This window comes from Cibotium barometz, chromosome 63 (genome assembly GCF_041138505.1).
Source record: "Cibotium barometz isolate CiBa-2024 chromosome 63, ASM4113850v1, whole genome shotgun sequence".
Lineage (NCBI taxonomy): Eukaryota > Viridiplantae > Streptophyta > Polypodiopsida > Cyatheales > Cibotiaceae > Cibotium > Cibotium barometz.
Genome location: NC_141108.1, coordinates 27,820,141 through 27,892,229, shown reverse-complemented (window position 1 = coordinate 27,892,229; position 72,089 = coordinate 27,820,141). Strand labels below are relative to the sequence as shown.

The window sequence follows — 72,089 nt, the reverse complement described above, 5'->3', positions numbered from 1 at the left end:
GAAATTGACCAAGCAATTTGATCAAGGATGAGGTTCCCAAGGATCAGCTCACTTCGTAGACAAAAGGACAAAGTCTGGAAAAAGCAAAAGATTTTTATGAGGCTTTGGCTGAGGATGGCACTACACCGAGCCTACAACAACTAGAAAAGGATTTTGACAAAGATCTCAAGCACTCCAAGAGGGTCAAAGAGGATGAATTGATGGAAATGGACCTCGGAACTGATGATGACCCCAAGATAGTTCGGGCCAATGCCAAGTTGGGGACACTGAGTTTTGAGAGGAAGTCTGGGTGTTGCTCACATCCTTCAAGGATGTGTTTGCATGGAGATACACCAAGATGAAAGGGATTGATCCTAGCTTCTACCAACACCAGCAGAAATATGAAGGAGGATGCCATCCCGATCCGGCAATAAAGATACCGGACGAGCCCGAACTACCCCAAAAGGTGAAGGAAGAAATAGACAAGCTGCTGCAAGTCGGATTCATATATTCAATTGATCGGGCAACATGGTTGTCTCCCTGATCATGATTGTGACCAAGAAAAACCAAAAGTTGTGGATCTGTGCAGATTATTGGAAGTTGAATGCCCCAACCATCTCAGATCCTTTTCCTTTTCCATTCATGGATTTCTTCCTTGATGCTGTAAGCAGGCCATGAGATGTACTCATTCCCAAATGGGTTCAATGATATAATCAAGTTGAAATGGCCCTAGAAGATTGGTAGAAAATAGCATTCATCATAGAATGGGGAGCCTTTGCATGAAACGTCATGACCTTTGGCCTCAAGAATGCTCCCGCTACATTTTAGCGCATGGTTTAGGAAATTTTTGATGACTCTCAAAAGTATATCCTGGTGGCCATAGACTACAGCACAAAATGGGTAGAAGCCCGTGCTCTCCAAGATAACATAGCAAAGTCAACTGCCACGAGATGATAATCACTCGTTTTGGATGCCCGATCGAGCTAATTAGTGACCAAAGCAAGAACTTTGTCAATGATGTCATCAAGGTCACCCAACATCTCATCATCCATAAATGCTCCAAAGTGTACTATCCGCAAGCCAACAGGCAAGCCGAGTCGATCAACAAAATCCTCAAGTAGATCCTCACAAAGTTGGTCAATCAAATTCTAAATGAATGGGATGAAAAGTTATATTCGACTTTATGGGCATTCTGCGCAACCTACAAGATCTTGATCGGAATGACCCCATTCATCTCCAAGAGCAGAAGAGGATTAGTGAAGCTCTAAAGCTTCACAATGGAGAGGCAAGGTGGAGAGATAATAGAAATACACTAAACTAAAAATTACACTAGCATAGAGTTACTCTAATATGAAAATACAAAGGATTGGGGGTTTATTTATAGGTGAGGGAGGCCACCAACCAAGTCCAACTGGGATCTAGAGGTTTCCAGCTTCAGTTTGATACAACTTGGACAAGTTTTGGACTAGTTAAACCCATTTTTTGATTCAGTTTGATGAGAGATAAAATATCTAGCCACTTTATGATTTTTTTGAATAAAAAAATACCCCTTTGATGTGATTTCTAGGTGCCTCCTTCATGAGCTCCTTCATGAGCTCCACTCCCCCCTTCTTCTGAGGTGTCAAAAATTTATTTTTTTACTAATAAATCTCCATTTTTTTACTATTAAGTCCTGTACTAGTCAACTCTTCATCTTCTGTGAGAATTTACTCCTTTTTGGGGGATTTTCTTTTATTCTTGTATTTTTCTCATCCCAACAGTTGGATTAACCCTATTGGCACTTTAGAACACTCTTTGGACCTTAATCCATAATTTTTTAAAAATGTAGACCCTTAGGCTAAGGTGTCTAATGCACATATTCAATTAAATTCTAATGCATATTAGAAAACTCTTTTTGAACTTTTGTTTTTAGGAAATTCATCTTAAATAAAAGAGATACTTTATATCCAAAAATGTCTCAAAATTGTATTACCTCTCTCTAGGCCAAAAACAAAGGAAAACAATGTTTTCTTGCATTCTGAAATAGGGGATGATTACAGAGATTGAAGGGGAGGTTCTTACACCTTTACATTTCAAAAGATGGAGGGAGGAATCTTACATGGTCGGATTGGGAATCTGACGCACACCGGGCGTGCTAAGTGTTAGCCGTTAGGCTAGCTCTTGTGCTACGGGCCAGTGCCACAGCAGATGGAGGGAGGAATCTTACATTTCAAAAGATGGAGGGAGGAATCTTACATGGTCGGATTGGGAATCTGACCCACCGGGCGTGCTAAGTGTTAGCCGTTAGGCTAGCTCTTGTGCTACGGGCTAGTGCCACAGCAGCCAGACAGCTGCATGTTAACACTGCCAATTGTTAGGGCCAACCGAATTGTAGCTGGAGTACTTTATTACAAGAACAAAATGTCCTTAATACCCAGCCGGCGCAACTTATCACCAAGGGAATCATAGTACTGACGCATCCTACAATCAGGCAGTATAAAAGGATGGATCTTGATCTTTGTAAAGGTTGGCTGTCAATTGTATCATATTTCTGTTAATTGAAATAAGCAAGACCGTTCTTTTTTCCTCTCTTCTGTACATGCGTGTTCCTATTTTTTCTGTGTGCATTCATTTTTGTTTCATATGTTATGCTCGGTAGAGTTATCTATTAAGTCATTGTGTTCTTGCACTGTTTATTAGGTGGGCATACGGAGAGGCTCTTAGTAGGTTGCTGAGGGAATAAGCGGTCATTTCCCTAAGTGGGTGGTGCATAATCATCCCCTTCCCATAATTCGTGCCATCCTCTCTATAAGTAAGTTGCTGATGGCATACTACCCTAATCCACATGATTATGACCACTAACATATTGAGTGTATGGCACAGGTTATGGTGGGAAGGGGGGTTGCTAAACAAAAGTAGGGAGATCAGATTCAAGAGCTAGACCTATGTAAATTTCAAATCTCTTGGCAAAGTTTGATGGATCAAGTGTTGGTGTTCATGTCAAAGAACATTCTTACCCTCATGCCAAAGAACCTTCTTGTCCTCATGCAAGGAATCATAATGATAGTGGAAAACCACTTATCTTGGATCATGGAAGTCCCAATAGGAGAGACAAAAGGACCCAAGAGGAGTGTCAATCCCTCTTGTTTGAACCCTTCCTTTGCTCTCAATCCTCCATTGTAACCCTTCTAATGGCAATGGTTAAGCTAGAAATCATGAATCACTCTCCAGTTCACTCTAGCTTAATTACCCACTCACTCAAGCTATCTAACATGCACACACAACACACACAAGCATTCACACAAGCATGCATACCACAAGCAAGTAAGAGAGTAAGAGCTCAAGAAAAGAAGAAATCTTTACACAAGAGAAAATAGTTGCATATTATCAAAATTTTTATATATACAAGGGGCTTTACCTAGTTGCCCAACTCAAGTGGGTGCCCATAGCCTATCTCTACTAATACATATACAAGCCTTATGGTTGGGCATTTGTTACATCACTGGGGCCCATGACCAGAATTGCTATTTGGCTAGAGGTGGGAATTTCAGATGTATGGAAAGTGTGAACCACCCCCTGCCTAGCCTTGCTTCCATCCTCAAAAGTTGTGAGCAACGGTCCTTGTCATAGTAGCATTTCCAAAAATGTTACACTGTCTTTAAGCATTGGAGTGGCTTGCCATTGTTGTGTATGAACACAAAGTTGTAGCCAAAGAGGATGAACTCAAAGGAGAACATCTCTCTTTGAAGGCTCGCATCTTGAAGGCTTACATGTGTAAACATCCCATAGATCTCTTATAGAGTGGGCTTGATGTTGAGGTTGAAGGAAATGCCTTGCACATGGATTCATCATATTTGTGCCCTTGTTGCATGTAGACCTTATCCTTGTATTTGTGCCATTGCATGTAGACCTTCTCCTTATATTGGTGCCACTGCATGATGCAAGGCCTTACACATGGGATTCATCCTATTTGTGCCACTACATGTGGGCCTTCTCCTCTTTGAAATCCTATCCAAGAATTTTATGGATGCTTGGATTATGATCTCAGGGACCCCTTGACATGAGTTGATAAATGTAGTTAGCCCACACATCTAATCTTCAGTGTTGGGATCATACAGAAGGACTACTGAAGGACGGTGATTTGAACTCCGCCGAGAACTTGAGGAGATATACTTTTTGGTTTCATACTCTTTCCAAAGTATGTGCTTGTGTAGTGGCATATACATGGGGTTGATCCTCTGATTGTGCAGTATGTGGCCCAGCAATATGGGTCTTCCAATGTAGCTAGAGATCCCCCATCTTGGTTATTTCTTAATTTTTGCACTATTGAATGCTCTGTCAACCTGTATCCACCTCTTTCTTGGATTGGAGTTTGCTACCATTCCTTGAAAGGTTGTTCTAGGTTAATTCCTAATTTTTGCACTATTGAATGCTCAGCCATCCTATATCCACCACTTTCTTGGATTGGACTTTGTTGCCATTCCTCGAAAGGCTTTTCTAGGTAGAGCCACATTAGTGGACCTCGAGCCTACAAATTGCATTCATGGGCTCTCTGCATGGAAGGGACTTTGTAAGCTTGTAATGTCATTGTGATCATGAAGGGAAGGTAGGTGTGAGAGGTCCTATGGGAGTTTCTCTAGCAACCTTTATTTGGCTTTAAAGAAGAGGTTAGGCACGTTGAATGTGCTTGGAAGGGGGGGATCCCATGCCCATTCAGGCTTGGTTCATGCGCGGAACCTCTCCTCCCTCTTCCAAAAATGTCTTTTAGACATCTCTTGGCCATTTCCATTGAGGCATGGTTCTATTATCTGACATTCGCATAACCTCTCCCTCTAATGTCATGCGGCAACTCTCTTTGTTCCTTATCGGCCCTTTGGTATGACTCAACACCCTTTAGTGGTTCTTCCATCAGAGTGTCTCCTCGTCCCCATTCTGCCATGTCTTTGTTTGCATCTTCTGGGTCCTTACCTGAGCCCTCAAGGCCTAGGCCTTTTGACTTGTGGAACTAGTCAAAGTATTCTTTCTTATCGAGATCATCAAAGTATACTTTGTCTGGTCAAAGTATTCTTCCATCCTATCAAAGGAGGGGTATACAACACACATGGGTAGTGCTAAAAAAGAAGGCGTTTTCTCCCTTTTGCATTTCAATCTAGGTTGCAATATAGCATGGTAGAGAACTACTACATTGATTGGGTTAGCCACCAAGGTACTAGACTACATAGCTTTGTATGTTGCCCTCATAAGTGCGAGGCCTTCTCTATGAATCCATTTCATGGCATGGTCGATCATTTCATTGCCCAAGGCAATAGGCTCTACAAATTGCTACATTCACATCAATATTTGTTTGGTGTCTACTATCTCTGCACATGGATCGTTTAAGAGTGAGCACCAAGCTTGGTAATTGGCCACAATAGGATGTACTTTTTGGACATAGATGCCAGCCAATTTCTCAAGGCATATATCTCCCTTAAAGATTAAGAAGTTCACCAAGGGCATGCACTCCAAAGGCACCTTTTTGCATAACTTAATTAATAAGTGCAATGTAAGCAATTGGTTTAAGGAAGATCTGTGATGATAAATTAACATTAAGGAGATTTCCTAGAGTGCCAAGTGTAAGTATTGGCCTGGAATGTGATACTGAAACACCAGTGTTGACAAGTTCACAACCACTTCTAATACCAATTATTCCTTTTCAGCATTGGCCTTGGTAGACTTCATAGAGTTTGGACTGGTGAGCCCTTTACTTCTCAAACCCTTGATGTAGCTCTTTGATTAGTGCATCCCTTCTTCTAAGATCTACTGCATGTAAGGCATTCGTGTCTTTGGCCATTGTTGTAAGTCTTTTGACTTCTTGATATAGCTCTTTGATTAGTGCATCCCTTCTTTTAAGATCTGTTGCATGTAAGGCATTCGTGTCTTTGGCCATTGTTGTAAGTTTTTTGACTTCTTTTTATTGCTTAGCCAATAATTTTTGTGGGCTGAATCCCTCTCCTTTTATTAATTACGTATGGCTTTTATCCTTCTTTGTGAGTAAGGATTGATGAGCTAGGAAGAGAGCCTATGTATTTAGCCACATGTTGCATCTACGTAGGATCTTTCCATCTCACAAATAGTTACCGACAAAGCATCTAATTGGGATCTTTCCATCTCACAAAAATGGTTACCGACAAAGGATCTCGAGTCCCCATAAGCTCGATTTCTTAGCCTCTAGCTACCTAATTTTCTCTTATAGTATGTTGGCACTTGTGAATTCTCTATAGCCATTTAGGCATGTATGATATGCATTTGAGATAACTATGCTACATAATATTGGATTGACTTGATACACCATGCTTGAGCCACCACCCTTCTTGTTATCTTTGCTTGTCCAAACATTGTTGCCCTTTTGGCCTCTGAGCCATTGTTCTTTACCACATATATGGCCCACTCTTGACAAGCATAGCACATTTTGAATAGCCTCCATGTTTAGCCATAGAATGACTCATTGTCCGCCCTAGCCCTAGCCCTAGAGTGGATCAACCTTGGAAAGATTTAGTGATCCTACAATATGAATTCATGGCTTGGAAGCACTACAGATAGTCCATCCCCCATGGATGCAATCTGAAAAAATCTAGAAAGTCCATTTTCTAGAGCAATTTGCTGATTGGCTTCTGCATCATCCAATCACTAGCCATGCCATGTAATGCTTATCTATATGACCATCTTTAATATGAAATTTTAGCAGCAACGTCTCCCACATGCTCCAACTCATGTTTAAAAGTACCCCACCTTGTCAACATCTTTAATATGAAATTTTAGCAGCAACGTCTCCCACATGCTCCAACTCATGTTTAAAAGTACCCCACCTTGTCAACATAGTAATTTGATATGAGATGTAGGTGGGTACATGCTCTTTGGTCACAAGAACCTTTGTCTTGCTATTCTTTTGGGACTTGACATTGCTTGCCTGCCACATACATTATTGCTAGTATTTCAAGACTTGACAGTGCTTGCCTACCACATACATGATTGCCCAATGTTCTATGAGCTTGCCGAGTCTCGTTCATTGCATATCAAATTCTAGGATTTTGCACCATAAGCCAGATAGCTCCATGCATTGTAGAGTTTCATCTACCCACTATGGGGTAATGATGTGGGCTCTTGTAATAAAGAGATTTCAGCTATATTTCATTCATTAGTAATTTTATTGGTAGAACAACAAAAATCCCATAATAACTTTGTTAGCAATATATCTTTTTCACTTTGCTCATGAAGCTTTTATGCACCTTGTAATGTTTTGAAATAGTTTCATTTATGGATCTAACTTTTACAAAAGTTGTAGTAAAAAAATCACACAAGGAAAATAATCAGATTTTAAAGTTGAAAACAAAGAAAACAAGCAACTTAATCTTTAAAAAAGCGTATACCTTGATTACCATTTTTTACAAAGATAAGAAAATTAATCTTGATTAATTAAAATATAACTTTTGCAAGTGATGATGTATTGTTAAATTTAAAATATATATGATATATATATTTATATATATATATATATATATATATGGGCACACACATATTCTCCACATATTATGTATGTATGTAGGTATGTATATTCATATGCTGTATGTACATATGTATATGTATGTGTGTGTGCACACACACACAGACACACACACACACACACACACACACATATGCATATACATACGTACATACAACATATAAATATACATACCTACATACATACATAATATGTGTGTGTGTGTGTGCATATATATGTGTGTGTGTGTGTGTGTGTGTGTGTGTGTGTGTGTGTGTGTGTCGAGTTTGGTTGAGTTTTCATGAATTTTTATGTTCTATGTTTTTAAATAGTCCACATAAAGGAGGATACCATGTAAGGCATGGAGAATGATTAATGCCATGTGGAAAGCTTGATTCTTGTTAATTTGGTTGATTTTTATGTTTGTGTGTGTTTTGAAAAAAAAATCATAAAAATGCTAATTTATCTTTGTTTTTTTATTTATTTTCTTACATATTTATATTTGTTACATAACATTTTCTATTAAAAAATAGGAGTATGCTTAATTTAGAATCGTTAAGGAAAGGTTATCAAAATTCCATATTTGCTTTGGAAAGTTTCTCTAGAGTAAGTAGTTCTACACTGTAAGCTTACTTCGTCATCCAAAAGAAGTGATCCTCATGATCGCTATGAATCAATTAGAAAGAAGTGATCCTCATGATCACTATGAATCAATCAGAAAGAAGTGATTTCCTCGTGATCACTATGAATCAATTAGAAAGAAGTGTTTTCCTCGTGATCACTATGAATCAATTAGAAAGAAGTGATCCTCATCATGAATCAATTAGAAATAAATGATCCTTGTGAATCAATTAGAAAGAAGTGATCCTCATGAATCAATTAGAAAGAACCATGAATCAACTAGAAATAAATGATCCTCATGATCACTTTTGCATTGTAGGCTTACTTCCTCGTCCAAAAGAAGTGATGCTCATGACCACTATGAATCAATCATTTCTAATCCATATTGGATCAATTAGAGGCTACCCACCATGAGTCTAATTATTTTACAAATAGAACTAATACCTCTAGTCTTATAGAAGGCTAGCATCCATGCATGTATGACTAAAACTACCTTCTATGTACGTAGGAATTTGCACAAGTCTCATAGAACTCTAACATCCATGCATGTATGACTAAAGCTACCTTCTATGTATATAGAAATTGTCTTATTTTGGTGGGAGAAAACTGTCCGTAGAAGTGTTGTCACATCTACACCCATGGAAATCAGACATTTTTTTGAAAACTTGCAAATTGTTCCTGAGAGTAGAAGAGGACTTTACAAAATGACATTTTCTTGTTTATTCAATACATACGCCTTTGTTCAAGGAAGGTTTTTTCATATACAATCCACTCTATGAGGATCACACAACCCCACTGACAACTAAATATCACATTATTCTAGTTGAGACTATATCCTAGCAACCAATACTCAAGGAAGTACCCAAATCCTTTATCATTAAGAGTCTTAAGAGTTTAGCAATAGTGTGAGGATGTATCAATCATGAGCTAAGAAGAGAGTATAAACCTAGGTGGTGAATACGTAAGCCAAAACGAAAACAATCCTAGTAGCAATGAATACAACTTGAACCACAAGAGTCCATTGGAAAGATTGGGTAAGAAGGGAATGGTAATAAGCCTAACCTAAACACGTGTTAGATAGAAAACAACACCTTTGCTCCAATCATGGTATGCTATGTATCTCTATGAAAAAAGACAAGTTTTATATTCTCAAAAAAATGATGATGACACACTACTGCACCTAGTTATCTCATTAGTTGGCAAATAGTAACCTTGTTCTAGCTTGAGCCACTAATCCACTATTCAGGGATGCCACATGAGAAGCAACATCTGGTTTCACTACCCACCATTGAGTGCCACATGAGAAGGAACATTTGGTTCTAGCATAGGGAATGTCGCTAAAACCAAACCTAGACCACCATATTTTAAAACATCTTAACTCAAGGATTTGGAGAATAATGTCAATATAAATGGATAAGTATCCCCACATAGGGTACATGGTAATCCTGTGCTCAACCCCCACTGTCCCAAAGCACCTCCAACAAGAACAACCAATATAACATGCCATGGAAACCCGAGCCTAGGTAATCCATAATCAATGGCATACTACCTTAATCCATATGATTATGCACCACCACCACTAGCTTATATAACTAACATATTGAAAGGATGACACAAGCAAAGGGGGGTTGCTAAAAAAAAGTAAGGAGATCAGATTCAAGAGCTAGGCCTATGCAAATTTCAAATCTGTTAGCAAAGTTTGATGGATCGAGTGTTGGTGTTCACATCAAAGAACCTTCTTGCCCTCATGCAAGGAATATCAAGATAGTGGAAAACTACTTATCTTGGATCATGGAAGTCTAATAGGAGAGGTAAAAGGAGCCAAGAGGAGCATCAATCCCACTTGTTTGAGCCCTTCCTCTGCTCTCAATCCTCCATGTGGCAACCCTTCTAATGGCAATGATTAAGATAGAAATCTTGAACCACTCTCCACTCCACTCTAGCTCAATTACACTCTCACTTAAGCTATCTAGCATGCACACTCAACACACCACAAGGAATCACACAAGTATGCATACCACAAGCAAGCAAGAGAGTAAGAGCTCAAGAGAATAATCTTTGCATAAGAGAAAATAGTTATTCTCCCCATTAATACTGTCAAAAGTTCTATATATAAAAGGGGCTTTGCCCAGTTGCCCAAGTCAAGTGCCCGACTCAACTTTTGAAATTGATGATTTATTATTAAATGTGTGTGTGTGTGTGTGTGTGTGTGTGTGTGTGTACATATATATATATATATATATATATATATATATATATATATATATATATATATATATATATATATATATATGTATGTATTTATGTATGTATGTATGTATGTATGTATATATATATACATACATACATAAATACATACATATATATATATATATATATATATACATACATACATATATATATATATATATATATATATATATATATATATATATATGTACACACACACACACACACACACATATTTATATGTGTATGTGTGCATGTGTATATATGTGTGTGTGTACATATATGTAGGAGGGGATGGTTTGTAATGTAGGAAATTATGTGCTTGGATGTATTGCAATTGTATATGTGGAATGAGGGCCTGGGCACATAATTTGGGACATAGGACTTGGGTTTATGGGGGTAGCCCATGTGTCAATAGTCTTAGAAGTAAGTGACTATATAAGTCACTTATGGGATAGCTATTATACCTTTTTGACATCGATTGATATGTTATGATATACAACCTTCACTTGAAGCTTATGGCTATACTCCATCCCTATTGAGTGCAATCCCCTTTTTTGCATTGGTATAAGCAATAATTCTATGAAATACGAGGTTTCTCGATTTTCTTGGAGTTTCTCACATTTTCTTGAAAATATTGATTCATGCATGAAATATTTCAAGCTAATTATACTTAGATTAGTGGGCATGAAGATCATGGTAATTGGCCTTGATCCATTTTTCTTGTTTTCTTGAATTTTCTCATATCTATGGTGTTAACCACATATTGGTTAACACATTCCTACAATAACTATGTTCGCACACTTATGTAATGGGGATGCCCACACTATATTGTAAATCCCATCATTTGATTAGGAAAATGCCCTAAAGATGCTACCAAGTATTGAGCTTTAAAGAATAGACAAGAGGATCTTGGTCAGTTGGCCAAACCATAGAGAAAAGCCCTGTAACTATGTTTTGGGTGCCTTGGGTCACTTACTCCTAGAGGTTGTAAGATTCCTCCTCCCCAACTTTTGAGGTATACAGGTGTAAGAACCTCCCCTTCTGATATTGTAATTATTCCCCCCTTCCAAATAAAAGAAAGATTCTGTTTTATCCTGTTTTGATCTGGAGAGAGAAAATATCTAGAGAGAGGTAGTCCAAAATTGAGATATTTTTGGATATAAAAATCCTCCTAGTGTCTAAAATGGTTTCCCCTGAAATAGAAATTCAAAAAGAACTTTCCAATGTGCAATTGGAATTAATTAGAAATGGGTATAAGGACCTTAGCCTAAGGGTCTAGATTTTCAGAAATTTTTGGATTATGGTCCAATTAAGGTTCCTATGGGGCCAATAGGATCAATCCAAGTGTGAGGAGGAGGTAAATCCAATTTATAAAAGCAAAATACCCAAAAATGAATAAATGCCCACATAAGATGAAGAGTTGACTAAGTACAAGGTTTATTAGTAAAAAATTATGAGTATTACAAAAAAAAAGAGATATTTTGGGTATAATGATTCATTTTTGACACGTGTAAGGAAAAATGGGCCCTTCAAGGAGGCTCCTATTTCACATGTGTGGTGGAGTTTTAAACTAAAAAATATTGTGATATTTTTATCTCTCCTCTCTCTTGGATCAAACCAAATCAAAAGGGAACCAAACTAGGTCCAAATCTTGTCCAAATTCAACCAAACTGAACCTAGAAAATTCTAGAAATTAGTTGGACTTGGTTAGAGGCCTCCCTCACCTATAAATAGATCCTTAGCCCTTTGTAAAAAAATATGAGAACTATACGATGCAGTATTATGTTGAAATAATGATATTTTCTATTATCCCCTAAAACCTCTACAAAATTGAAGAGATTGGAGCTTCTCTCTCTCTCTCTCTTCAATCTTACTTGGTGACTCCTACAACATACCAAACCAATTGATTGGTTGGGGGCCTCTACTATAATCAAAAAATCAAGTAAATTAGAAGGTAAAGTGTGGATTATTATCTTTTTCTTATTAAAACTCCAAATGCTTCTCTTCTCAACCCCTCTCAAGTTTGACAAGCTTTAATTTGAATGGCTTTTGATTACTATTGAAGTTCTTTTATGAATTGTAATAAAGAAACACATAAATTTCTATTTATGCTTAATTTTAATGGTTTTTAAGCATTTCTCTCTTTCCCCCCAAAGAAAGGTCATTCCTATGACCTATTCTCAATCCAAATGAAGCTTCTCATGAAGCATTTCTCTAATCCAAAAGTAATTTCTATGCTTGTCTAATTGGAGACCAAAATAATGACTTTTTAATGCTTTTATGAGATTTATTTCATAGAGAAATTATGAATCAATCCATAATTGGATAATGATCCAATTAGTGGTCATTCTAATCATATCAATAATATTAAACTTTATTCTTTCAATTAAATTGAGAATTATCAATAATAGCAGAGCGGAGCTATAGTAAAATTTTTGTAAAATAAACACATAAAACATTTTCATTCATAATATGAAAAGAGGGCTTCCTACCATATTCTAGGAATTATCATCCTAGATTAATTGAATGATTCTCATTGAAATCATGGAGAAATTGATTTTTATGTTTATGCTTAATTAATAAATTAGAAAAAAGAGAAATTCTAGTAATTTATTTTTATGTTAAACTTGTAATCCCCATGATAATGGAAATCCATGTATTCGAATTGGAGTACTAATATAATGTATATTTTATTTAAAAATTAAAGAACTTGCAAGTGGTATGAGCACCTTCAAGTGGTCTAAGCACTTGCAAGTGGTATGAGCACCTTCAAGTGGTCTAAGCACTTGCAAGTGGTATGAGCAATTGAAAGCGGTATGAACACTTGCAAGTGGTCTTGAACTTCGCTAGTGGCCTAGGCACTTTGCAAGTGGTATGAACACTTGCAAGTGGTCTTAGAACTTGCAAAAGGCATGAACACTTACAAGTGGCTTTAGCACTTGCAAGTGGTATGACCACTTGCAACAAGTGGTCTTAGCACTTGCAAGTGGTATGAGCACTTGAAAGCGGTATGAACACTTTCAAGTGGTCTTGAACTTCGCTAGTGGCCTAGGCACTTGCAAGTGGTATGAACACTTGCAAGTGGTCTTAGAACTTGCAAAAGGTATGAACACTTACAAGTGGCCTTAGCACTTGCAAGTGGTATGACCACTTGCAAGTGGTATGACCACTTGCAAAAGGTATGACCACTTGCAAGTGGTCTTAGCACCTTCAAGTTGTCTAAGCACTTGTTAAACTTCTAAGAACTTGCATGATTTCTATGCACTTGCTAGTGATGTAAGCACTTACAGTGGTATAACACTTGCAAGTGGTCACAGCACTTGCAAGTGGTCTCAATACTTATAAGTGGTCTATGAACTCGATGACCTCTAAGCACTTGCAAGTGAAACAAGCACTTGCAAGTGGTGTAAATGTATGAGCACTTTCAAGTGCTTAAATCACTTGCAAGTGCATATATCACTTGCAAGTGCTTGGACCACTACTTAAAGGATAGAAAAATGCTTGAGTTTTCAAAAGTACCTACATAGTGGACACCTCCTCCTTCATCTCTGCAGCAGTAAATGTCACAGCACTAGAAGCCACTAAGACCACCCTCTCCAGCACTCCTATCTCAGCTTCCTTCTTCAGAATGAGAGCTTCATTTTCTAGGGGAGATGCTTTTAATATCTCCATGTCTGCTCTAAGTCTCTCCATATCTACTATAATCGGGGCATAGGCCGAATAGGTGCCTTCGTTGCATAGCCACAAATCCCTCTTCTCTGCTAAGACCAATTTAGCAGAACCAATCTTCACTTCAGCAATATGGGCCTGCCCATCAAGATCTTCAGCAATTCTACCTAACCATTCTATATATAGGGGCTGGGATGCAACCTCAGTCGGTTGTGTAGGGTGATTAGACACTGTCAAGGCGTAGGAGTCAACAGCATGCTCTGTTTGTCCATATAAGACAGAAACACGGTAATCGGACATGAACTTCCTCACTTTGTGATTCAAACCTCCTCGTTGAGCCTTCACATTCTCCAAGACCATACCACCCACCACAGCCCATGCAATCTTGTGACTTTCGGGTTGAGCTTTAGCAGCTGTACAATTCTCAAAGGCAAACCTCCTAGCAAACTTTGTCATTAGTTCCCCATTAGAGGGGGCAGCCTGGTACACTTTCTGATACAAAAGACGGCAAGTGTCGTATAGGTGATCCTGCACCATATGCAGGAAGACCTTTGTCTTCTTCTTTTCGGGAACTTTGAAGACAGTCAGCCACTCCTCAGGTGGCAAATCCTCGACAGTAAGGTCTTTGGGCAGCTTACTCTCCATGCTCAAGCCGTACTCAGCATGCAACTCAGCTGCCCTGCTGAGTAGCAAAAACGGGAGAACTTCTTTACGTACTCAGATGATGCTGTCAATAAGAGAACAAGCAAACGTTAGTTCTCAAGGGGAGCATGCATTGACAGGGAAACAATGTACAAACAAAAGCCAATGGAGGAGATGTGTAAGAAGGATATGTGCATGCAGTAGACATGGAAGAGGAGCACAATACCTTTCCGAGCGGACTTTCCTGTTGGGGGCCCGCATGTTGTCTGGGAAGCTTCACCTTGCTCTGGCATCGGTGAAGGGGTATGCAACAACTGAGTCAGCATCCGCAAAGGGTCTCTTGCACCTCCTAGAAAGGTGTTCTTCTTGGGGGTGGGATCACTCATCTCTGCGCACACGGGTGTGAAACGGTAAAACCGTGAGTGGGATCACTGCAGTAAAGGGATGAATGGGCAGGAAGCTCGCTTGTTGGTGAGAGGGAATGCAGGAACAGAGCAGAGGGAGAAGAGGAGTAGAGGGAGAAGGGGGGCGCGCGCGACAGGCCAAATCAATGCATACTTAAAGGAGGGTGGCCCGTTTCCTTTTCATGATGGCCCACTATTTTCTATATTAAGAGAAGGGGGGCGCCAAATCATTGCATACTTTTGAAGAGGGGGGCCCAATTAATATTATGATGGCCCACTATTTTCCATATTACTAATTTTAAAAACACTAAACTTCCCTCCTTTTAGGGGCTATTGGTGGTACCAACAAAAGGTGAAAAAAGTGGTACCACCTATACATGCATTTACCCTTGTGCATGGGAGATTCTATGTGGATGAGGAAGAATCATGGAATCCATGAAGGATTTCACCATTTACTTCTTTAATGACATTAAACTCTTGCAATGGATTTGGGAATGGTTGGCATACAATTATAAGTGCAGTGGCTTCACTACATCTATTTGAAGATTTAAACTAGTCACACTTCATTCATAGAATCTAGAATGTGTGTGAGGGTACCCTTGGTGTTGGTGGAGAGTCCAAGGGGAAAAGCGACTTGAACTTTCCTTGCCATGGAAAGTGGTACAGAAAGGGATTAGGCCAAGGGGAAGAGCGACTTGAACTCTCCTTTCCGTGATTGCTTTAGGAAGGCAGTATAGAAATGGATTAGATAATTGGAAGTGAAGACATGACCTTGGCCCTTGCCCACGATCAGATAAACCTTGGTAAGGAGGCAAGAAGGCTCGGCAAGAAAAAGCACATCTTTGACATACCACTCTTGGTGAGGAGGCTTGGTCTTCATGAGCACATTATGCGAGTTAAAGTGGACAAGACACTTGCTGTAATTTCTTGATAGCAAAATGAGAAGAAGCCATACATGCATCAATGCAAAGATTTGGATTTCATCCTGACTTCCGATTACACATCTACACTAGTGAAGAATTCTTATGCTAATTTAATGGAGGATGTCTTGGATTTTAATGATAGTATTGGTGGAGGTGGGAATTCATGCATTGATGTGGATGATGGTGATGCATTGGATGCACATTTCTAAGCTAAGGATCATGCTTATGTGGTTCTTGTGATAAGGACTATGCCTTGGATGATTTGCAAGATGTTTATCATGTTAATGGTTTTTGTCCTTGCTTATACCTTAGCATGATTCAAATTTTGAGACATTTAGTTTTAATTCTCATAGATACTTTTATGAGGTCAGATATCATATCTATGAGGCATTTGTGTTTGTTCATAGTGGATGTGGTCTTGACACTATAGACTCAATCTATGAGACATTTGCATCTAGGATGCTACAAATGTGATGATTATGCATACTCATGAGGGTGGTTATACACATGTAGATCTTGTCCAAAGAGACATTGATGTAGTTGACCATGATTTGGATCATTTACCAGATGATATATATGGTGAGGGTATTGGTTTGATTATGATTGTGTATGATTCTGCCTATGAGGCATGCTCATTTGGCCTTTGTGGATGTCATCATGATCCTATGGCCTATGGAGCCGAGGCATCCACTTTTGAATGCATCACATGTCATTTGCGTGGTTCTTAATCATGAGGTAAGCCCACATTTGCACTTATGGTTACTTGATGAGGAGGATGGGCGTATAAGCTTTCCCTTGGATCCTAGTACTTTTGGTGGCCACTTTATTGATTATTATGGTGCTATCATGATTCTCATGACTGTGACACATCGATATTGGATGGTGATCTAGGTAGTCATTTGCGTCATCTTGGTGGATTATTCCTTGGGGCTTCCTACAGTACATGAGAATCATGTGCACATGTAATAGACCTTACCACCTAATCCAAGATAACTGCTAGCTTTACCACCACCTACACATCACAATGCATCTCAACCTAGCCAGGAAGTGGCACAACAAGGTATCCTCAGGGTACCCAATGTACCCTTGCCACCTTCAATCCTTCCACCACAACCTCCATTACCTTGAGTGACCCCAGTTCACCAATTGACCTTGACATAAACTTTTGAAGAAGGTGAGGAGGGATAGGTGACTAAAAACATTGTTTTTAAGCCACCTGAACCAAGTAGCCCACCCCCATGAATCCTAAGTCATTATGTGATGGAGGGTGAGCACATGTACCTCATATACATAGCAACTGCAACATCATGAAGGTGGGACTTAAACAGTATGTCTAAACAACCACCTATGCAATGCTACCACTATGCTAAACCTCATCAAATAGTTGAGTGTCTGATCAAGAAAGGGATGGCAAGTACTCTTGTGGAGTACCCCCACCTTGACTCCCTTATGCACAGGTTGTGGGATAGACCACATGTATAAGGATTGCCCATTGAGAACGGGTGTACTTGGAAAAGGGAATGAAGTTAAACCAAGCACTATCACTAACTTGTTGAGTGTGCAGGATGGCTTCATCCACACGTTGCCTCTCAATGTAGTCACACAGATGCAAAGCAGAAGGAGAGTTATTGCTCATGTTTCCACGTTGAAGCATCTACTTCATACAAACAGGGAACCTCAAGACAAGCAAGGGTCATGTCTTCTAAGGAGGTTCCCAAGCAAGCACGAATGAGTAGGTGCACTCGAAAGAAAAGGGCCACAAAGATCGGTAAGGGAGACAGTCGTGCCGTTATAAAAATCGGATCTGATGAGGGGACAACTACAAATGTGTCATCTTCCTCATCTAATGAAGAGAAGACCTTGTTACCACCCACCCCTTAAAAAAGGGAGCAAGTAGATCCCGATTGTCTACCTAGGAAGCTGGCTGAATACCTAAAACCACTTGAGGAGAAAAGTAGGCTAAAGGCTACTCAAGATCTAGTCAAAGAATGTCAAGATCAGTTGGAGGAGGAATCACAGGAAGTTCGCGTTGCAGGAAGTCCTTTGATCCCTAGTATAAAACTAATTAATGAAAATTTCCATGAGCCAAATAGAGGACTTAACCGTTAGGTACTCTTAAGAGGTTGAACCAGAAATAGTTTGGCTCCGCATCAGGTGGATCCTGTTGTGCTGCTTATCTTAAAAATCTAAGGGATGACCGCCCAATAAAATTTGATACTAATGGTCATGTCCCTATACCACACACTTTGAGAAGCCTAAGCATGAATAGGGATCATCGGATTCACAAGTCCGCCCTTGTTCCAAGAGACATTGCTAGTCTTTCTTCCTTTATGTCTTCACAAGTCCAGATTCCCCATTGGCACGTTGCTTCAGGGTAGCTCGAGTCTATGGAAGGATTTGAAGGATTGGATGGAAGGAAGATTGAGAGCTGGAATAAAGGAGCAAATGGAACCAAGGAGTTCAGACGGTCAAAGATGACGAGTCCGCCCCTGTTCCAAGAGACATTGCTAGTCTTTCTTCCTTTATGTCTTCACAAGTCTAGATTCCCCATTGGCACGTTGCTTCAGGGTAGCTCGAGTCTATGGAAGGATTTGAAGGATTGGATGGAAGGAAGATTAAGAGCTGGAATAAAGGAGCAAATGGAACCAAGGAGTTCAGACGAGTCAAAGATGACGAACCCACTGTATAGGTAAATAAGTTAGAGAAATATTTTGAAGGAGATAAACTTAATGCAACATTGCCCTTAGCTTTCGATGAACTTCAAGTCATTGCCATCCTAGATGGTGGTGCAAGAGTGAGCATTATCATAAATCAATGTTGGGAGAAATGGGGTAAACCTCCTATGGATGACATTGCATTGAGATTGTGAAATTAGCTGACGGAGCCACTGCAAAGCCCATAGGTCTTTTGCAGGATTTGGAAATTAAGATTCTCAAAACCAGTTTTTGACACACCCTTGTGGTGATGAAATTTGGCCAGTAGCTAGTTTCCTATAATTGCATCCTAGGAAAACCCTTCATGAGAGAAACCAAGATGATCCATGAATGGACACGGATCACATTTATATTCGAATAAAGGACCCAATGCTGAAGGTGAACCTACATACTTGGAAAATCCATCTAATGAGTTGGGGAGTGGGGGCGGGGGGGCTTGGCAAAAGATTCAATGCCTACTGCTAGGTCTACAATAGTACACTTGTGCCAAACATGTAACAAAACGTTGGAAGATGAAAGGGATAGTGTGGAATTTGCACCTCTCCCCCTGAGCTGAAAGACTCTGAGAACTATATGCACATCCTTGCCACCACCACCATGGATATACTTCCAAAACAAGCTGGTGCAAGATTTTTCGGGCAAGAAATTGCATCTCTCTACATACATGCTTGACACTATGGATCATGAACGCGTGAGCATAGAAGAAGTAAGGCTTACGAGGGAAATCTACCTATAAAACCCCTAGAACTAGCAATTTAAAGGGAAAAGAGACTTATGTATTCCCAATAGAATCTGAAGAACACTAGCTGAGGTATGAAGAGGTTTTCAATGTACATTCAATCTTCTCCTAGGTTTGGCAGAAGGAGCTTAAAGTTTGCCATTCATGTTAACAAGGTAATCACACTAAAGGGGAAGAGTCACTTAACTCACAACAATCAGAACCCCAAAAACTCCCTCGCTCTAATCGTAGAACACAAAACAAAAAATTAGTGCAAGCCAAGCGAGAAGCTAAAAAAAAGAATGGATGAGGAAAGCACTAAAGCAAAAGAGACCAAACAGGTTCACTTTAAAGCCTACAGGGTGGGCGACCACTTTGTACAATATGAGAAGGCTCAAAGATTCCATGATGGAAAGCCTGGAACATCTTATGATGGTCAAGTAGAGGTTAAGGAGATCAACTGGCAGGTCTAGGTGAAGATCCAAAACCTATCTATATTGGGAAAGACCTCTCCGCAGAAGAAGACAGAGACCACAGTGACCTACTCACTGAATTCCAAGACTCCGCTTGGAAATACACTGATATGAAAGCTGTACCTCCTAAAGTGGTCAAACATACCATCCCCATGGTGGAAGGGGCAAGGCCAGTAAAGCAAAAAGTGTATCCTATAAACCCTAAATACTCCAAGATGGTCCATAAAGAAATTGATTAACTCATAGATGTCGGATTCATCTATGAAATAGAGTACACCGAATGGGTCTCACCCATCATGACATAGCCTAGCAGTAAGGTGTTGAAGTCCCAAACATGAGGTGCTGGGTTCAAAACCTACTGGTTGTTGATTGCGGCATGAAAGAACACAAGCACACAAGTACAAAAGATCCCAAAAAGAAAAAAATAAAAAAGTGAGTGTTTGTGGACCTCAAAAAGGTCAACCTGCTGGTTGTTGATTGCGGCATGAAAGAACACACGCACACAAGTACAAAAGATCCCAAAAAGAAAAAAATAAAAAAGTGAGTGTTTGTGGACCTCAAAAAGGTCAATGTAGCCACGATACGAGATCACTATCCGTTACCCTTCATAGAGCATGTGCTAGAGCGGGTAGTAGGAAAGGAGACCTACAGCTTCCTTGATGGGTACTGAATGGGGCACATATGCATTCTGTGTCGTCATGCTGTTCAATTTGACCAATGCCCCAAGGACCTTCCAACATCTGATGTGTACAGCCTACAACAAGAATCTACGAAAATTCCTTGAAGTCTTTATGGATGACCTCTGTGTCAACAAGAATCTACGAAAATTCCTTGAAGTCTTTATGGATGACCTCTGTGTCAATCCTACATGGAAAGCACATCTATGGAGTTTGAGAAAAGTGCTAGAGAGATGCAAACTCTGTAGAATCTCTCTTAACCCTTTGAAATGCCGTTTTGAGTCCCGACATGGAGTGATCTTAGGACACATTGTCTCAGAACATGGCATTTCCACAGATGATAGCAAGGTGTGTCTCATTCTCGAGTTGCCACCCCCTACCAACTTTAAAGGAGTCTAACGATTTATGGGGCATGTTGGTTATTACCAGAACTTCATCTTCATGTATGTCCACATAGCTCATTCTCTTTATGGACTCTTAGTTGTTTTCGAATGGAAAGAGGAATGCCAACAAGCAGATGACACCCTCAAGAAAAGATTGGTGAGTGCTCCTATTTTGAGATCCCCCAATTGAGAAATAATATTTCATGTCCATATAGATGCTGCTTCGACTTTCGCTCGCAATTGGTTGTGAACTAGCTCAACCCGGATAACATAACATGGACTTCCTTGCTAGCTTTGCTAGTCGCCAATTGAACGAAGAAATTACACCACCATAGAAAGAGAAGGGTTGGCCATGGTCTATAAAGTCAAAAAGTTTCATCATTATCTTTTGGCAATTAAATTCATTTTCTTTGTAGACCACAAAGCTCTTCTTTACTTTGTGAATAAGCCTTGCACCACGAGCATAATCACAAGATGGATCCTGATTTTGTTGGAGTTTGATTTTACCATCACGATACACAAAGGTTCCTAACATGTACTGGCCGACCAGATGTCGTGCATTCCTAAAGGAGAACTGCCAAATGATGACTTGCTAGATGCTCCCCTATTTCAACTATGCTTGATTCCAGGATGGCGAGAGGAAGTTGCGCATTTTCTGGCTAATGGCTTACACTGAAATACCAATCAACAAGGATCGAGAAAGACGCTTTATTAAGAAGGCAGCCCCCTATCAATTGATCATAGGGCAATTGTACAAACAAGGAAAAGATGGAGCAATGAGAAGAGAAGTCTGTGAGGATGAGTACGTCTCTATTTTTTGGAACACGCCCCTCCTCTGGGGCTACAGGTGGACACTTTGCAAGATACCACTGCTTTAAAAGATTCTCAGGCTTGTGGTGGCCAACCTTGTTTGGAGACATGGGCAAATATGTCAAATGATGTGATGAATGTCAACAGGCCACAATTTTGCACAATAAGGACAAGATGCCCCTCTATCCCGTAATGTCCTTGCAACTATTCGAGAAATGGGGCATTGATTTTGTTGGTCCCATTAGTTCTGTTGCCTAAAACACCCAAGCAAGGTATATCATAACAATAAACTACTGCATAAAATGGGTCGAAGCCCAAGCCACAAGAAAAGCCAATGTAAGGTCCATGGCTAAATTCCTTTATGAGTGTGTAATCACTCGATTCGGATGTCCACTTGAGCTTGTCAGTGACAATGGCAGCCATTTTATCAATGAGGTAGTACAATTCTTGCTATAAGAATTCTTGGTCATGCACCATAGATCTTCACCTTATTACCCCCAAGCTAATGGCCAAGTAGAAGGTACTAACAAGACAACATTGTGCCATCCTAGCCAAGACGGTAGAGATGATTCGCAAACGACTCAGAGCAGAAGTTGCCGGCTGCACTTTGGGCTTATCAAACTTCATACAGATTGGCCATTAATATAACACCCTTCAGCTTACCGTATGGAATTGAAGCGGTTATGCCCATGGAATTCTTAGTGCCAAGCTTAAGGGTCGTGGTACAAGAAAGGCTCATTGGGAACGTTTTGAGTGACCAACCCTTTGAGCTAGAGAAACTAGATGAAACACATCTAAGAGATGTGCATGGCATGATTGTATAAAAACTAAGGCATAAACATTGGTTTTACGACTAGCTCAAAGACAAGGAGATGAGTGAGGGGGATATGGTCCTTCTTTATAACACTAAAATCATAAAAAGAAGCTTAAAACAAAGGACTAGAACCAGTCTTAGTAGCTGAAATAACCCCACAGGGCGCTATACACATCGAGACACTCGATGGCACATAAATTGCAAGCTATTTCAATGGTAGCAAATTGCGATGTTACTACGGACCACTCACGTAGAACGGCTTGAAGGTAATTCACCTCAAAAGGGAGGGAAAAAAGAAACAAAATAAGATGAAAAAGGCAGCACAAACGGAAGCCAAGGAGAGGCAAGCAAAACTTAGAGGGAAGTAAATCTTTGTAACTATGGCTCGAGTAGTTGACCTTGAAGAAGAGAACTGGGAAGTCAAACCTGGCCATTTATAGTTAGGAATGACTACACCAACCAACTTTACCCAAAAATTAACACTAGTAGACACTAGTGCTGATCATAACTTTATGACATGTAAGACTCTCTAGGCCAACCTACTTTACTCCACACCTGGTGGGCCACAGTCACTACTGTTGCTTCAAATTGTGTTAAATGTCTAAGTGTTATTACAATTCTATTTCACATTGGGAATAACCCCATGGAAGGAAAGTTTTGTGTCATGTCTATAGGGACAATGCAAAATGGGCCACAACAAGTGTCACATAGACTAGGAAGCAAGAACGGCCACACTACAACTTACTCAGGGCAAGTTATCGTCCTTATGAGACAGACGAAGAGCTACGAACTCCATTGTAGCAAGGCATCTCATCCTTGCCAGCAATCCTAGCCCCCAAGATGTGCTTAGGGTAGGGTTTGGGAGTGATTAGTGCTAATCACTTGTTCCCTCTTGCTTCCTCTCTCTCTCTCTTCCTTGAGTGATTAGGCTAACCAACGCGATCCTCTTCCGTGGAGATCCCACATGATCTTCACGAGAGAGCCTGCATCACCCGTTGGATTAGAGCAACCGCCTCGGTGTGACAACGAGTGCGGGAGGACAACGGTGACGAGCGGTTGCGGTGGAGCTCTTAAGCCGTGCTCGAGCTCGGCGGATAGGCAACTTCCCATGACACGTTAGGGTAGGGTTTCCTTAACAGATTCTTTACAATGAACCCTGCATTGCCAATCCCCTTTCCAACAAATCCTTATTAGTGACGAACTCCATAGCACACAAGCTTCACCAATGTCACCCGCTAACCCTACTAACTCTAAGAACACTACTAACTGCCACTAGGTACCACCTCGAACCACTCCCGCACGGACCCCACAACTGAAGCCATCCATCCAACCCACGTGGGTACCAAAGAAGGTCCTCGTCACACAAGGATACCACGAGGGTGCTACTACGATGTGGATCCCCACAAGTTCCCAACTCTCGTCCCAAGCCTCGGTGATGCCTGAGGCCACGACACATATATCCACCAACAGAACCAAATGCTGCCCTCTGCCAAGGTAGCCGCAAACCCACAAGGTCAAGACGAACATCTGACGGAAACCTTGTCCACCTTGTCCTCAAGCCATAACCACTCAAAGATGGGTACCTAAGGCTCTCCTATTGGCCTAGAAGTTCTATGAAGGCAATGTGTAAATCTAGCTCCCTAAGCTGTCGAAGCTCAATGTACAGCCCCCCAAGTCCACTGCACCGCATAACTTACAATGGTGGCCAAAGCTGGGAATAGATGTCACCAACACTCAGACTCTACCAGATGAGGGAAAAGGGAAAGTGCAGGAGGATGCCACAAACAGTACCACAACAAATGATTTCATCAATGATATACCCTCAACCTCGGCAAACCCACCTATCCCCATCACATGACTCCCAAGGTTCACCTTTACCAACCAACCCATCCCCCCAACCCTTAACTATCAAACCGCCTATGACCAAGTTGTGGCATGGCAGGAGAAAGAGTTGAAAACATCACCAAAACCCAATTGGACCTGATTTGTAGCCATTGCAAATTGGGCAAGGAGTCAGTACAAAACCCGCAATGGGGTGCTAACCACCTAGTCAATGGATACAAAACCTGTAAAGGGTGCCCTCCCAAAAAAAACTAATTGAGGGCAAAAGAACGGCCGTTCACTCCTCCAAGCCATGATCGTTCATTTGCTCTTATCCATGGCCGTTCCTCAGCACAAGCCACAGTCGTTCCTCCCGCATTCTATGCAAACACGGCCATACCACTTCAGAGCCACGACCATGCCACTTTAGAGCCATGGGCGTACCTCCCCAAAAAATCTATATAAGGGCCCACCCCCCTCATTTTTCCCGCTTTTCTTCTTGATCTGTAGCCAAACTGTTGCGCTTTTTTCTCCGAAATTTCAGTGGCATCTTGCCCTCCCATCACCTCCTACTTACCGATTGCCATGGCCAGTGTAGAGCACTCCGACTCTTCTCTTGAGGTCGTCGTCCACACCCCCAAGAAGAAGAGATGATAGGTTGGCCATCGCTTCGAAGAATATGGCAATCACCCTACCCAACTCTCCCATCTAGGCGAAGCTCATTCACATCTTAATGAAGAAAAAACACAAGGTGGAGCATAAGCTCCTGTAGTACACAGCAGTGCTACCGTGCCATAGAAGAACCAGTTGTGGTAGCATGCTTGGAGCAGATTGGGCTCGACGGGTTGCCCACGATGGAGCCTAGGGACCCGACCTTGTAAACTACCTTTACTTCATCGAATCCAAAAATGCAAGCCAGGCAACGGGGCAGGTCCCTAATTCCGAAGGAGCCTCCCTCACAGTGCACCTCAGCTTGGATGTGATCTGGGAAGCCCTCCAGCTCCCAAGGATCAAGCAACCCTATGTTCCCCATAGCCATGTCATGCGGCATGTGCACGACACCTTCCAGGGCCCCACAGCCAAGGATGGTGTGGAGTGGCGCAACATCACCCGAGAGGAGCTAGTGATGCCAGCACGGGTGCTCTCCTTCCTCCTAACCACCCGTTGGGCGGACCGCTTCAACCACTGCAGCCTCTCCACCCTCGCGTGAGTTCATCAAGGCGTGCCAGTAAACTAGGCTAAGTACCTTCACAAGGAGCTCCATGCAGTCTGCACGAGCCCCCAAGGCAAGCTGGCAACCTCATCTCTTCTCACCAAACCCATCCGATTACAGGGGGAGACCACCGTACCTCACCCAATCCCTGAGCCTCAACCTTCCCCCACTACTCCCCCCTCTTAAGCGCTAGCATCTCGAGACACAAGAAGAAGACGAACGACGCAAAGCTGCAGAAGAGGAGGAGCTCTGTAAGACCTCCCAATTCCTGGAGGAAACCCTTCCGCATTCCTCACCCAACACCCCTAGTGGCCAACCCCTCCCCTCCCCTTGCCAGCTCGCCTCGACGAAGGCCCCTCTGCATCACCCTTCACAACCAGTAGACATACCATGGGCACATTCACTGGGTGCAGGCAGGATGTTTTCGCTCACAATAGGCTTTCTTCGAAGGCATCTGCACCGCCCAAGGCACCCTCCCAGATTTCGTTGCATGCTTCTCCAATTTAGCCAGGGAGCTCATGACATCCATGACTGACTATATGGAGCACCAAATCAGCAGTTCACAGCCTCACAGTCGACCATGCTCCTGGCTAGGGCCGACCTCATCCAAAGCCATCAGGATCTCCAGGCTGCTTTACACGCCAATGCCAAACTGCATGCCTCGCTCATGGACCGGGAGAGCAGCCTTGCAAAAGCCCTGGATGCTGTGGACTAACTGCAAAAATTGAAGTTACACAACTCTTAGAAGAAAGCCAAGTCCACCCATGCCGAATGCTCCCTAGCTCGATGGGAAGCCCAGGAGATGCGGCAAATCGCTCAAGCCGCCCAAGATGGCCGAGACCACATCCGTGCCTCATTCGAAGCCTACAAGCACGTTACATCAAAAACGATGGCACAGAATGACAAGTAGCTACTGTGAACAGCTAAAGGGCGCACCAGCCAAGTGCAGCCAACCGCTTCGAGGGCAAGCATCCATCAAAACTGAATGCAAAGTTGACACATTGATGGATGCTGCCACCGAGCTCCCCACCCTTTCCTACCCACCCCAAAACTACGCCAACATCTTAGAACTCAAATTTTGGGCCCTCTAACTTAACCTTCTCCATCATAACATCTTTTTCGAGGATCCCATCACCACCTCCTCCCTCTCCTACCTAATCACCAAAATCCCTCCCCACTTCATCAATCTGCTTGTCACCCTCTTCTTCCAAAGCCAAATCTCTTTCGACAGCCCTATCATCCTCTTTACCCTCTCGATCCATCCTCTTACTGCCAACCTCTTCAATTGGGCCCACCTCCTAAAGCACGGACAAGCCACAAAAACCAATGCCTGGATCGATCTCATAGTACCCCCCGGCCTCTATCCCTTTCCTTATGCTTCATCCATGTCTCTTACTGCCATGGCCTATATGGAAAGAGAGGGATGGCCCAACATCTACCTGGCCTACAAGGCCCTTCATCGCTATGCCACCGAACCCTACTCCCCCCAAGGCCTTCTTAGTGCTATGCAGCCGAGTTTACCATCAACTCAAGATCATCGTCGCCACTTCCATCATGCAGTTTGATGACTTGCACGTGGCCTTTCCCCAAGACTTCACCCACAGAAGAGGCCCGCCAAGCCAAGACCTTCTTCTCTAAAAACCTGCTACTGCCACCAAAGAAGATGACAATGACGATGATGATGAATACCACTCCCCTAATGGTGACGTGCATCTCCAAGGACCTCGCCCCCAACACCCTCATCATGCTCCCCGCTCGCACGACCATGGCAACTCCACTTCTCAACCTCTACCAAACCTACCCCCAACTGGCACCCACCAACATCCGCTTGACACCCCCACCCTACATGCCAAACTCACCTCAGGCATAAGATTTCCACCCCAAGCCTCCTCCCCGACCACCCTTCCACTCTTCCCTTCACCACATGCCACCCCTCCTCACCTACCCTCGCCACCCCCTTCTTCAATGCCACCCTCGCCCCCTTTCTCTCTTTATATTGGATTGATCTTACCACTGCTTCCCCATGACAAACCCTCTTTGTCAGAACGCCCACCCACCCTCCTTGATGCTCTGCTTGGCACCAAACCCTCTACCTCGACAACACCTCCCCACCAGGAACCCCCACCCTCCCCAATCCCTGTCAGTATTCCCCTGGAGGAAGGTGAATTCTCCCCCAGCCCCCATAGGATTAGGATGAGGTGGATCCCCCACTCAATCCCCTCAATTGGCATGACCCTCTGGATCGCACCGAGTTTGAACAGGCCATCCAAATCCTGCTCAGCTGCCACCTCCAACAAGCACACCTTACCAGGGACACCAATCATATGGACATCCGCGTCCTCCGACTCTACATCGATGCCAAGTAGGATGCCTGGAAAAGGCAACATCCGCGCATGCAGTGAGGGGGGTACACACGGTCCAACCTAGACACTTAGCCCATCACTTTTGATCTTATGAGCAAACAACTTGTCTCGCGACTCCCCTTCCTTCTGAAACCTCACATCTGAGCTGAGTACTGCAAAGCCCCATGCCGCATCCACATCAACCCCGCATACCACCCCATCCGCCACCGATGGACATGGGACCTGTTCCGCCAAGAACAGAAGAAGAACCTAAAGATCCAATTCAACTTCCCATGGTTCAGCCCCCCCACTTCCGACAGTCCATACACGGAAGAAAGCATGATTGCCCAGATGACTACCTTCAATGCCAAATATGAGCAGGTGCCTAACCCGGCCATCATCGCCACCATCCACTTCTTTAACCTAATCATCACCCTCTTGGTAGAATTCCCTACATGGCACCACTATGATGGAGGAGCCCAAGGCCACGCATTCGACATCAACAAGGGCCCTACACTTAAGCAACTCTCCAGGTATTACGAGTGAATTTAGGGGATGCTAGCCTAGTCACTCCAAACTTTTGAAGACATGATGGAGACAATTTTCTGGACAAGCTACAAAGATTTCCACCGCACCCCCCAATACCCCAAATCACAGTACGATTTCGTCCGCACGTACTCCCTCTACTACCACCACTACACTTCATTGCTGGTTCCGAGGACGGACCCAAATCGGGGAAGGGGGTATGTTAACCACAATGGTTAACATTACTCCTACTATTTTTGATCAAAGCATGGTTGCACTTCATGTAACTTGTTTCATGTAAAACCGCGCTAAGCGCTTCATGTAAAAAGATATGGGATGATCAATCTTACAACATGTGTAATGCTGGCCATGTGCTACAAATCCTAGGTGTGATACTTGAAGGCTTGCAAGAAGGACTAATCTATGACTATGCAAGGAAGTGGAAGATGGGTATCATTTGGCTCATCTCCCGGATTGGATGGTTCTTCTAGCGTGGCCCTCTTCTAGGCATAGATGACCACCATGGCTGATGGTGGATCCACCTGAATGGTTGGTACGGGTTTGGAGGACACACCAAGGATTATGTGCAACAAGTGGACGGTGGAGTTCCTACTAAGACCAAGTGGGTGGCTAGAACTCTTTAGAAGGTAAAGTTGGTTGAAGTGGATGCCCGTTGTTTGGGGGACACACCAAGGGTGGAGACGGAAGGATTATGTGCAAAAAGTGGACAATGGAGTTCCTACTAAGACCAAGTGGGTGACTAGTAGAACTGTTTAGAAGGTAAAGTTGGTTGAAGTGGATGCCCGTTGTTTGGGACAATCCTTGGTGTAATGATCCTTGGATTCTGGGCAGTGCCTACAAGCTGGTGCACGTTCGCAGGAAGGGGCATTGGCTTTGATAGTGGTCGTACTCCCCACATTTGTAACAGAGGACCGAGGGATTATGAGGTGGGGGAGGGCGAGTCGGACGATTCATGGGGGTTGTTGCCATAGTGGCTAGTGGTGCAGGAGGTTTGGGAACGAGTGGTGGAAAGTAGGTTATCTAAGTAGGTTAGCAAAGGGGGGGTGTGACAACATGGAAGGTCGGTGGGGCTGTGAAAGAACCAATGGCATAATGGGTGGGGTTAGGAGTTGCTCAAGAGGGGTGTGGAGTTTGTTGCTGGGAAGTTGACGGAATCCCTTCAGATGATAATAGTCTTTATCTTCATGTCCCCTTCTCACAGGAGGAGCAGTACCTCCTCTTTGGGCATTCCTAGAGGGTGTGTCCAGGAGAGTGGCATATGGCATACCCCTTCTTGGCTTCTTGTTGGGTCTTCGGTTCTTCAATCTCTTTCTTGGGTTGGAGCAAAGTGCTTTCATGCACCATGAAGTCGCCAGGGTAAGTTGGTAGGTGGTGGGCCACCAACACTCCCCCCCCCCCCCCAAGTAGTAGTTGCGGTTTCCCTAGATTTTTTAGAAGGTGGTCCTCACAGTTACCAGGTTAGACGGTGTGGACTCTGGAGGAAGGTGCCCCTCAGGTGGCCCAATCCACAAATTGATTGGTTGGAAACTGACTAAACCATTTGTCTGAGCCTTCCAAGGTGGACGAAAAAAGTTCCAAGAAGGCATTCTCCCTCTCAAGACCTCGACTCTTTCACGTAGAAATGAGCTACCTGCAGACATGGCCATCTACATCTTCAGCAATGGATCCTTGGAAGAAGGAGAGCTTGACATTTACCCAGCCCAACACTGGAAAGAGGTTCCGGGCCAAGAGGGTTGGCTGGGCCTGTAGCATTGTTATCAAAGGTGGGATTACCAAGATTAGCAACCATAGGGAAGGGTGGGAGGTACATAATTGAACCTCTTCCAACTATAGCACCATATTGAGAGGGAACTTTTGACTTGGCTTACCAGGCTAGCACGAGAGCATGTATTGGGCATACAAAGCACACAAAGACACAAGGACACAAAGATAAGAGAACACAGGGTGAGCTAACACGACTCCAAGAGTCCCACTGCAGCATGCGAAAAGGCTGGAGAGAACGAAGCGAGTAGCTTTGCGTGGCACATTGAAGTGGTGGTTCTTCTCTGAACAATATGTCCAGAGTCCTCGACACTCACAACAAAATGTAACACTTTAAACAAACTTGAATGTAAGCATAGCACAATGACAAGATACTGTAAACATTACTTGTATTACTTCCGAGAAGTTGTTACATGCCCCTCACTGCCGTGCATACCCAACAACGGTCACAGTGAGATGGACAACACACAAACAGAACGACATGGTGACTACAAACTCAATGAACAAGACAAAATGAAAAAGGACGATCGGAAGGATGAGCTGAGGAATCATTTTAATGGTTTCTTGTGGAGGCAATGAAGTCAGTATAGTCGGTGGCATCTCCCATCTTTGGCAGATGCCCATCAGGGTGACAATGCCTTCAATGCCAGTGTGTGCACCTCCCATGTAGATCTGTTGTTGGATGGTCCACCGGGATGGTCCAATGTGGGCACCCTTGGTGGCTATAGTATGGATCATGAAAGACAAGGTTTGGGGCTCAGGAGGGAGACACCACCTCTTTGCTTGCCATAGCTCATATTTGCACTAAGGAAAATATAAGGGCAAACTAATAATGGGAAGAACTCTTTTGCAGCATGTGTGAGTGTGTGATGGCCTCACATTTAGCCAAAGATCCTATAACAAGCCATGAAATCGCCAAGTGGATGCAATATAAACGATACACACCACTAGCACATGGTCCTCCATTTAAACAAAAGCAGCAATAAGCTCTCCTATTTTTTTCTTACCAAGTAGAATTCATAGCAGCCCATCAAGTGGAGAACGTGGTAGAAAGCGAGCAAAAGCATAGTTCTTGCTTTTTGAATCACAGTTAGACCTTTCACAATCCAAAGAATGTAGTGCCAAGTGGGCGAGACATAGTAGCAAAGATCCTGCCCAAATTAACATAGACTTCAACCAAGAGAGTAAAGTTTATTCACAAAGTAAACTAGACATGACAAATAGCATAAGCAAACACTTAATCCAACCCTTCAAATGTTTTGTGGTAAATAGTAAGAGCCAAACATGTATTTAGTGAAGGTATTCAATTATACTAGGTGCTTTTGTTTTACATGTGGAAGGGAGGATGAGACTGCGGCTTCGTTTTGGCCAAATGTTTCTATTTATGCAAACTTAACAACAATGTTAAGCCAAGGTACAGGGACACAGAAATAATGCCCCCACATATTTTCTTATTAAGATGAGCAAGTGCGCACAACTATTATTGCAATATGGTAAATGAACTACAAAAGACAAAAGTATACTCCCCTCACAGAAGCTATGCAGTAATATTATTCACAAATCACAATCTTGTTTTTTGAGGAACTGAGATGAAACGAAGTACGTACATACTCATATAACAGCACCCACATGGGTGAGGAAGACACAGTATCTCAATGTGATAAGCTTTGGTCTGTCAACATCCCAATTTAGTGTAAGGTGGCACCATCTCTCACAACTGTCATGTACACACATCATCCCCCATACTAATAAGAGAGCTCAAGTAATGATGGCATGCACCCTTCATACCTTGAAAGAAAGCCTATAAGAAGAAGAAAAACCTTGGGAATCCTTTATGCACAGCCCTGTAGGTCCTCTCTTTCTAACAAACAATGCACACCTCAATGGCATATGAACTGGAACTGTATGTGGTGTAATCCTTCGGTGAATACCTTGAGCTCTATTAATCTTGGTTACTGATGAGATCATGTATCTGACCTCAAGCATAAAAACCTCTATATCTTTACATCCACCCATGGAATTCCTTACCCTAATACCTTTTGATAAGATCCCGGAAGCTTACATTGATGGAAGTGGTGAAAAACGTCTTGTATTTGTTGAGGCCTCCAAAGTATCGGCCAATGACCACGCGGTAGCTGGGGCGACGCTTCGCCTGATCCCAGTAGCGTGACAAGCTTTGCCTCTTGTGAATGTACTCTATGTCCATCCTCAATAGCTCCATCCAGCCCAATACAGGCAAGAACATTACATCAGCCATGGTGAAAGAGCCCCCAGCCAAGTACTTGGTGCTGGCAAGCTGTTCCTCAGCCATGTCCAACAACCTCTCCAGCTGTCTCTTGTTTGCCTCCACTGCCTCCGTATCCTTCATCATCTCATCAGTTGCGTAAGCCCTGTGCAGCTTTGAATGATAATTGCTAGCAAAGTCAGGGTTCTGTGCCATCCTGGCAATAGCCACTCTGCGCTTGAACCTGCCAAAGTATGTGCGTAGCTTCAAGGGGATGTGGCTCAGAGTGAAGAGCTTCGGGTCCCATTCATCTATCCATCGCATCCATTCGTGTAGTTTCTCCTTGTTCACATCATCCCCACCTAATGGCTCATTGATGCTGTCAATGAACCTGTGACAAGGTCCATGAGCACAACAATCCAGCACATCCTCATACAAAGCAAACAGAAGAATGTTTCATTACTTGGGACAGCAACAAAACCACAAGACGCCAAAAAATGCATAGGAACGTTTCAGCCACATGCACATCCATGAATGCATAGGAATGCATGCATTTGATTGGTACACCAATGCTTGATCAGTCAAGAAAACTTACTGTACAATCACAAGTGTCTCAGTCAGAACAAGGTTTCCGTTTTGGAACACTGGCATTTTACCCTCCGGGTTAACCTTGAACAAATCCACGTCCAAATCCTTGCCTTTTATGGGATTCAAACTGTGTGAAATGTAGTCCATTCCTTTCTCTTCTAAGGCCAACCTTACTTTTTGGCTGTTCATTGAAAAAGCATGATGATATAGCTGCATGTCGCCAATGTGTCTTGAAAACACACATCAGCGGCGATGTCCCGTCCAATGGAAAAGAACTCAGAGACTCTTTCAACCGTCCACAATCTAAACAAAGTCTGCCTTGGAAATGGATACATGCAACAAGCTAAAGGAAGAAATCTGCAGTTTTACAATGCCTGTTGTTTAAAACATCCCTGTCCCTGTTACAAACATAGGAGTTAGTCACAAAGACAATGGCGATTACCTATTCAATGACTATTACTTGTTCCAAAAACAGGTCGAAAGATCAGTAATAAAGTTTTGATCCCCTTTTGTTCCACCTGAAGCAGCACTTTCCCATGGGAAGCATCCCGAATTACCTGAGGCTTTAACATGGACAGCAAGCTAGCTTTGTATCTGAAACCCAGATGTATTTCCTACATGTAACCACCAAGGTAAGGCTAGTTTCAACTCACACTATTCAAACTCCCCTGCAACAACTTTCTTGCAGCATGCCAAGACTAACGAGTGTATTCCATGTTGTGAAACATACATTGCTACTCTCTCACAAGCACTCCTTGGTGGCTTTACTGATCAATTTTTATTTATTTTTTTTCGTACACACCCGGGGCCCACTCAAGTGGGTGGAGCCGATTTCCCCTTCCAACAATTAGCCAATTATCATGGTCGGGCAAGGGCCACGTACCATCGGGCAAGAGCCACGAATTAGGCATCCCCCATGACCACCGCGATGAGTCGAGCGTTGGAACAACGGAGGGGTCTCGTATGGATCCTCCTATCTCGGGTGATCCACCACCCGAGGAGGAGTCACTCGAGTGTTCAAGGGGCAAGAGCCCGAGCAACCAAACACATCAAGCGAGCATAGGTGTCCCTTTATAACATGAGAGAGCCTAGTGGGACTTGAACTCATAACCTAGAGCTTACAAGTCACAAGCTTGACCACTACACTAACTCAGTTGGGACGCTTTACTAATCAATTGCTTCCCCAATCTTTCTTTAGGAGTACCACATCTTCTCCCAATCCGCAACACCCTTGAGAAACGATGGAGCTGCACTAAGGTGCCTAGCATACTCTTAGTCGAGGACCAAGGTTAACTTGTAGAGAGAGAGAGAGAGAGAGAGAGAGAGAGAGAGAGAGAGAAGCTTTTTTATGATACAATCCCAAGAGACCGAAACGATCTATCCAACGGAAGTGAGATTCAAACACAGGACATGTTGAATATCAACTTCATGGACTAACCACTTTTGCCACATTTGGGCGGCAAGAGGGTTAGCCCATTTTTTTTTTAATCAACTTTTTTCGCTTGCTGAAGCTTCCGCTCCCCCCCCTGCTCGTGCTGCAGCCTCCACGCTCACCCCTTCCCCGCCTCCTATCTGCCCTCGCCTCTCCCCCACCTCTGCTCTTTAGCGCCCCCCCCGCCTCTGTTCATTGCCGCCTGTGCCCCCCCCCCCCCCCCCCGCCTGTGCTCATTCGCGCCAGCCAGCCACCCCCCCCCCCCCCCGGCCCGCCTGGGCTCTTTCGCGCCCCCCCCCCCTCGCCTGTGCTCACTCGCGCCAGCCCCCCCCCTCCCCGCCTCTGCTCGTTCGCGCTGTCGTGACGTGGGCGGTATCGCTGGGAAAGTGCGAGACTTCTGGCTGTGAGAGTAGCTTCCAATCCCTATCTCTTCAAATGGCATGTGACATCTCAATTTCGGTTGACATGTACATGTGCCAATTCACTTCAAAACATTCCCAAATTCAGCTTGACGATTGCACACAAGTCACGAACCAAGAGCTTGATTAACTCAAATCATAGATCACCTATCCCTTTATCCAAGTACCTCATACATAACACATGTAGGCATAGCACAATCTTCATTCACAATACAAGCTCCACCGGCTATGAATGAGCAAGCCAAATTAACACCATAAATTTTTGCTAATGCTTACCCTTACACTATGATAGGTATGAAAATGATAGTACTCATCTCGTACAAGCAGGTATATCGTGAGTAGGAGTCAAGATAGCTCCTTCACAAGTTGAGGTTGAACAGAGCGTCACGAACTCCCCGAGTTTCCGTAGTGTTCATCATCTTCATTATCCTCACAAAGAGGTCTTTATCTCATACTTTTGCCCTTTCTCCTGCAGCATCCAATCATCTCTTCGGAGCAAAACCAGAAACATCTCCTTCTCTGCGCTCAGAGGCACCAATCCAATAATAACACTTCACACTCTCTGTTCTACCAGCGGTAGTAATCTAATGAAGCATACACACACTCCCTGCTGATGTAGCAACCCATGAACAATGCACATAAAATGGAGTCACCAGGCTCTGAGAGCCGGCAGTAGTAAAGACAAAAAAAACACACACTCACTTTGGCATCGCCAGCCCAGAAGAACGGCGCAAAACAAAGTCACACTGGCCTCAGAGGCGGCATCCTCAACCATTCCCTCGCGTCTATCCGCTCCCAGCTTTGTGGCTACAAAGGCCGCTTCTATAAAGCCTCCGGCTACGCCCGAGAGCCCCCAGCCGTTCGACCCAAGGCGGTCCCCCCCTGTCTCTAGTTGTCAACCCCGCTTTTCACCAGCCCAGCCCTTCCTCGCCTCTGCACTGTAACAAGCTCCCAGCCTGAATTGGGCTGCTTCGACTGCGCCTCTGCTCTGCGCTTCTAGACGACCACCACCTCTCTGCTCATCAACCCTTTTTTTTTTATCACAAGGCGGCTGGCTTAACTTGTTCACGCCCGTCAGCTCCCTGGCCTCCCCAGTCACTCTCCTCTGCACACGCTAGCCGCTGCACACGCCAAAGAGCCCCCCGCCCCCCCCCCCCCCCCCCCCCCCCCCGGGCAGTTCGACCCCCCTTCCCTCTCTCTGCTCATCAACCCCGCTTTTTTTTTACCAGCTCGGCCTCTCGTTCCTTCTGGATATTTGCGCCGTGTGCCTCTTTGGATCTCCATGTGCTTACTATTCTTATTTGCACATATGCGCTTATTCACCCTTGGCTGCTACGTTGACTTTAGCAACTTGGGATCCACTTCACACCAACATACATACACACCATCCTACTATACCTCAAGTTTTGGATGGGCCATGGATTCACCACACATTTAGCCCACCCCATGGATCAAACACATTCATGTGTTTGATATCTCCCTTTTCTTCAAACCTCTCTCTCCACCACCCACTTTATAACATTATATACAATATCAACATCATGACCCATTATCACATTTCCCTCTTGGATCAAAAGGGATCAACATCCTTTTCCATAACCATCAAACTGCACCCACGACCTTCCAAAAACAATGCTGTCCACAACCTTTGAATCATCAGCATCATTATTACCAAGACACGGCCATTCCAGATTGGTGCCCTGCATTTAGCAACCACCCGCACACCACACTCATGTACTGAGGCTTCGAGACCTGGCTCAGCTTCAGCTCGTCTTATTGAACCTCATTTACAATATGAACATATGTACATGGGCATCATATAATGACTCAAGTCATGGCACTTAATCCCATGCATCTGAATTTGTATTTAATGGTCTCACATGCATGGTTTCACACCATAGACGTGCCATGGCACGACATCCACCCCCTCTAAACCTGCACATCCTCCGGTATGTGCCAAGTCATCATCAAGATCCACATATATCTAAATGTCATCTTCATACATTAATCAGCAAAAAGAACCTGTCATCTGGCCAACCCCCATGTTTGGAACACTTTAAAGTGTTTCAAACCAAGCTTTGGTATCCATAAATATCAAACAAGTAAAAAAAACAAAGCCTTCCTGATTATCCACCATTGTTCTGCATTCAATCCCCAAATACATCTGTCATGGTTGCCAACAATCCATATATCACGATCAAATACCCATTTGCATTCCACATGAGCCTGCTCCATTGACTTATAACATATCCTTGGTTCAAATACACATTATGGCATCATAGCAAGCCATTCATCACATTGTGCTCTTTTGCATATTACCTCCTCATCTATCTGCTTCACATGCATCTATGCAAACTGGTGCAAGAAAATCAAGGTGTGATGCTACATCAAAATGTCCCGGTCCATCAATAGCATAAACATCAAAAGCATCATCTTTGTCATGTAAACAAAACACATCTCTAGCATCATCAAGAGTGCAAGAACCCTCATATATAGATTGTTGGTTACCGATGTTTGCAAATAGAAACTCATCATCATCAAACAGCTGAGCCATCCCAAGATCCTCACTGTCTTGAGCAATAGACTCATCCACATAAACATTAACTTCACTAAACTGATCCTCTAACAAAACCTGCTTGTCTTGAAAGAGAAACTCCAAACAAAAACCACCATCTGCAAAGCAAACATCCTCTGAAACAACATTCGTATGACTTCCGGTCACATATGCACTATCCTCCATAACATCATTAGCAACATGCATATCATCAACACCTTGAACACTATCAAACAAACATGGCAAAGCATTCATAGAAGCATCATAACCATCATCCATGGCATCTCCTTCGTCATTTTCCCTCTTACGCTTTTCCTCTACCTGTGCCTCATTATTCTGGCATTTTGCAATGTAGGCATGAACAGATTGAGAATCCACAGGTTCTTCCCAGCCAGTCTCAAGACGTATACAGTCTCTTGCCTCATGCAAAGCCTGCTTAGATACCTTCTCAGACGCAATTAGCTCCATTGTTGATGGCCAAAAATCTTCATTCTCATAGTCTTCATCCTTCTCAGATTCTTGCTTTGATTGACTGGCCTTTAACCCATAGGTTGCTGCCTCAACCATAGAGATGGCATGGCTAGCAGCCATATCCTCAACCAGCTTTTTCATCCCTCCTTTCCCAAAGTTTGTGCTTAACGGAAGACCAGTCTCTGTAAGGTGGATTTTTCCATCTTTGAAAAATACAAGTTGGTTTCTGAGGGCTTCCTTATAACTGGCACAGTCTTTCTTCGCATGTTCTGGGTCATCACACCATATACATCTGAATGTAAACCCTTCTTTGCTTTGAGGCCTTTGCATAGAAGCCTGCCCTAATGGTAGCCCTTTTTCCTCAATCCTGGACATCTTCAGTTTTAGGTCTCGCATGCCCTTAATAAGCTCATCCATCGGCCCTTCTACCTTTGGGATTGCAGCAGCAGGTTTTGGTAGATTCTCAGGGGTAACAGTTATAGGAGTTGCCGAGCTCATCACCATTTTATCCCTCCTTCGCTGCCGCTTTGCTAGCATGGTGACCGCATCCTCGACATCATTCCAATCATTCTTTAGCCCCTGCTCTGTATCCTTATCCTCAAGGAGAATTTCCAGTTTTTCTTGGAGATCTTTCCCAGCTGCTTGTAAGAAGAGCTCTGTTTTTTCCCTGTCTAAGGTTGTGCGCTCTATCCTTGACAGCTAGGCATAGCGCTTCTCAACCTCTCTTAGCAACTCTGTGGCAGAAATTCCAATTTTGGGTTTTGTAACCCACTCCAAGAAAGTTCGCTTGGTCACCCGCTCGGAATCCTCCATGAAATAATCATCCTTCAAAGCAAGCTTGAACTCCTCCCAGTTTCTGCCACCATGTGCTGCCTGTAATCCTCTTATGCGCTCTCTTATTTCGGGAACACATACCAGCTCAAAGCTTCGAACCATATCCTCCTCAGTCACCCTGTTTAGCTCCATTTCCTTTGTGTAATTGCGTAGGTACTTTGTGATGTCTTTACCATCAAATTGATCCACCTTTTTCACAATTGACTGCAGTGCTTTAGTCGTGGAAATTTGCCCCCTCTCGGCCGCTTGCTGCTGTTGCATATACATAGTAAACATCTGAAACATTTGCATAACCCCGGGGTCAAAACGAACCCCCTGTCCCTCAGGATTCTCAGCCATAGCTTGCACTGTGTATTTCACCACTAACTCTCACCCCAGCAGTTTCACGTCGGGTTCACCAAAGCTGTCGTGACGTGGGCGGTATCGCTGGGAAAGTGCGAGACTTCTGGCTGTGAGAGTAGCTTCCAATCCCTATCTCTTCAAATGGCATGTGACATCTCAATTTCGGTTGACATGTACATGTGCCAATTCACTTCAAAACATTCCCAAATTCAGCTTGATGATTGCACACAAGTCACGAACCAAGAGCTTGATTAACTCAAATCATAGATCACCTGTCCCTTTATCCAAGTGCCTCATACATAACACATGTAGGCATAGCACAATCTTCATTCACAATACAAGCTCCACCGGCTATGAATGAGCAAGCCAAATTAACACCATAAATTTTTGCTAATGCTTACCCTTACACTATGATAGGTATGAAAATGATAGTACTCATCTCGTACACGCAGGTATATCGTGAGTAGGAGTCAAGATAGCTCCTTCACAAGTTGAGGTTGAACAGAGCGTCACGAACTCCCCGAGTTTCCGTAGTGTTCATCATCTTCATTATCCTCACAAAGAGGTCTTTATCTCATACTTTTGCCCTTTCTCCTGCAGCATCCAATCATCTCTTCGGAGCAAAACCAGAATCTCTGCGCTCAGAGGCAGCAACCCAATAATAACACTTCACACACTCTCTGTTCTACCAGCGGTAGTAATCTAATGAAGCATACACACACTCCCTGCTGATGTAGCAACCCATGAACAATGCACATAAAATGGCGGCAGCAGTAAAGACAAAAAAAACACACACTCACTCTGGCATCGCCAGCCCAGAAGAACGGCGGCAAAACAAAGTCACACTGGCCTCAGAGGCGGCATCCTCAACCATTCCCTCGCGTCTGTCCGCTCCCAGCTTTGTGGCTGCAAAGGCCGCTTCTATAAAGCCTCCGGCTACGCCCGAGAGCCCCCAGCCGTTCGACCCAAGGCGGTGCCCCCCTGTCTCTGGTTGTCAACCCCGCTTTTCACCAGCCCAGCCCTTCCTCGCCTCTGCACTGTAACAAGCTCCCAGCCTGAATTGGGCTGCTTCGACTGCGCCTCTGCTCTGCGCTTCTAGACGACCACCACCTCTCTGCTCATCAACCCTTTTTTTTTTATCACAAGGCGGCTGGCTTAACCTGTTCACGCCCGTCAGCTGCCTGGCCTCCCCAGTCACTCTCCTCTGCACACGCTAGCCGCTGCACACGCCCAAGAGCTCCCCCCCCCCCGCAGTTCGACCCCCCTTCCCTCTCTCTGCTCATCAACCCCGCTTTTTTTTTACCAGCTCGGCCTCTCGTTCCTTCTGGATATTTGCGTCGTGTGCCTCTTTGGATCTCCATGTGCTTACTATTCTTATTTGCACATATGCGCTTATTCACCCTTGGCTGCTACGTTGACTTTAGCAACTTGGGATCCACTTCACACCAACATACATACACACCATCCTACTATACCTCAAGTTTTGGATGGGCCATGGATTCACCACACATTTAGCCCACCCCATGGATCAAACACATTCATGTGTTTGATATCTCCTTTTTCTTCAAACCTCTCTCTCCACCACCCACTTTATAACATTATATACAATATCAACATCATGACCCATTATCACATTTCCCTCTTGGATCAAAAGGGATCAACACCCTTTTCCATAACCATCAAACTGCACCCACGACCTTCCAAAAACAATGCTGCCCACAACCTTTGAATCATCAGCATCATTATTACCAAGACACGGCCATTCCAGATTGGTGCCCTGCATTTAGCAACCACCCGCACACCACACTCATGTACTGAGGCTTCGAGACCTGGCTCAGCTTCAGCTCGTCTTATTGAACCTCATTTACAATATGAACATATGTACATGGGCATCATATAATGACTCAAGTCATGGCACTTAATCCCATGCATCTGAATTTGTATTTAATGGTCTCACATGCATGGTTTCACACCATAGACGTGCCATGGCACGACAGCGCCAGCCCCGCCCCTCCACTGCTCTCTTTTTTCGCGCCAGCCCCCCCCTGCCCTTGCCGCCTTTGTTTGTATCCCCTCCCCACTTTCTTTCCGCCCCCCTTTCTTTTCCGCCGTTCCTCGCTCCGCCGTTTGTGCAGCTCAGTTCCTGCAGGGCTTTCCGTTTACGCTTCGCCTTCGACAAAGCTTCTGACACTGATGGAGGCTCCTCCCGCCCCACCTCAGAGGGACTCTTCCGCAGCCCCCTCGCCCGCCCTTGAGAATACCCCCATCAGGCTTTCTCTTTCGCTGGAAGAGGAAGCGAGCCTCGCCGCAGAGGTGGAACGCCTCTAGGCACATTCCACCATCTGCCGTATAGTCGGCACTCGCCCCAGCAGAGGGGAGATCCGGGATCTTCTCCAGGCCCGCCTTCTCGCAGATGTGGGCAAGATCCTGGACGTTCAGCTACTGGGCCGCGGACACTACCAGATCGAGTTCGAGACAGCCCAGAGCGCAGCCCAGGTCCTAGCCATGAGTCCCCTGGACATCAGGGGCACTCAGGCCTTCTTCAGACCTTGGCAGCATGGCTTCGACCCAGCAGCGGCCGAGCAAGGAGAGCGCCTTTTTCATGTCATAGTTTGCTTCCCTGGACTCTGCCGCCGCGAGTACCTTCCGCTGCTTTCTAGGATAGGGGCATTGGTGGGCTCGGTGCTTGAGATTGGCCCCACAGCAGCTTCAGTGGTGGCTAGAGCAGCTGGCCTGCCTTCAGTCAGGGTTTTGGTTCCTGACATCTCCTCCCTTCCGAAGGTCATTCAGCTACCTAGGATAGGGGGGGGATGGATTGATCAGAGAGTGGAGTTCTCGCGGCTCCCGAACCAGTGCTTTATATGCAGGCAGGTCGGTCACCTGGCCAAGGCCTGCCCTCGCAGGAGACCCTGACCTTCACCACAGCAGCAGGCCCGCGATGGCCCACCCACAGATGCGGCTCGGCAGGCAGCCTCCAGGACACCTGCTCAGCCCAAGGAGACCTCGGATTGGCAGCCTAGACAGGGGCGCCGTAGAGGGAGACAGCCACAGCAGCAGGCCCAGAGGCCGATGCAGCAGCAGTCACAGTCTCAGCATCACTGGATTCCAGTGAGGAACAGCTTAGCTCCCCTCCAGGAGGAGACCCCAGCGCAGACTGAGGATCTGGAGATGCCAGCACCCCCTCCTTCGCCCCCACCCCCCCCTCCCGCCTCGCTTCTGCCTTCGCCTCCTCCCGTTCCCACTCCGGTTTTGGCAGTGGCTCCTTCCCCACCCCCTTCTCCCCCCCCCTCCCCCTCCCCCTCCGCTCGCCTCAGCTCCCCGGGAGCCCCTGGCAGTACCCTGGCGCTCACCTGCTGTCCGGCGGGCACTGAGCACCGACCTTGCTCGAGCTCCGCAGAGGAGACCTACCATGCCGATTCGGGCTTCACGGATATCTTCTATCCGCAGTCGGCTGAGTAGGCTTGACGCTCGACAGCGCTCGAAGGCTTTTGACTACTCCTTCACACGGCTTTTTGGAGCGGAGGGCCCCCATGAGCCAGCACCCATCAAAGTGCATGTGGTGATACCTCCGGCCCGAGGGGAGGAGGCACTTGATTCAGCGTGGCCTTCTCCTTCCCTCTTTGCGGCACTAGTGACCGGGAGTGGACTCTGGATCTCGCTCTTAGCATTCTGAAGACTCAAGCAGTTGAGTTTTCTCACCATGTGAGCGATCTAAAGGTGACAGACGTGATAGGCCGACTCTGGGAGCTGGCTCACTTCTTTGATTCCGGGAGTGCGGATGCCTCCGGGGTTCGCCACTTAGTGGTTCGCATAGTGGCAGACCTAGCACGCGACCCTGGATATGTATGTATACACAAGGTTGCTCTCTCTGAGCGGGAGGCAGTCGCCATGGGACACAGCCACTTGCGCCTGATCTGAGATTCTTGCAGCACACCGGGTGGGCAGATTCGTAGCCGCTCGGATGGGGACTATTCTCCATCCAAGCTGCTTGCGAAGGCCCGCCGTCGTATGGCTGAGACAGCCTCCACCTCAGCAGGTCATCCATGAGGATCATCTCATGGAATGTACAGGACCTTGGCGGCACACACTATGTACGCTATCGTGAATGCTTGGGGCAGGAGCTTCAAAGATGCCTGGTTGGGGGCAATATTGATATTCTGATGATGCAGGAGCACCATTTGAGTGAGAGCACGATTCGGAGATATGGTTCCGTGATGCCTGGCAGATGGGACACATTTTGGTCTGCAAGGTTTGGCCCCTTGGGTGGGCAGGGAGGAGTATGTATGGTCATGATGCATGGCGGCAGGCCATTGTGGATCGCGGGGTCATTGTGCCGGGTAGAGCACAATATGTTATTCTGAGGATGCATGATAAGCTCTTTGGCGTGCTCAATGTCTATGCGCCTAACCATGCTAGTGCCAGAGTAGAGTTCTGGACCCTTGTTACAGATGCATTGCCCGAGGCCGCACATTGGTGTGTCGGAGGAGACTTCAACATGCTTGAGGACCCGGCCGATAGGGTGGGAGGCAGTCATGTTACCATGCACAGCACGGAGCTTGGAGCTTGGGAGCGATTTTGCATGACACTGCGGATTACTGATGCATGGCAGCATGAGGCTCTCTCTCGCTCTCAGGACAGTCTTAGTTTTTCTTGGTCAGATCGCCGGCAGGGAGGGACTAATCTATCACGGATTGATCGCTTCTATGTGGGCGACAGGTTCGGGGAGCGTGGGGGCTCCGTTGGCATTCTCGCTGGCACTTGTGCAGAGTGCATCTTTCAGAGCATACGGGTAGTGGCCGCCGCTTCCTGGAAGTGGCATATTGATCCAGACCCTGCAGATGTGGACTCTGATTGGCGCATTTGGGCATATGATGCGCGCCCTTTGGCCCGGCTCCAGTGGGACCCTGGCGAGTACGAGTGGCATGATCCTTATGCGTCCCCCGAGGCCACAGAGATTACCTTTTTCCAGTACACTGTTCGGTTGGGGAGGCATATTCTGACTGCGAGGAGGATGGTCTCTCCAGCCGCAGCGGAGCATTGGCGGCTACAGGGACTCTCACAGGAGTTCCTGGAGGATTTTTGGGCCAGGCTCTGGGCTAGTCGACAGGCACGCAGGATCTCGACTTTTCAGTGGCTGGTTGCCCACGGGGGCTCTGCAGTTGGCACCTGGCTTGTCTACAGTGGTCTTCCGGCGGCCTGTGTCTGATGCGGCCACCCTTTGGAGACACAGAGACACTGCCTATGGGACTGTCCACAGGCGCAGCAGATTTGGCTAAGGATACTGCGCATTTTGGTCCCCCTCTCTCCAGAGGGCATGTATACGTGGGGTGCCGCTGCTTGGTCGACATCGTCAGGGCCTGCTCTGGGATACGAGACGGAGCAGGACAGCCAGGCCATCAGATTCATTAGGGGCCAGCCTCGCCTTGTTCCTTCACCGGATTTCTCGTCCGCCGTCTGGACACAGGAGAGGAATCTACGATGGGAGCTCCTCAGCAGCCTCACCATCTGGTTCACCTGGAGAGCCCGGTGTTTTAGGGCCTTTGAGGGGAGACTGGAGCCACCAGCAAAGACTGTTCGGGGGATTTGGCAGGAGCTGATCCACACCCTGCGCGGGGAGTATGACCGCATCCAGGGCGACTCGGATGCGGCGATCTTGCGGCGCCAATGGCGCAGCGGCCCCTTCTATACACTACACGCGGGAGACCCCGCTGGCATTACAGGCCACCTGTTTGGCTTTTTCCCCCTCCTATTGTATGATATAGCTCTCAGTTTTTTATACTGATCTTTGTACCTTTTTGCACCTAGGGAGAGTCTCCCTAGCTGCCTTGATTGGATCTCTGCTCTGCCTTCTTATGAGCAAGAGAGGTTTTTTGTAGCCCAGTGGGCAGTTTTTTAACTAATGAAAGGATCTTTTCTCGGAAAAAAAAAAAAAAGGGTTAGCCCATTTTGTATATTTAGCCACACATCCAATGAGAGAGAGAAGAGAGAGAGAGAGAGAGAGAGAGAGGGGATTATATTGATGTCTACAAAAGACCCGAAGGGCTTATGAGACCCTACAAGGCATCGAAACATGTAGTGCTCCTCTGACTACGTTTCCTCTCTGCTACATAATCTGCATATCTGTCCATCTCATGGGATGCGCTCTGCTTTCCCCGTCTTAATCTGAAGATGATGCAACGATACTCTCTGATGGCCAATGCCGATTCTCATGGCATGAAGACATATGTCTGTGCCATAGTTCCAATCATTCGTATGAAAGCACACGTTATAGGTATGAAAAAGTTTGCTTCAGTCTATGGGGTGATAACCCCCCTAAACACTCCTACCATGGGTGCCTTCAAGCATAGAAAACATTTTAGAAATCCACTATCTTGGTCACATTGTATCAAAGGAAGGCGTATGCATGGATCCAGCCAAATTGCAAGCAATCAAGGATTGGCCAGAGTTGCAACAGACGGTACATGAAGTTCGAAGTTTTTTGGAATTATGCTCGTATTACCGATGGTTCATTAAGCACTTTGCTAAAATTGCTTCGCCATTACATGATCTCACCAAGAAAAAGGCAATATTTTAGTGGTAGTTATGTACAAAAGAAGGCTTTTCATGATTTAAAGCAAGCCATCATGTCTGGACCGGTTTTAATTGTGCCAGACTTACACAAACCATTCTCCGTTGAATGTGATGCATGTGGCGATTGTATTGGTGCTGTATTAAACCAAGAAGGACATGCTGTAGCATATGAAAGCCACCAGTTGCAACACGCGGAACTTCATTTGCAAGTTTATGAGAAAGAGCTTTTAGCAATCATTCATGCTCTCACGATGTGGAAGCATTATTTATTAGGAGCGGAATTTACTATTAAGACCGATCATCAAAGTCTTCGGTACTTTCTTACGGAAACGAAGTTGTCTGAAAAGCATCTGACATGGGAAAATTTCCTCTCTTATGTTTCATTTTCAGATTTTACACACTCCCAAAAAGAAGAATGTAGTGGCCGATGCGCTTTTCCGAAGGCCTCAAGTTCATGCCATTATTGTGGCCTATCATCAAGATCTCCAGATATGCATGACGCCTATCACACAAATGATGATTTTCAGCATATATGGGCTGATTTACAGCAAGGTAATTCAGCCCCGAATTATTCTATATGTGATGGGTATTTTGATGATGCACAACCGTCTTTCTGTGCATAAAAACTTAAGGCAAAAAGTGTTGGAGGAATGCCATATACCGCCTTATGCAGGACATAGAGGCATTCTTGCCACTACACTTTGGAGAAGTATTTCTTTTGCCCTCAGATGCGTAAAGACATTGATGATTATGTACGCTAATGTTTAGGTTGCCAGAAGGTCAAAATTGACAAGCATAAGACTTCCAGGGTTGCTTCAACCTTTGCCGATTCTGAATCAGCCTTGGGAAAGTATTGCCATGGATTTTATCATGGATCTTCCAAAAACGCAGCAAGGGAATGATGCTATTTGGACTATTGTGACAGGTTCAATAAACAGGCACATTTCATTCTTGTGCGGAAGGCCATAAAGCCAAAGCATATGGCTAAGATATTTTTGGCTCAAATCTTCAAGCATCATGGCATGCCAAAGACAATTGTGGGAGACTGTGAATTTCTCTTCAGCATATCATCCATAGACGGATGTGCAGAGTGAAATTACAAATTCAACACTCCTTCATTTGCTGAAATCTTATGTCTTTGACAGCAAGTCAGATTGGGAGAAGTATTTATCACTTGTTGAGTTTGCTTATAACAATACAACGCATGCTTCTACGGGAAAGGCACCCTTTAAAATTGTTTAGAGCAAAGTTATTTTGCCTCCTATCCTACGCACAAAGAATGAAATATTTGCAGCAGCAGATGAGTATGTCAGGGATCTGGTGTCATGTGCAAGACATGCACTGGCTGAACTTAGAGGCTAATCCTGAAGGGGCAACAAGATTGTAAGATCCCTGTCCCCACCACGCAACGAATTCAGGGGTGCTAGCAGCGGAAGTAGCACTTCTTGCGCGGGGCAAGGTCCCACACTCGGGGCCTCGCCCACGGATATACGGACAAGAGACTAATCCATCGGTTCTTCCAAAACCGAACCCGGAAAAACTTCCCTTGCCCGGAAAGCACGGGCGATTCCTCCAAGATAAATTTTTCTCTAACGTAATCAAAAGCCTTAACTCACTGAGCTGATCTGACCGAACCCGTAAGTCCCATAGTCAGATCAAGAAAAAGATTGCACTTGGATCATAGAGACCAACGCTTTTTTTCTCATTGAGAGGCACAGCCGTTTATTCTTTTCCATAGAACAATTTTTGTTCGGGATTTACTTCATCTATCGTACCATAACAGAATTGAGTCTCAATTTAAGGATCCATCAGTCCAGCCAGTCCCGTGGATTAGCCAACCGCCCAACCACTGTAGTGATGGGATCCAATTAAGAATTTGGTTAGGTTTTGTCCCAGGTACCAGGGAAAAGAGTTCCCACGCCCCCTAGCCGGATATTCATGTAAACTTAAAACTAGTCACACCACTTACACACCTAATATAAAATTGCCTTTTTCACAAAATCAGCTATCTTTAAAAAAACAATCTTTTAATGAAACCATTGTGTCACTGATCATAATCCTCAAAATCTCTGGTTGAATCCTTGTTTCCAATCATTCCTTTATCGATGTACCTATGGCATCATTGGCAACTAGAACGCTCACCACCTATCTACTCAAGAGCCTTTTCGATAGTTCCTAGCTCATAGTAACCGGCAATATATTCACATATCAAAAATGGAATCTCCGTTGAAGATCAGCAAGATCAACCAACGTATCCATATAAAAGAGCCATGGACTCATCCATTGAAGACCAGCAAGGTCAATCAACCAGATCCATGCCCGAATTCAGAAAACAACTCTTACTCCTTGTTCCAATATCTTCCACGACGTACGTGTGGGTATCGTCGGCGACCCAGAGCCCGAGCACCGTATGGTCAGCACCCTCTAGGATCCTTCGCAGGTGACCTGGTGCTTCACTCATAGGCCGCTTCCTTGGTCCCTCATCCACTGTACCGGAAGCTCACCATTTTAATCGAACCGAGACTGGTCAAGACCTCGGCTGACCTCGCTACGTGAGACGTCCTCCAATGACTCTCCGTCAGTTGTTGCAACTTTATTAGATTAGGTCTCCACGACCTCATTCACAAGACGGTCAAAATGCTTCTCCAGCGTTCTTGACATAAAACAGTCGTTTAAAAACAGTTCAAAAATACAGTTTCTATAACAAACTCTCGTCTTTCCACATCAAACCACATTAATTCCACAACCATTTCATAAGTATTCCAATTCTCATCCAATCTCATCATTTTCATCTCATCACATTTTTCCTCAATTTATCCTCATCAGATCTCATCCACTCACATCTACCCAAATTCACATCACATTCATTCACATCTCATCCATTCAGACCACATCACATTCACTCACATCTCATCCATTCAGACCACATCACCTTCACTAACATCACATCTCATTCATTCACATCTATCCCGATTCACATCCCTTCACATCACATTCATTCTCATCACCATTATATCACATCACTTCTATCCATATCATATCTCATTCATACACATCTCATCTCATTCATCCACATCCATCCAATCGTTCACATGTACGACTACTCGCATCTATCCATACATTCATATCTATCACTTCACATCCACATATATTCATGTCACATCTCATCTCTTTACATCACATCACATTCTTTCACATACACATCTATATCCATTCTTTCACATACATCCACATCCATTCTTTCACATACTCATTCACATCAGTTCTTCTCATACACATTCACATCCATTCTTCACATACACATTCACTCACATCTCATATTATTCATTTACATTCTAATTCACAACATCTCATATTATTCATTTACATTCTGATTCACAGCATGACATCACATCTCATCCATTCATTCACATTTATTTGATTCACATCACATCTCATCACATCTATTCACCTCACATCTCATCACCTCTATTCACATCACATCCATCCATCCATTCATTCCCATCTATCTGATTCACATCACATCTCATCACATCTATTCACCTCACATTCTCATCATCTCTAATCACATCACACCTATCCATCCATTCATTCACATCTATCTAATTCTCATCACATCCATCCATCCAATCATCATCTATCTTATTCACATCTTATCTCATCACATCCATCCATCCAATCATCATCATCTATCTGATTCACATCTTATCTCATCACATCTATTCACGTCATATTCTCATCACCTCTATTCACACCACATCCATCCATCCATTCTTCTCATCTATCTAATTGCCATCACATCTATTCACCTCATATTCTCATCACTTCTATTCACATCATATCCATCCATCCATTCGCATCTATCTAATTCACATCACATCCGTCCATCCAATCATCATCTATCTAATTCACATCTTATCTCATCACATCTATTCACCTCATATTCTCATCACTTCTATTCACATCACATCTATCCAATCATCTATCCGATTTACATCTTATCTCATCACATCTATTCACCTCTATTCACATCACACCCATCCATCCAATCATCTATCTAATTCACATCTTATCTCATCACATCTATTCGCCTCACATCTCATTACCTCTATTCACATCACCCCCATCCATCCAATCATCTATCTGATTCACATCTTATCTTATCACATCTATTCACCTCATATTCTCATCACTTCTATTCACAAAATTTAAACATAGAATTTAAGAGGATTTTAATTTTTGATATGAAGATTCTTTACGCATCTATTTATGCATAATTCAATTTTAAGAAAAATAACACTTTTGAAATAAAATTAAATCCTTTATGCATCTTTCTATGCATAAATTCAATTTTAACGAGAATGACACTTTTGAAATAAAAATAAATCTTTTATGCATCTTTCTATACATAAATTTAATTTTAATGAGAATGACACTTTTGAAATAAAAATAAATCTTTTATGCATCTTTCTATGCATAAATTCAATTTTAATGAGAATGACACTTTTGAAATAAAAATAAATGTTTTAGAATGCATAAACGGAAGGAATTACTCTTTTAGAATAACCTAATGATAAACTTTAGTTCCACAAAATTTAAGAAAATTTTGCCATAACCTCCTTTGTATGGCTGACCATTTCTCAATTTTATCATTCAATTTATGACTTGAATTAATCCAATTTAAATTCTAATATCTCTAATCTACTCCATTTTTCAAAAATCAAGAGAGTAAACAATGAAAAGAGTTTAATCAATCTTTTAATTAAACTTCTAGGATTGAGAAGGGCTGAATTGTAAAGAAGAGAAGGGGGTGACCTTTCCATCAAAGCATAGCATCAGATTTTAATTCAACATTTACAAAGCATAAAATTTGAGGAAACCATATATTTAAAAATTCATAATAAGTAAGAATTAAGCTTACATAGAGCTTGTAAGCTTTCCTTTGGCTTGAGGGATTGAGGGTTCTACTCTTGTTTGCAACAAGAGTGGCCACCAAATTCACTTGGAGAGGATTAGGCCAAAAAAACAATTAAATTATCAAGAAATTCAATGTTAAATGGCTCAGGACAGAAGCAGAGTAACAGTGCATAAACACCATTGAGCTTTTACAAAGGAGGAGGCTTCTATTTATAGGAAAAAGTGAGCCTCTAACCAAGCAAACTGATTCTAGAATTTTTCAGATCAATATGATCACTTTTTGACCATTTTTAGGTCAGTTTAGCTTACTTTTTGGATCTAGTTGAAACAGGAGAGAGGAGAGATGAAAATATCTCATTATTTGTGAGTTTAAAACTCATCCACACATGTGAAATAGGCACCTCCTTCATGAGGAAAATTCCCCATACTAAATGCATCATTTTCTCTAAATATCTCTTCTTTTTTAACTAATAAACCTTGTCCTTAGTCAACTCTTCATCTTATGTGAGTATTTACTCATTTTTTGGAGATTTTCTTTTATTCTTCAATTTATCTCCTCCCTACATTTGGATTTATCTTATTGATCCATAGGAACCTTAATCCAAAATTTTCAGAAAATCTGGACCCTCAAGATAAGGTCCTTTTTACCTATTTTCAATTAATTCCAATTGCACATTGGAAAGTTTTTTTTTAATTTCTGTTTCAGGGGAAATCATTTTAAACACTAGGAGGATTTTTATATCCAAAAATATCTCAATTTTGAATTACCTCTCTCTAGACATTTTCTCTCTCTAGACCAAAACAGGACAAAACAGGATCTTTCTTTTATTTCAAAGAGGGAAATAATTATAAGATCAAAAGGGGAGGTTCTTACACTTGTACACCTCAAAAGCTGGAGGGAGGAATCTTACAAAGATAAAGACAAATTAGAACCATAGATTAGGAGCATGTGTTCCTAGATTTGGCAAGTGATGGAATGTTGCTGGACATAGAAGGCTGTCAGCCAGTATACATAGGGGTGAATCGAGTCGGCTGAAGCAAAAATGTGATATTTATCCAGATAGCAGGCCTACCAGCAAATCGGCCAGTTTATTGTGTCTTTTTCCAACCTATAAAAGGCATCTATGCTCAACGATTTGACTCATTCAGTCCCCTTTTGGGATTGGGTCCTAGACTAGGATTTAGACTAGGGTTTTCAACCTTTTAAAGGGCAGCCTATGACTGGCCATGAATTGTACCTTTTTGTACATATATGAATATACTGAATACTCTGCCATCTCTCTCTCTCTCTCTTCTCTCTCTTTTGCTTGCATTTTTGCATCAACGTGTTCCAGGATGTGTTTAGGGTTGAAAGAAGACTCCTAAAGCTTCTGCATGTGACATCTAGATACTACCTTTTCAACAGGTCAGGACAACCAAATAGAGATCCCAGGAAAAGCATAAGAAAGTTGCAGATAAACATTGAAAACAGTTGCAATTTAAGGAGGGTGATTGGGTTTTATTAAAATTCCAAAAAGCTCACCTCCGTAAGAAGACAGGCAAAGAGAGAATGTATCCTAAGCTATCCTGCAGGTATTATGGATCATTTCAAATCTTGGAGAAGATCAATGAGGTGCTTTTCGATTGGTGTTATACATTATGCCTTTCATGTCAGTCTCTTGAAGCCATATGTTGGTCCTAATCTTGTTGAACTGGTAGTGGAGGACCAACCAGAGATAGATGAATTGGAAGAAATCATGTAGCCTGCGCAGATTATCTTTCACAAAGAACAAAAAGCACCTCGTGGCAAGCTTGTTCGTAGATATCTAGTCAAATTTAGAAACTAACCACCACTTGATGTGAAGTGGGTTGATGAAGAATATTTTAAGGAGTACCCGGATCTCCTTACTACATATATGGACGCTTTTCAGTTTGCAGACAACTGATTAGAAGCCAAGGGGGATGTCACAATCCTCCAGAGAACTTTGACATGCGGAAGGATTTCCTGGGGCATGATGGATTCACTCATATAAAAGAGTTGGTGACTCTAATGAGTGATTAGAGTTGGTGACTCTAAGCTAGAAAGAAGAGTTGGTGACTCTGACTATTGAATTTATGCACTCATGCAAGGGTTGGTGACCCTAGTGAGTGTGTAAACTCATGAAAGAGTTGGTGACTCTATTCAATGAGTATGTGAACTCATGGAAGGGTTGGTGACCCTAGTGAGTTAATTGGACTCATGCAAGGGCAGTTGCTCTAGTGAGTACAGTATTTGGATCCAGCATGGGTAGTGCCCATGGTCACGACTATTTTGGTGTACAAGATGGCAAGTTGGGAGATTTAATCCAAATCATTGCGCACAAGCATTTTGCCTGTGAAATGCACTTGCATGTGTGACTTGTTTTGTTTGCCTAGACATTGCCTGGTATTTTGCCTGTGAATGTCCACGGGCATCAAAGACACCTAAACACCCCGTGGACGCATGTGTGTACACCTATTTGGGACTAAGGCGGTGATTTTTATGTGTTTTGCAGGTGGTAAGTGTGCACACTCACCCTTATTTAATTATTATTTCCTTTGTTTATTAAAGACTATGGTTGCAGGTTCATACTCATTAAAGTTTGGGCGGACAAACTTATAATTTATAAGAGAGTTCACATCGGGCTGGACTTTATTAATGTACCGGGACCAATTATGAGTGTTGGGCACCAAGGCACTGGACCAAAAGTCCATGAGTTGCTAAAAGTGGCTGAGGGGTTATTTTTATGACCCACGAGTTGCTTTTCTGGGAGGTGGTGTGCTGAGCAAGTCAGGGGCAGCCAAAAGGAGCTGGTCGACTTCTTCTTGGAGGAGTTCAAACCTGTCGGACAGCAGAAAACAGACCCTTGAAGCTGGCCAACTGTTCCTGTTGATGCTACAGAGCTGGCCAACTGCATATACATGAACTGTATGGCTGGTCGACTAGTTGAGCATGTGCTGTGTGGCTGGTCGACTGCATAATCAAGTGCTGCAGGGCTGGTCGACAGGGAATTATCTCTTTTCTTGTGCTGGCCGAGTTGTAAACAAGTCTTCTAGTGCTGGTTGACAGTTTCTCTTGCATCTCCACAGGCTGGCTGTGCTGATTTACAGCACAACTTCGCAAGAGAACAGGGATTTCTTGGGTTGGAAAGTGATATAGCTTGTGCCTGGCTTCAACCCTTCTCACTAGTTACAAAAACGAATTGGCCAAAGTGCTGGTTGGCCCTGTTTGGAGCTGCTGATTTGCACAATCGTGTGGACAGCCGTGAATCCAAGGAAACACGTGGTGACTGTTTAGCCCTGGTTGGTGACCAAGGGCTTGGTTTCACAGGAAGGCAGCTAGTGACTGCTTTGGCCCTAGTTGGTGACCGAGGATTGGCTTTTCTGGAAAAGAGAAATTGGTGACTGCTTTAGCTGACTGGTTGGTGACCGAGCGATTGTTTTCTTTATTGAGCAGTTGGTGACTGCTTTGCTCTGGTTGGTGACCGAGAGCCTGTATTACTTTGTTTGTCACAGATTTGGATAAATCTAGTGCTGGCAAAGGAGTGGAGCTCCCTTGACACCCGCATCATGTACAAGAGAGTACTCTATTCGTAATAAAGATACCTCGGGGGGGCCTGGCCCAACTTCATCCCCTAGTGCTATGCCATAAGCAAGATTATCTTATGTGGTTTCAGGATGTATATGTTTATGATGCCTGTGACACATGTATTGATTCATGATCATGTTGTGATGGATGTTGAATGTATGTTGTGATTTGGAGCCACTAGTTTTCTGTATTCACATGCCCCCTTGTGACAACTGGTACTGCAAAAATGCGAAGGTGAGAGACCTAAAGGGCTAGCCCCCCACCTTCCTCCTCATAAGCTGGGTGCCCTCAACCTCCGGCATCTAGATCTTGTGGCCTAGCCACGCGATGTATGCGAAGAACGGGGTATCTAGAGTCTCCTCCTCCCGATCATCAGGATCACGCCAAGTCCACTCCCCCGGGTCCCACTGGAGGCGTGTGAGGAGCCGGCTCTCCCAAATCCATAACTGCGAGAGTCTCTCCCTGGCCACCTTGGCCGGCAGGGGGTCAATGTGCCACTCATGTGCCTGAAATCAGATCACCCTCACCCTCTGTAAGGTGCAACCAGTGAAATCATCCAAAGGGGGGTCTGATCTCTCTAATCTGCCATGGGGACCGATAGAAAAAGTGAGCAAACAACAACTCTCATCCGCACCATGGACTGCCAACAGACTATCATGCCTAGTAAACACACCTAGCCACTACGGGGGGGTTGGGTCTGGGATAGGAATCAGCCACTCCGGGGGAATAGCACAGTCGATGTCGAGGCTGAGTCTATCTCTACCCCAGATCCCAGTCAAGCTCACTCCTGAGCCTCCGTGGGAAGCTGTTTGTATGCACGCCAATCTCCAAGGAACTTTGCAGGTCCTATGCTCAACGCTCCCCATGATACATGAGGTCGGGCCCACAACATATGGCCACTCGGTAAACGGATCAAGGTTCCAGATCAGGGGTTGCCGAAGATGCTCCTTCGAGGCTACCAGAGCTAACTTTTGAAGGGCTGGCCTGAGGTGATCCCAAGCTTGGAGTAGGCTGGTTGCAAATCTGTCCTCAAAAGCTAGGCTAAATCCGCGGGCCTGCATCTTTGTGAAGATCCATCTGGTGCTCTGTGGCTAGGGGCCCCCCAGGCTCGAAGTACGGGTTGAAACCCGGGCCAAGAGGAAGTCCTTCCAAGGCTCACGACCTAGAAGGAGTCCTCTAACAATCAACTCGGTTAGCAAGGCTCATGCCTGAATGGCAGGGTCAATGATGCCTAGGCCCCCTCTGCGTCGTAGCTGAATGATCGCTTTCCAGGCCACCTTGGCCCAGGCAGGCCTCTCATCACTACCGGCCCACAAGAAGTTCCAGATCAACCACTATACCTGACCAATGCATGCTCGGGAAAAGGCCCAACAAGAAGTAATGTACCACATGGTGGCAAGAAGGACCTGGTTCGCCACCACCACTCAGTTGGCTAAGGAGAGCGTTGCAGAACTTCAGTACAAAAGCTTCTTCCAAATGCTCATAAGAAGAGGGGCAAGCTGCTGCTCCGGGGAGATATGATGCCCACCTAGCATCTCAGATAGGGGATTGGAGTGCCCCTCAAGATCCACTGGAAAGCCTCAACTGGGCGCCAAGTCGGGGCGGGTGTTCCCCACATCTCCAGATAGGTATGCTGCTATGTCATCTGCAAACTCTGAGTCCAACAGCTCCTCCTCAATACGGATGGGGAGACGTAATCCTTGGAGCCTCGTCTCCTAAGCTGAGAGAAAACTGCTCATGACCTCGGCGACAAACAGGAAGAGGTAAGGTGCCAATAGACAGCCCTGCCAGACCGTGCGAGAAAGGGGGAATCTGTCACCTCGGGCTCCCTGAATGACGACCTGACTCTGAGAGGCTGAGTAAAGTCCTGAAACACCACGGATCCACTCCACTGGAAACCCCGTTTGGTACATCGTGCCCTCCAAAAAGCTCCAGTCAACTATATCATGGGAGGGAGAGGGGAGTTGCAAAAGAACCTGGGGCAGCAAAGGGCTCAGGTGGGGGCTGAAACGCAGAAGGCGAAGAGGGGCGATGGTGAGGGCAGCACTGATTGAGGGGGGAGCAGCTCGCAGCTTGACCAATTTGGAGATCAACCCACCTCTTCTTAAGGAATCTGATCTTGAATCATCTACATTCTGGATCTCCTGGCTGTCATCGTAATACACTTCCTGCATAATATGTTATTATGTTGAAATCCACGTTTTTGCCAGGACATGCACCCCAGCACACCCAGCCCAGGAGGAGCACATTTGCTCACTCTTGGAGAGATGGCACTACCTAGAAGGGTCTCCATGCCTGCCAGCCACACCTCCCCCAAAAAACAGGGCAGAGGAAGTGAGGTCTCTCTTAACCTTCATAGGCCGCCCTCCCACACAGCAATTCAGTATGTGGGAAAAATCAAACGCTCCACCAACCCAAGCGACTCTCAACAGCTGAAAGCACAGGAGTCGTCGGGGGTCAGAAGGCTTGATAGTGGGACTAGCACCAACCTCACTAGAGTTTGTGTATGATTTGGGTTCAGATCTAGATATTTGCCAACACCTTTCTAGCCTGATGCTACCACTTCTCACACATTAATTGTCACTGGTTTGCCGTGCTATCTTTATTGCCTGATCAGTGTGTCATACCTCAAGGGAAAAGCTGATTTCAATCTTAGTGCAATATGATAAGTCTCGAATTCAAGAGTTTTCACTACTTATCATTTGAGTCTTTTGGCTGAAAAGCACACATGCAGCCTGAAATCGCATATTGTACAACAGAGGCAAGGGCACCATCAACTTGATGACCTGTTTCACCAAGGGGGTTTCACCTAGTACATGTATGGAACGCAAGCTACATGCTTGTATACCCAACAAACAACACCCTGTTTTACAGGATAAAAAACCTTAAATTGAATATAACTATTACATATAAACACCTTCCTGTTACACCCTCCGTCCAAGCTCAAAAAAACCCATACTGCGCACACTCGTCACATACGAATTAGGCAAGTGGAAACCCCTTGTGTTTTTTTTTTTCCCAACTGGCCTTAGGCCCAAGATCCTCCCATAGTTATCATTTTTCACCGCCTGTAGGTTGCCAGCACTTTTTTAACCACCAGTAGGCAATGCCGCCACAAGGAAGCACCTTGTGGGGTTTTGAACTCAGGACCTCTTGGTCCTTGACAAGCAGACTTACCACTTGAGCTATCACCTCATTGGCTGGAAACCCCTTGTGTTTCCCCAGATACTCAGGTAAAGTCCTTTTCTTAAAAAATTTGTTGAGATATTTCTAATTCTATACTCACACACTTGAGCAGGCCCTCCCCCCAGACCCTTACAGGTCACGCCGTGTTTGCTGGGACCTCCACCTGGGCATTCAGGCTCTCTACGGGTTTAGCTATGGAACGCGGGTCAGACTCAGGCAAAGTCTTAAGCAACTGCTTCCATCTCTTTGATTAAGTGTACGGAATACACCTCCATAGGGTATCTAATCCAACCTAGATGGGCCAAGAAGTCTTAAAAATGCTTTGATGTTGTTTAGAGCTCACAAAAAAGATTTGATGGGGCTTTTCATCAGACCTAGAGGTTAGACTCCCTCTATAATTAAAAGAATGATCAAATGCTATTCAGGATGATTAAAAGGATGTCCCCTCTTAAAAATGTATCTTCAATCTAAAAATTTGGGGTAGCTTGGATGATTGACAGACTGTCGATAGATTACTGCAGGTTACACCTTTGGTTGATCATCACAGATTGATAAAACACCTTAAGAGACAAATCAAGACTAATTATGGTGACAACCACAGTTCAATCTTCAAAGCAGTCCCGTGCATGATCAGACAATTAACCTTTAATGATTAATTCATAACTATCGCACATTAATCTTTAGAAACGCAGACAGGATAGCCCTTCAGGATCACAGATCAGAGATTAGGCTTTCAGAAAAGAAAACAACAGATGACTAACCTTTGTTGATGATCAAGCTTTCCAATGGCAGCAAAATCGACCAAAAAAGAAATGTGGGCGGATCTCTAACGATGGTGAAAATCCTGCAAATATGATAGAAAGCAAGCTGGTAACTAAAACAAAGTTAAGTGTGGGAGAAACCCACACGGGAAAAATAAATAAAATCAAAACAAAGAAAAAAAGGGAGGGAGAACCCATTAAAACAATTTGAAAATTACCGCTCCTTTGATAACAATTGAGAGAAGCAGAGATGGAAACTAAAAGGAAGTAATTAAAACAGAAGAGGAGAGATTAATGATGGCTCGAATTGCAGCAATACAGTTGGAAGCTTTTCTAAAAGTAGAGTGACTAATTAATAAGTATCTTGATTAATTGTTAAAGACCCACCCATAAGCTTGTCTATAGCTAGACATTAATTAAATAAACATAAGATAATAATGAATGCCAGCAATACAGTTGGATAGGTGGAGCACAAACCTTGTGTTCTGCAACAGCTTTTCTAAAAGTAGAGTGATTAATTAATAAGTATCTTGATTAATTGTTAAAGACCCATAAGCTTGTCTATAGCTAGACATTAATTAAATAAACATGAGATAATAATGAATGCCAGACATTAATTATATAAACATGAGATAATAATGAATGCCAGACATTAATTAAATAAACATAAGATAATAATGAATGTGAGTGCACATTTAAATCAAATAACACACTTTTCCAATGACTTCAATGTCCCATGTACTTTTAATTTATTGATATACATCACCATGGCTTAAATGTACATTAAGGTTTTATAGACCTTTTTTTTTTCCGGAGAAACAGGAATATATTAAGAGAGGAGGAATTTACAACGTCCCATGAGGATAGTCCATGGGGGGACCCATAAAACAGCTAAGCCAATAGGTGGCTTTATAGACCTTTAGAAACAAATCCCAATTTGGAACTAAGGTTTTAAATAGGCCTTCACAAGCCCAGTGTAGATTAAGGCTTCCTTTCTATAAACAAATCCAATGAGTATGTAAACTTATCTTAAGTATGCAAGAGCCCTAACCCAATTATGAGGTTGGGACTTAGCTCCTCTTCTCAACCTCACCAAAAAAAGATAGCTCAATTCCATTACTCAGTTGCCTTTGTCCATCATTTATGATAGCGGGTTTTGTGCCATCTCCACAAGATCTAAAAACTTGAGATGCTACTTCTTTGACTTCTCCCGAGATTATGTAATGCTACATTGAGAAAGGTGGACAAGCTCTACAATGCATCAAAAAATGTGAAAAGTCTTTTATGCCGTCTAGGGATAAGTGAAAAGGCTCGTTGGGGGCCCTAATGGATACCGAGGCTATGTCTAGAAAACCTTCTCTTTCCCTTTTAAAATTTTAGGAATAAGCAAGAGATGGAGTTATGGAATAAAGGAAAAGATATAACTCCTTACCACAATCACCCCAACCTCTTCCCATGGGGAAGGGCTATAAGCCCTAGCTCGATGATTTAAGCACCACAATACAAAAGCAACCATCCCAATCTCAACCACACCGAACAAGGGGGGTTCCCTAGAGCACTTATACACCTACAAGTGTAATAATAAATCATCTTAGACACAAACATTATGCTCCACTGATGGTGTTTGTAAATAAAAAGTAAGGATTCATCTAGATATTGGAGGTTGCACTCTTCCCAATATCATCTCTATCAATTGTTTAAGGCCTTTTATAGACCTTGGTGCAATGGGTGTCCCACTTGCAACACGTGTGTAAAGGCCTCAACTAAAACACAAGCCAAGGCTTCCATGCGACTTGCATACTCAATTATGCATTTTGTCATGCTAGCTATCTCTACTCGGCCTTCAATTTTACTACATACAAAAAGTAAATTTTCATTTATGAGAGCATGAAAGACACATGCATATCATCTTGAGGGTTTCAAGTGTTATCACTTTAATTTTGCAATATGAAGAAGTTTCTTCTTTTCCACTCCTTCATTTGAACAACCTTAGGTTACCACCACTACAAACACCCAATAAAAGTTTCAAAGAAGCATAAGTACCTTTAAATTCAAATGCGTAGGGTCCCAACACCCCAAACTAAAGTATGGCAACTTATCCACTCATCTTTCTGCTTTTCCATTTTTAAAAAGGAGCACTTCCATTTGATGATGTGTGGAATGCATGCATTCCTTTAGTATTGGTCCATGAGTAGCAGCATGCTAACATGTTAAGAGCTGGGTGGTAAACTTTTTGGGTGATATCATAATTAACATTTACATTTTTGGTGCATTTAACAATCATAAGAATTAATGGTTGTTGATAAGATTATGAGGAATTGTGATTTGGGTTGGCATATATGTTTTGCTTTTGTATGTGAAACAACTTTGGTGTAAAAAGGAGTATGTTTGTGATGAAGGGTATAAAGGAGCATATATGTAATAGTAAGAATAAAGGTTAGGTAAGATAATATTATTAGAGGATATAGACCATGTGGTAGTTTTTATGCTTTATTGATAAGTAGAACTTTATATATAATAGCTTGAAGTGAATTGTACAATATATAATTATAAGTCATACAAAATAGAGTACATAATATCAAATTATACTATTAAATATGATATAAAACAAAAATAGGTTTCTCAAGAAGCTTGTCTTCAATTTTTTTAAAATTATATTTTTTCTTAAGGCTTGGTTTATAATATGAGAGGAAAAAAAGGGGAGAGAGAGAGAGAGAGAGAGAGAGAGAGAGTTCAAATTTATAAAAGAAAAATAGTTATCCTTTTCAAGTTACATCCTTCATTATTCGGGGAGCAAGTCTCAAAAGATTCTTATCTTTATCAATACTCTCAACATTATTCTACATCTTTTCATTTATGAAGGAATGGCCTTTTGAAGATTCTTTTTGATATTTCTTTGTACAACCTTCATTACTGGGGAAGAACCTTTCAAGATATATTTATCGTTATCATATACTCTCAACGTTATTAAACATCTTTCATTTCCTCTCTTTTTTTTGTGTATCCTTTATTATTGAATTCCATTTGCCTCCTCGTATTCATCCCATCAATAGCACCCTTGCCTCCTGCCAGAAAGGGAGGTAGAGGGCTCAACTCTACCCACTCCCATAGTGGAAGTGATGGCATCAAATTTCAATATCTTCACTCATATATTTTTTTTTAACATTGAATTCCACCAACTAACAATTTTACAAATTTTTAGTTCTTTTGAGACATCTTCACTTTTCAAAAATTAGAATGCCACCTCTAAAACCTCCTTTTCTGAATGAAGACCAATCATTGTTTTGTGATTTTTATAAGGATTTTTTAAGACATCTTCACTATTCAAAAATTAGAATGCCACCTCCAAAACCCCCTTTTTTAAATAAAAACCAATCATTGTTTTGTGGTTTTTATAAGGATTTTTTAAAAGAATCACTAAATACAATACTACTAAAGGAAACAGAGAGAATCCACATGGAGTCGTGTGGATTCTCTTTATTATTTTCCTAGAGGGCATCTTTCCATGTGTAGGTTTGATTAAAAGTGTAGTGATGAGGAGGTAGAAAATCAAGGGTATTTGTAGATGGTATGCTAATGTATAGTTGAACCAAAAAAATGTGTGGTGGGCATCCTAAAAAGGCTCACATAAGGCTATAAAATAATTTATTAAGAATAAAATAGGTCTTATCAATACAATATAAAAATAAATTATTAATACAAGGTAAAGACCTTATATTAAATAAATATAAACATTATTAATACAAGGTAAAGACCTCAAATACTCTATATATTTAATATAGAATATTTATTTTTTTTAAAAATAACTCAAGAGAGTATATAAGTTAGAAGTATATTCATGTTTATTAAAGATTCTTAAATGTGTGTGTGTGTGTGTGTAAATATATATATTATTATATGAAATGTAAAATTAGACATTTACTACTAAATAACAAAGAAATGAACATCTATCACTTTCTTGATGACCTACTGTATTGAAGGAGGTCACCTCAATTACACTCTACCCTCCATTCATTGGGCCACATACTCTCTCATGCACGGCATCTATGCTTTGTCTAGAGAGAGGGTGGGGGGGGGGGGCTTTCCTCTTGCTTGTGCTAGCATCAAGCAAGGACCCTCCTATGCCTCAAGCTAATAGTAGCAAAATTCTCTCTTCCTAGCTATCCAAGACCAAGGAGCAAGCTATAGAACATCAAGAGGTTTCTAATTTGGATGGCTAGGAAGAGAAAGCTTTGCTACTATTAGCTTGAGGCATAGGAGGGTCCTTGCTTGATGCTAGCACAAGCATCAGCTTGAGGCCATTGGTGATGTCTTTTGAGGACCATCTTCTATGGCATCTAAACTGTTATCCAAGTACCACTAGTGACTAGGACTTCATATCATATTGCAAGTCTCATCCCCATGAATGTACAAATGAACATAGAGGTATCTTCTGGCTAGATTCTCTTGGCGAAGGGCACTATGCATTGGTATACATGTTATGCAAATAACATATATATCACCAGTGTGATGACCGAGACTTAATCATATCATATTGCAAGTCTCATCCCCATGAATGTATGAATGAAGATAGAGGTATGTTTTTGGTGGATTCTCTTGGTAAAGGGCACCATGCGTAGATCTTTATGATGTTGTTGTGGTCAACTACATCTTGATTTCTAAAAACCTTCTTTTAGTGCTGGCTTCTTACAGTTAGGTCGATCAGTATCAACAACCTTCTAACTGTGGTGGTAATGCTTGGCACAAAATTTGTGTGACTAATTCAAATGTGAAGATCATTCCAAGAGATAGAGTGAACTCATCTATTATGAGGGTATAATTTCCCTCTTCTATAATGAAGAGAAAAATGAGATTTACATAGGGTATATAATTGCCCTATTCTATGATGAAGAGAAAAATGAGATTTACATAGGGTATATCTGCCCTCTTCTATGATGAAGAGAAAAATGAGATATGTGGTCAAATTGATGTTCCCTCTTTGTGGACATAGTCCAATGAGCTCGGAAGCCTTTTACATGAGATTCCTATTACAAGTCATTCCTATTTCAGAACGACAACTGTCGAGAAAAGCACAAGGTTGGAAAGTTGAGGCTGGCCCAAATGCAAAGAAAGGAATCTATGAAGTGGCATATGGGATTGGAAATTTATTAGGCTTAGAGAGGTTCATCTTATGAACCTTTCTTGGATGTTGCTACTTGAAGAAGTTTCAAACTTGGGCATGTTTGGTAGTTTTTTCCCATTCTAATCTTTTTCTGTAGCACATGCTTCAAGTGGCCTCAAAGAAGTTGTAATGTGTGTCAATAATTGTATCATTTTGTGAACAAGCCTTTTTTTTGGAAGTGTTAGTAATGTGATGCAAGTATCATACTGACCAAGTATACAACACTAATGCATGGTGGAAATGGAAGACATTCGTGTGCATGCATGTTGGGTTGTATGTCCAAAGTGCTATATGTGTAGAGTGATGTATACCGATGGTAGGGATTGAGTGATGTTCTCTTGTACAGTTGTCTCAATTGATGCATATGCCATATGATTCCAAATATGACAAGATATCCCTATTGTTATCCACACTAATCTTCTAGGAACTGCTATGTGGTAGCTCCTTGTGCTCCCTCTCGGAGTGTGAGGGGATAGAGACATCATTGTGGCATCTAGTACTCTCAGGCATAGTTTTACTCCTTTCTATCACTCTCTCAAAAGTCTTGTTTATGCCAGGCATTTAAAAAAACTTATTAATTATTAGTCTCTGCCATTTGCGACGACCAGTGGGTCAGATTCATTAATGGTGGCAAGTGTACAGTTCATGATCGGAGTAATGGTGGAGACATCACTGTGGCATCCAACACCCTAAGCCATAGTGTTACTCAGAGTAATGGAGAAATTACTGCGGCATCCGGTACTCTAAGCCATAGTGTTACTCCTTTTCTATACACTCTTTATAATCCTCACCCTATCTTAGATGTTTCACATTATATATGGACAAAGGCCCACTATTGTAATGAAAGCTGACCAGGCTTGAATATGTAATGAGAACATGTTTTAGGCACCCCATAAGTGAGGGAAATAGCAAAAAGCCCCAATGGTATAAAAGTGACTTATGGGAGTGTGTAAAGACATAAGTAATATAATCAACATTGAGCTCTAGCTTGGAGAGCTTATCTACTACATTCCTATACATTCCCAATGCATAACCTTGCCCTAGTGTTTGTGGTGGTCTTGAATTCCCATTATGTTAGATTGGTAGTGCTAGTAAAGGTAGAGTTCATCCAGCTGTGGTAATTATGCTAGGGGTTGAGCACCATATCTACATGTATATGAATGTATCATGGTTCCCCAAGCATCTACAATGTGTACACTAAAGTTGTAGTTTGGGTTGTAGATGGTGGGGGCTCTTTGTGCTCATGTGGTTCTGCCTACATATCAAACACCATTACTAGATTTCTCCTTGAATAGAGATGTGCATTATTTAGATATTCTCTTACCTCCTTCATCTTGAATTTTTCTAGGATGGCCAAGGTTAAATTCATCAATTGTCATGTTTTTACTTGCCTTTTCCTAGTGTTCGAGTCATGCTAACTTGACATTGGCACAACCAAAGATGGACTCTTATTTTCTTTAGGTTGGGGTAGATCTAGCATGTTATCTTTGAATTCAATGGCCATCTTCTAGCATGCATCCAATGTAGCTGGTCTAGACAAGAACACATAGTCATGCATTCATGGATCTCGTACTCCCTTTCGAAAGCATGGCAATAATTGTTCATCAGTTGGCCTCTCCATTGAGAGTTCAAATATTTGAGATGAGAGACATAATCTCTCATGGATTCATGCTCTTATTATTTGATATTGTAGAGATGCACCACTGGGCTCCACTTATTACCGCTTCTTACAAAACTTAGCACGAATACATTCTTAAGCTAAGTAAAATTGACATTATCCTCCAACTTTAAAGTCCTGTACCATTGATGTGCCTTTCTACCTAATGTTAGGAAAAATAAATGGATCTTTGTGAGCTCATCAATGGGTCCACATGTTTCATAAATGAACTTAAAGATTTTGACATGTTGGATTGGGTCACCATCTTCATTAAAGCTTTGTTAGAGTTTTATAATGTGATATGGGTTTTCCTTGGGGAATGAACCTTAGCAATCCCAAATCCCTTGCTAACCCCTACTTATTTCCATTTTCATTCCTAGCAAGTTAGTTGGGATTGCTGTGAGACTGAGGTTGGCTCATAAGTCAGTCTTGTGAGAAGTACTAGTCCTCCTCCTCTTCCTCTTCCCCTCCCCCTTCCTGGATTGGTTTCATCTTCTTAGCGCAAGGTTATGGGGAAAAGTGGGACTTCCATATTCAGGGCATCCTCTTCCATAGGAACCCTTTCTTATCCTTATAAGAGTAGTGATTGCATAAAATAAAGGAATTCATGATCAATCATTATTTTATTAATGTCATCCTTTGTATGGAGTGGTTTCTTATTCCTCCTTTTTCGGTTGGATCCTACTAGCCTATGAAGGGTATTTATTTCCCATTATCCCTTAGAATCCTCCTTGATTGGTTCTAGAAGTGGCATCCCTTGTGTCAAGGCTTGGGCAAGGGCTTGCGCAAGGGCTTAGGCTTGTACCACCACCTCTTGTCTATCCCTTACTTGGGTGTATGGCTCTAAAGCTTTGTGTCATCTCAAGATTTCTTTGTTGTGCTAAGGCTATTCTTGTTTCTTGTGGTTCAGGATTTGTATTTGCCTAAGGCCTCTCTACCTCCATCTCCTCACTCATTGGGAAAAAGGTCTCTCCATGATGCCCTCTACATTTCTCTTAATCCTAGGAGTGAAAGAGACTTGCTTGTTAGGGTGGGTAAAGGTTTCCCTCTATACAAATGTTTTAAAGGAGGCATTACTTGCATAACCCCTCTTTCTATTGATAACCCTTGGATATTGCTCATTGCACATGACCCCCATTGGCTAAGTGAGCCTCTTGATCCAAATCTAGTTACAATGCGAATAGTCCTTTGGCAATGTTCAAAAGACCACCTGGCTACAACTCTCTCTCTCTCTCTCTCTCTCTCTCTCTCTCTCTCTCTCTCTCTCTCTCTCTCATCGATCGTTCGAGTTTCCTCCATGGATTCTTCACTACTTGTTTTTGCATGAACTCTTCTTTCTAGGCAAACACACTTTGGTTTGTGTAAGGACCAAATCCAACACGTCATATTCTTGGTAGTTTGATGCACTATCCTCTCGAGCAATTTCATCCCTTAGTATTTTTTTGATCTTAAGTGCATGTAAGAATGTTTGATGCAATTTCGTCTCCTAGTATTTTTTTGATCTCAAGTGCATGTAAGAATGTTTCAGCAAGCCAAACGCATGGACCCAATTTTCATTTATCTATTAACCTTTGGTTACCCAAGGGCTAACCTATTCACTGCACAAACTTTGGTGTGTGTCTAAGCAGAAGGACCACATCCAACACTTCATATTCTTGGTATTTTGATGCATTATCCTCTGGAGAACTTTCATCTCCCATTATTTTTCTAATCTCAAGTGAATGTAAGAATGTTTCATCAGGCCAAATATATGGACCCAATTTTTATTTATTTATTAACCTTTGGTTACCCAAGGGCTAAGCTATTCACAGCACAAATAACTCTGGTTTTTCACGTCATGAAAAACTAGACTGGTTTTTCATGTGTAAGTTATTTCTTTAACCTTTTATTTCAAGGTGATGGTATGAACTAGCACTATTTACACATTTGATTAGATACAATCTACAAGTGAGCTAATCCACATTTGATTAGTTAAAATTCACAAGTGAGCTAATCTAGAAGATAATCATGACATGAATAACTTTGAGATGGTCACATATGATAAAATCTACAAGTGAGTTAATCTAGATGATAATAAGACGTGAATAACTTTGAGAAGATAGTCACATATGAAAAACTCAAGTGAGCTAATCTAGAAGATAATCAGACGTGAATAACTCTAAGATAGTCACATATGAAAAACTCAAGATAGCCATATCGTGAAAAACCAGATTTTTTCATGCCAAATGAACTTTAGCAGTTTATCTCTAACATTTAATCACCTCAACAACCCCAATAGATGAAATAAACTTGGTGGGAATTTCTCAAGTAATTAATGACATGAATATCTCAAGGATATTCATGTAAGTCATGCATGAATATCTCTCTAGTTTTTCATACTAAGAATCTTTCAAGATAACTATTACAGAACCTTTGGTACATGAAGATTTGAATATTCCACTAATTGATTAATAAAGGAAAAAAACCATAGACACCATAGCATAACTCAAGAGCATGAATATCCAAGAACACAAGTTCGGTGTAATCTTGCCCCGATGTGTGTGGCTTCTCTTCCACAAACAATATTTAAATTATATTTCATAAATTTAGCCCTTGGAGCCATAAATAGCATAGCTTTTCCAAAATTGGGCTTTTACAAAATTGAACCATAGTCTAATGCTTTTAAAGTATCTTATCGAAAATAAACCTTGCCTAACATCTGTACAATGGGCCAAACCATACAAAATTAATTATTTTGCACACATGTGCATGGCTAGATAATTTTGTCCAATGTCCACCTTTGTTATCTTAAACTTATGATCTATACTCAAAGACAGTCCACAATGTTAGATCATAATTACTCTGGATTCACTCACAAAAATAATAATGACAAGTGGTAAACATTATCTAGATTTACTCTCGATTATTCACACTGCTATGTGAAACATAATTAATTAGATTTATTCCCACATTAGATTCACTCACAATGTTTTCACATAATTAATTGGATTCACTCTTACATTGGATTCACTCATAATGTCTTCACACTCATTGCATGTGTTCATAGAGTTGATCAGATTAACTCACAATCAAACTCACACCACATGTCTCACACGTTACCATTGATTGAATTCACTCACAATCAACTTAGCTTGGGCACGTGTTACCGTTGATCAGATTCATTCACAATCAACTTAGCTTGGGCACGTGTTACCGTTGATCAGATTCATTCACAATCAACTTAACCCAAGATATTCTTTTCACTTGTTGGGTCACCCAATAATTAATGAATTAATTACTGTAACATCCCGCTTGTTTGGGTTGCAACTGTCCTCAGTTCCATATTTAATTTTAGCAATTGAAAAGAGTCCAGATAGAGTATTTGTCATAGATAGAATCCCTCTTAACACTTAATTGTGATAAGTTATCCGTTCGTAGATAAATATCACTAAAAGTATCCATCACGGACATCAAAAAGAGTGTCCTTCACGGAAACCAACACGAGTATCCTCCTACAGACAACCCGCTAATTTTTCTTGGTATTGAGATGAAGATAAATGTAATAAATTGAAGTAATTTTATGCATAATAAAATCTATGGGCTCAATGTGAAATGATAATAAGTGACATATATCCTTCGGTGGATCAATTGAAACACATATGTGCATCATTGTTAGTTCACTGAGGTCTTAATAGTGAATGGTATAATATGTATTTTTTTCTGCGTTTAGAAAGTACATGTCAGTAACTATAATGACTAATAATTTAAATTTAACTAAGCACTATTCTTTGACTATTTAGGAAATCAATAAACATACCCTATAAGATTATTATTTTTTGTTCCCCTCTTGCTTGGCAAAAAGGTCACAGGTATGGACTCTAAATTTCTTTTCATATTGAACAATGTAGAAGAATGAGTTTTAAGCTTACCTGGATTATTAAAAAAAAAACCTTTATGTGCAAAATTGCCCTCTTGCTTAAGAGAGAAGTTGTCTTCCTCATGGTTGAGCAAAAAATGTGGAAGAAGCGCAGAATTTTGGGGAAGAATCATACACTTATTTTGGCTCTAAGTGTGGAAAGACTTTATGAGAATTGCAAGACTTCTTTTCCCATCTTGTGAGCTATAATTAGTAAGCCATGTCTTTAGAGAAACTCCTTGACTATTGTCGAGCTTCTTATCTCCATCTTGCTGATTGTTGTCTCAATATGGACAAACAAAGTGGTCCATCTTTATTTCTTTTTTAATACTGCATCTTTACCGAGGTTCATACATATAGGGTGGAACCAATCCTTGTAAGCTTCACATTGCACCATCAATTCATTAGGATTATAAGGCATCTCACACTTGCAATAGATAGCAATCCTGTCAAGGGTGAAGCCTCCAGTGCTAGCTTTATGTAGAAGTAATCCTCTACAGAACAGTTTCTAGTTTGGTGCAGCTGAATGCATTTCCCTTTGATGATGGTGTCTCCACTCTGATTAGACAAGAAAGGCTCTTTAGCACCATGGAGCTGCCTTGGTCTTCCCATGGACTCTTCTACCATCATAGACCTTGACATTGATCTATTGTGTTTGCTTCAATAGAGGGTGGATTATTGGGATCCAAGGCATGCAATAGAACAAAGTTGCCAACTTTGACGACGGTATGAATTCCTTTGATAACGTAGGAATCAATCAAGGGACTTCTTAGCAGGTGCCCATTGCTTTCTCTCCTATGGCCAAGCTTCTTTCCTTGTGCTGGACACGCCTTCCTTCGTCTTTGCTCTCATTGGAAGAAACGCAAATTTATATATATATATATATATAAAGCTTTAATAGCAAAGGTAGTGAAACAAAGCTTTTCAGCTTTGCCACCAGCGCTCAAGAAAAAGAAGAAAAAAAAAAGAAATTCGCCACCCATTGTTGCACCTCTCTTGATGCCTCCACTGGGCTGATTAAAGGCAATTGATAATTAAAATTAAGCACAAGATTAATTTAAATCAATTTCTACAATTTATTGAAAGGAAACAAAACTACCTCCTTCTATCTCAAGAAGAGGGAGGAGGATAATCTTGAGCCTTCCATTGTACAAATCTTGTTCTGGCTGCCACTGTCCGAAAATCTGAAAATAGGAGAATGATTCTCAAGCCTTGCTCCATACATCCTGGAAGAAAGATCTCAAATCATCTTCAATTTGCTAAAACCACTTTTGTGAAACTAGGAGTGGTTTCTCTTGCATAGTAGTGGTTTTGCAGAAAGGGTGACATCAATTGCTAGCCTTTGTTTCCAATCTCCATCCAAGGGTCCACAAAATTCCCATGAACCTTCCAAGTATTATCCAAGAGTTCTTTGAGGCTTTATCTTCTTTATTTTTTGATTTTTGAATGAATCCATGTCTTTGTCCAAAGCCCTTGTAGCTTTGCTAGAGTTCTTTGAGGCTTTATCTTCTTTATTTTTTGATTTTTGAATGAATCCATGTCTTTGTCCAAAGCCCTTGTAGCTTTGCTAGAGGCTTTTGCAAGATTCTCTACTTCCCATGCAAGTATTTTGAATTTGTAGAAAACCCTTCAAATTTGCTCCAAGCCAATAACGTTAGAGAAAAAATCAATTTCTTGATTTTTCTTCTTTAAATCTCCATGACCTAAATTCAATACTTGAATTCGCCATGCTTTGATATACGATAGTTAGAGGACCTTTGGTACATGGAGATTTGAATATTCCACTATTTGTGAGGATTTAATTATTTATTTAAGATGTACAAAAAGGATCCCCATAACACTTAGGCTCATGATAAAGGGAACCCCAATGCCCATACTTTTTATGAGTTGGTTGCAATGCCCTCCCAAGAAGATCAATATCAGTAAAACCAAACTAGTATGCCTATGGGAGATTAGGCATTTGCTGCCAATCAAAAAGGTAAAGAAAAAACCTTTTCGTAGGGTGGCTATAAGCTAAAGGTAGAATCATCCTAGTCTTTTAGAAAGGATGCCAAGAAGTGGGGTGATAAGCCTAAGAAGAAAGGAAAATACAACTACTTTCAGAAGCTAGGCTATTATATCAATGAATGTAGAAAAAGGTTGGAGAAGGAGAAGAAGAAAGAGTCAAGCATGGTTGTGGCTAATGCATTAGAACCAAGTGCTAAAAAGGACTCAGCAAACTATGCACATGATGATTGGGCATTCAGTGGTTATGATCCTTCTATCCATGATATATGCATGTTAGTGATAGATCAACATGTCTCGTACTTTGATAGTGGTGCTAGCAAGAAGTAATGTGGTAGCATGCATAATACTTCTCAATGTGATTTATTTTCCTCCCTTGGGTTTGCTCCTCAAGGAGGCATAGTCACACGTGCAAAAAAGTCTTCATATCTAGCGAAAGGAGTTGGAGTTGGTAAAGTTGTGCTCAACTGCTACAAACGGTGGGACAATCACTCTCTCAAAAGTCTTATTTGTGCTATGCATTAAAAAGAACTTATTATCAGTCTTTGCCATTGCTAGGGAAGGCCTAGTGGTCAGATTCACTAATGGTGGGAAGTGTACAGTTCATAACCGGAGTGCTAGAGACATCATTGTGGCATCTAGTACTCTTAGCCATAGTGTTACTCCTTTCTATCACTCTCTCAAAAGTCTTGTTTATGCCAGGCATTAAAAAAAACTTAATAATTATCAGTATTTGCCATTGCGACGACTAGTGGTCAGATTCATTAATCGTGGCAAGTGTACAGTTCATGACCGGAGTGATAGTGGAGACATCACTATGGCATGGGGGCGATAGAGAAAATCCCCAATGGTATATAAGCGACTTATGGGAGTGTGTAAGGACATTATTGGTAATACAATCAACATTGAGCTTTATCTTGGAGAGCTTCTCTACTACATTGTCTTGTGATTTCTTGTTTTTTCATACTTCCATATCTTGTATGTCTATGGCTATGAGTCTTACTAGCTTTCTTACATGATTGTGCAAGTGTGTGTATACATGTTGAGACCAGTGATTCACCCTTGCCTAACCCTATTTTGGCCGCCTTCTCCTACATGTTTTAGAGGTGAAAGTTAGTAAGTGTTTATCTATCTTATGTTTATTCAACTATTAGGTATGGGCTTAGGTTAATACATTTAATGGTGCCACTATTTACCTTGGTTGTATACATATCAAGTGAAGGCTTGTTATGGGATTGGTAGAAGTTG

The 72,089-nt window shown here is 42.6% G+C and overlaps 1 protein-coding gene and 1 pseudogene across 3 annotated transcripts; both read right to left on the bottom strand.

Annotated features, from left to right (window-relative positions):
- Positions 1–31,700: 31,700 nt before the first annotated feature.
- LOC147603907 (glutathione S-transferase TCHQD-like) lies at positions 31,701–58,723 on the bottom strand. 3 transcript variants are annotated; one of them, XM_086796034.1, is made up of 4 exons: positions 58,602–58,723; positions 58,125–58,207; positions 33,060–33,450; positions 31,701–32,855 (listed from the first exon to the last, which is right to left on the bottom strand). In XM_086796034.1, exons 3-4 carry the CDS (start codon positions 33,266–33,268, stop codon positions 32,270–32,272), a joined length of 795 nt encoding a protein of 264 aa, XP_086652160.1. In that variant the 5' UTR covers positions 33,269–33,450; positions 58,125–58,207; positions 58,602–58,723; the 3' UTR covers positions 31,701–32,269. The 3 variants fall into 3 exon arrangements, with proteins under 3 accessions (XP_086652160.1, XP_086652161.1, XP_086652159.1); XM_086796035.1 differs by lacking the exon at positions 58,602–58,723 and adding an exon at positions 58,343–58,495 and having other exon boundaries at positions 31,701–32,843; XM_086796033.1 differs by lacking the exon at positions 58,602–58,723 and adding an exon at positions 58,343–58,494.
- A 10,263-nt stretch (positions 58,724–68,986) lies between these two features.
- Positions 68,987–70,566, bottom strand: LOC147603906 (chromatin remodeling protein EBS-like; annotated as a pseudogene).
- Positions 70,567–72,089: the final 1,523 nt, after the last annotated feature.

Bases quoted from the DNA above. Each gene is read 5' to 3' on its own strand.
- LOC147603907 (XM_086796034.1), bottom strand. From the start codon at position 33,268: ATGCAGCTATATCATCATGCTTTTTCAATGAACAGCCAAAAAGTAAGG. The intron at 32,856-33,059 runs GTAAGTTTTCTT...ACCTTGTCACAG, and splicing joins GAGACACTTGTGATTGTACA to GTTCATTGACAGCATCAATG.